This window comes from Ziziphus jujuba, chromosome 5 (assembly GCF_031755915.1).
Source record: "Ziziphus jujuba cultivar Dongzao chromosome 5, ASM3175591v1".
Taxonomy (NCBI): Eukaryota; Viridiplantae; Streptophyta; class Magnoliopsida; order Rosales; family Rhamnaceae; genus Ziziphus; species Ziziphus jujuba.
In genome coordinates this window covers 11,825,263-11,887,500 of record NC_083383.1, presented here as the reverse complement: position 1 = coordinate 11,887,500, position 62,238 = coordinate 11,825,263, and the positions used below count along the sequence as shown (strand labels likewise).

The 62,238-nt window shown below is 30.4% G+C and overlaps 2 protein-coding genes and 1 pseudogene across 4 annotated transcripts; 2 read left to right on the top strand and 1 right to left on the bottom strand.

Annotated features, from left to right (window-relative positions):
- Positions 1-12,122: 12,122 nt before the first annotated feature.
- On the top strand, positions 12,123-18,803 carry LOC107420972 (uncharacterized WD repeat-containing protein C2A9.03). 3 transcript variants are annotated; one of them, XM_016030076.4, is made up of 10 exons: positions 12,123-12,456; positions 12,843-13,002; positions 13,097-13,264; positions 13,921-14,007; positions 16,938-17,072; positions 17,223-17,333; positions 17,436-17,527; positions 17,610-17,715; positions 17,854-17,940; positions 18,027-18,803. In XM_016030076.4, the coding sequence occupies exons 2-10, from the start codon at positions 12,847-12,849 to the stop codon at positions 18,438-18,440; spliced, it is 1,356 nt and encodes a 451-aa protein (XP_015885562.1). In that variant the 5' UTR covers positions 12,123-12,456; positions 12,843-12,846; the 3' UTR covers positions 18,441-18,803. The 3 variants fall into 3 exon arrangements, with proteins under 3 accessions (XP_015885562.1, XP_024930565.1, XP_024930568.1); XM_025074797.3 differs by lacking the exons at positions 12,123-12,456; positions 12,843-13,002 and adding an exon at positions 15,899-15,980 and having other exon boundaries at positions 13,124-13,264; XM_025074800.3 differs by lacking the exons at positions 12,123-12,456; positions 12,843-13,002 and adding an exon at positions 15,925-15,980 and having other exon boundaries at positions 13,211-13,264.
- Positions 18,804-30,870: 12,067 nt separating this feature from the next.
- Positions 30,871-33,085, top strand: LOC107408332 (ethylene-responsive transcription factor RAP2-4-like; annotated as a pseudogene).
- A 3,954-nt stretch (positions 33,086-37,039) lies between these two features.
- LOC107420856 (uncharacterized) lies at positions 37,040-44,624 on the bottom strand. The gene is made up of 13 exons (XM_016029920.4): positions 44,223-44,624; positions 43,160-43,233; positions 42,832-42,915; positions 42,512-42,592; positions 41,865-41,945; positions 41,212-41,304; positions 38,887-39,066; positions 38,647-38,714; positions 38,453-38,504; positions 38,249-38,302; positions 38,023-38,115; positions 37,780-37,846; positions 37,040-37,439 (listed from the first exon to the last, which is right to left on the bottom strand). The coding sequence occupies exons 1-13, from the start codon at positions 44,362-44,364 to the stop codon at positions 37,348-37,350; spliced, it is 1,161 nt and encodes a 386-aa protein (XP_015885406.3). The 5' UTR covers positions 44,365-44,624; the 3' UTR covers positions 37,040-37,347.
- Between the last annotated feature and the right edge of the window lie 17,614 nt (positions 44,625-62,238).

Genomic DNA, 62,238 nt, shown 5'->3' with positions numbered 1-62,238 from the left:
GAAAGAAATATCGTATGTGAAAGGATAAAAAGTATTAGATTTAGGGCTATATGGACACCAATATTTGGATTAAACTATTTTATGAATTATATACAGCAAATAAGATACTGCTATTTAATGGGTAACAATTAGAAAACACAACTAAATAATTTGAAAGTCTGGCCTCCGAGTATTAATTACTTCTATTCTTCTTTTCTTGTGAAAATTTATGATTTTTTTTTTTCCCCATGTAAACAGTTGTCTTGGGGAGCCTCTAGCCAAAAGGAAAGGAAACAAAGGGAGTGTCCTCTTATAGAATAATTGCTAGCTTACCCATAATTCATGTTTTGTCTCCGACTTCCTTCCTTATGGTACACAGTGCTACAATGACATACCACTTACAGCATTTTTAATAGAAATAAAAAATGGCAATTGTGAGAATAGATGTGAATATAGGCAATTTTTAAAAATAAAAACTATTTTCTATCGGTAATGTTTATTTTAAATGTTATGTTGATGTATTTCAAAGATTGTTAAGGTGATTTTATGTCAGGACCCGTCCAGAATTCCTCCTCCGGAACCCTAGACAGCCCTGATCCCAGGGAAATACCACCGAACCTTCCAACGGAAAATCCGGCAGCACCTCCCCTAAGGGATTTACTTACCACAAATTTACCTGCACTGAAAACACACTTCAAAAATATCCCCTTATTCCTCCCACAAACTACAAATTGGTTCCACAAATTGCAGTACTTAAAAAAATAAATACAGTAATCTAGTGCAAAATAAATACAACAAGAGTGAAAGAAATATTACAACTGCAATAAAAGAATAACAGGGTACTGCCGAACTAAAACAACGAGGAAGATCAAGTCCGCTCCGAGTGAACACCGACAACCTGGTACCTAGAGGAACGGAATTTAAGAGTGTGAGATGCTAATCATCTCAGTGAGCGACCCTACTACTATACCATATATTATCACAGTAATAAGTATAAATAATAATTATTTGGAAATAATATTTTCTCTCAAAACCCTTACAATTCTCTCAGTTGGAAAGGTTCCCCTTTTAAAACAATTTCACAAAACCCTTTATCCATATTCCCCGAAACCAAGACATCAATTAAATACCAGAAGCGGTAACAATTATATCTTTAATTCCAATTCAGTTTCCAAACATTTTATTTTTAAAACACAGTTCTGAAAATCATTTGATGCACCCACTATATACCAGTGGCGCCAACAGTACCCAGCGTCCCAAGGTACCGCCAGACAGGAGGTTATAGAGAGAAACCGGCATACGGTCGCGTGGCGTCCCACAGCGCCGCTGCTAACCTGGTGTCCCGGCCAAAGGGGGGTGGCCGCCCTCTCCGATGGCATCCACAGGACACCCTCATAATATCAACCGCGCGCTACTCACACCCACCTGCGCGCTAATCACATCACCTGCGCGCTCATCACACCCACCTGCGCGCTAATCACAACCGTGTGCACACTAACCATATCACATATACCATATCACATAATCAGAACACCAGTACGTGCACGGTGCATCTAAAAATTATAAAATCCATAAATTTAAATCATAAAACAAATTTCACATTTTTCATAAGCATAGCGGGCATAATCCATCCGCTTGAACCGGGAAATTCTCCACAATTTCCTTATAATCCATACCAAAAATTCCATGATTTTCAAATCCACCAACTCCCAAATCCATCAATTCAAATATCCACATTTTTTTCCAAGCATAAATAATTTCTCGAAATATCATAATCAAATCCCATAATATTTTATGGGCATATTTCATAAAAATTGAAATCACCAACATAACCAAATATTTTCCTTGAAATATTTGAAAATCGAATCGTGCCCAATTTACCATTAAAACCACACCAATTTCAAAATCCTCAAAACCATAAAATAATTCCACATGGCATAAATTTGTAGAATTCGCATTTTCTTAAATCCAATAAATTCATAAATAATTCTACAATAAATCCAATAAATATTTGGCACATAGAAATTAAATTCCAAATATTTAATTCACACATAATATATTCATCAATTAAATTCCCCAAAATTAATTTGAAGGTGGGTCACTCACCTGGAGCACGCAATTAACCCATGATCCACTACGGGATCAATTCTACGACTCACCGGTGCTCCTAGAACAAAATTCACAGACAGTCAAATAAATTAATATTTTATTCGGGTAAATAATACCCGGTACCCAGGGGGTCAAAACACAAACGATATCTAGAATTTACGAGTTATATACCGAATCGAAGCTCGAGTGATGCTAATCACAGATCCGGTCTTAATTTTCGATGATCGTACCCGACGGGGTTTGAATTTCGTCGGGAAGCTTTTCGGGTTTCGGCTCCGCAATTCTCCCAAACCGTCGCGAATTGGCGGAAACGGAAGTCGGATTTGGGTTCAGGAGGTCGAACACTGCGGACTGGAGCTGGCCGGAATTTTCGGGTACTCGCCGGAACAGTAATTTCCGGCGGGCCGCCACGTCACCGGCAACCGTCGCCGGAACAGTAATTTCCGACAGTGTCCGTTTGCTGTGAAATTTTGCAGATTTGTAGATCGTGAGGAGAGCAATCCAACGGGACCGACGGTGAGCAAAACGGAGGTCGGACGGCGGAGAAATCACCGTTTGAAGATTTTCGACCCCTCGCCGGAAAACGCTCCGATCCCGGCGCGTCGGTGGTCCGATGGCCGTGATTTTTGGTGGGTAGGCCGGACTTGAGGAGAGGATGCTGGGTGTATGGCGCGTGTACTGTATATCGGCCGGAATAGTGCCGATTCGCGGTGGCCGGCGGTGGAGGGGGAAAAATCGCCGCCAAACTTCGGACGTCCGATCCGGGCGCGTCCGGCGGCCGTTCGCCGTGAAATTTGGAGGTTTTGCCGGAAATGAGGTGGGCAAGCTTTCTGTCCGGCGCGTGTACAGTAACTCGGCCGGAACAGTGGCAAAATCCGGTGGCCGGCGGTGGCTCTCTCTCTCTCTCTTCTCTCTCTTTCTCTCTCTTCCCCGAGAGTTTTTCAAAATTAAAACCCTGTGTGACACTGTTCATGTCACGTGGACCAATCAGAAACTGACACGTGGCGTTTCACTGTTCACCGACCCAAAAAAAATATTAAAATAATACGGTATCCGGTAAACTTCAAACGTCCATAACTTTTTAACCGGATGTCCGTTTTGAGCGTGCCGCTAGTCTGTGAACTCGTATCGACGAGCACTTCACAACCATGCATGAGTCAAAGCTCAATTCCCCATAAACAAAAAGTCAACTCCGGCACCCCTTGGACAGTTTGGACCGCAACTTGTTTCGCCCATAACTTTCAAACCGTAGCTCCGTTTTCGACGTGCTACCAGTCTACGAACTCGTGGCATCGTGCACTTCGCCACGGTGCCCTAGTCATCTCGAAATTCTCACCGAGTCAAAAAGTCAACTTTTGACCCCATTCGGTCAACGGTCAACGGTCAACCTCGGTCAACGTGCACGGATTCCGGTGCGATTTGGGACGGGGTGTTACATTTTATTTTAGAAGTTCCATAAGATATTCTCTACTTTGCATAAAAGTTAAAATTTTCTAAAAAATTAATTAATTATTTTTTAAAAAAATTATAGAATATTTAATTTAATTAATTAATATTCTTCATTAATTTTTAATATATTATCATTAGAGAATAATATTTTTATTAAACTATATACTTTTATGATCGGATATACATATTAATATATATATATATATATATATTAACATATTATTAATTTTTCATCCAGATATACAGCAGATGCTCTCATGCTATTGCTAATAAAGATTGACATATGGTGTTTTCATGTGAATTAAAACAGTAATTAGCTAGAATATGTATCATCCAGACTCAGATGCATACAATGGTGATTTATTCGTAGAGAGTGGCGGTTAATTTTGCCCAAAAGTAGAGTGGTAGTGAAGAATCTGATACTTGATTTTTACAGCGGTGGGAACCAAGAGGTTGCACAAAGAATACGCATATATAAAGATTATTCATTTATGGAAAATATGCTATTTGCAAATATTTATTATACGAATCATATATACGATATAACACTATTCATAATTATATAATCGAAACTCAATTAATTTTTTTAGGACATTTCTGATGTTGTGCATGCTTGTAGGATTCACATGTTTCAATGACTATGACACATTAATAGAAATGTTAATATTTTTTTTACTCTATTTTATATATCATGAAACTGATAATATGGAAAGCAAAAGCAAAAAGTATGGAAATTAAGTATCACAACAGCAAATAAATGAGTAACAAAAGCAGCTTAAAAATTTTTGTTTTGCATTTTACATGGGCTTAACGAAGGAATTAGCCCCTTCAATTTGCTGACTATAAATATGGTTTTAGTCAATGTTATACATTGGAAAAAGAATTTTTATGATCAGGTAGGTGATCAGGGAAGCTACCTGGGGAATAACTTTATCAATTGTCTTAATAGACCTCGATGCGTGCTTAGGATCCTATGTTGTAAAACTATTCTGAAGAACCTTTGTAATTCCCTTTTAGCTAGAGGCTGATATACGTTGTTCATTAAGGATCATAATATGGCTTTTGGTTTGGGTTAGTGGACCCAAATCTCCAGAAAGTAGGATTTTGATCATCAATATAATATTAACTATCAAGAGTAGATCTTGTAATCGATCCACATTTTGTCGTTGAATCTTCAAGTAAATTATCGTTACCAGTCGCTAAATGTTGATCATGGCTAAAATGTTTATCATTGATTGTTTATGGGTTCAGTGTTGCAATTAATTTCTTTTTCTTTTTCCTTTTATTTACAAAATGAGGTGGAAGAAAAATTGGAATGGTCACATGTAATAAAGCACCAATTTTGTTCTGAGAAACTCAAACTTACAAAAGTGAGTTTATAATTGTTTATACACACTTTAGCATTTGCATCAAAATCTTTTAAATTAATATGTGTATTTATATATGTAATGTGTGTATTTATTTATGTCCTATAGTATACAATAAGCTGATTATCATTTTTTTTTCTTTCAAGAAATTGTGCATTTTTGCCGCACCAAGATGCATACATGATTGATCAGTTAATTATTTATGACTAAAATATACCAATGATTGGATGGCGGGGCTTTTTTTTTTTTTTTTTTTTTTTTTTTTTGATAAAGATTGGATGGCGGGGCTTGAATATTAAAAGATCTAACAAAACATGCGAGGCTTTTATAAAGTTATGTATGCCCTTTACCGTTCGCTAAACATTATTCAATATTTAAGAATTCTAAAGATGATCAATGAATATAAATACAATGATTGAATATTCAAATGGCATAGCACTTTTCTCTTTGCTCAAAAATTCTAAAGATCATCTTAGCTTTCACAATGAGGATATCATGGCTTAATTAGGCCAAAATCAGACAAGCTTTTTGGAGATAAAAAGCAAATTATATATAAACAAATATGTCCAAATGAACAATTAATTTAGGGGAATACAACATATGAAAGAAAACAAATCCAAATTTCGAAAGAATCCCAATATTATATTAATCTATAGCTGATTAGGGGCAATTGAATATAATTTCATGAGTCATAGCCCATCTATATTTTTATTGGTTGGGTGGCCGAATTTTAAAATATAAACGATATGCTCTCTTAATGTGACCCTTCTCCGCTTCTTCCTTCTGCCAGTTTCAAGGTCCCATTCAGTTTATTATGATATTAAGATTTGTATCAAGTATTTGTAACGGAGTAATACCAATTTTTTTTACCAAATTATATGATAAAAAGATCTTTCATTATTTTACTGATTATAAAAATAATATAATTACATATGAATAAGTAAATTAAGTTATAAATATTCAAAAGAAAACTGAGGTATAAATGAAAGCTCAATATAAATAATTAAAGTTTGCTTTGAAAAAAAAAAAAAACAATTGAGGAAAAATCACAATATGTTCTCTTCAACTTTGATCCGTGTTTCAATTTGCCCTTTAAATTTTTTTTTAAAGCAACTTTCCTCCTAAAATATTGTATAGTGTCAAATTGTCCTATCCCTAAAATTTTTTCCTACAATTTGACCAAACTACCATCTACTATTCAAATTAACTATTCTTATAAGCAATATACATATTTAAATTATAACTTGTTTTTAGTCAATATTGATAATAATAATAATAATAATATGAACAAAAAAATATTTTGGTTCATTTGTTTTACCAATTTTGTTTAAGAAAAAGTTATAACTAAGACACATATTGTTTTTTATTTGAATATTATAAGGTCAGCTAAAAAAAATTAGAGATGGGTAAATTTAATATTATAATTGAGTTCAGGTGGAAAAAGGCTTTTTTTTTTTTTTTTTAAAGTATTGAAGGCAAATTAAAACATACATAGTTGAAAGTTGAGGCTGGAATTTTTAAAATTTTCCAATTAAATAATGGTTAAATAATGGTCAAATGAATTATTTAATTTTCCAATTAAATAATTCACCCAAAAAAAAAAAAAGAAAAGGGTGGGAATGTGATAAGGAAATATAATGACCTCTCGCGAGTGTAGTAGATTTAAATATAAACATCAAATTATAAATATACGACCATCCAACGGTCGTCTCTGAGTGGCCTCTCCTGTGCCGACGACACGTTATCCCCCAGGTGGGCGCCTTAGCAACTGTAAACAAGATTACGCCAAAAGCCAAACTAACATGGTTTGCCTGCCCTCCAATCCGATATTATCAAATTTTCAAAACACGGAATTATCTTCTTTTTTTTGCTTTCTTTCTTACGGATCATGATTTTGACTCTTTTCACTCATTTTTCAATTTCATTGGACCACGTATTTTAGGGGGACGATTGAAGTTGGAGCGATTGAATACCATTCCTGTTTCTTAAAAATTCTATTTCTTGAATAAGAAAATCAATTATAGCACAATAATTACATCATGATTATTTCCTTTTTTTTTTTTAATTTATCATAGAAAAATTAACAATAATGCAAATAAAACAAGATCTTAGTATCTTCTTCTTTTTTTTATCAACTATTTAGAATCAAGTAAAAGATACAATTTTTTAGATTTTGTTTAGTCAAATCTATATTTTCGAATTAAATCTATCTCACCTAAAGAAATCGCCCTTGTGAAGGGCACTTCCTCCTAAGGTGCTTCTACAAAGATTTAAACACATGATCTTCAATTCTAATATCGACTAATATAAAAAGACTAAATTATTTATTCCAAAAATTGCAATTAATTTAGGAAAAAAGGAAGCAATAAATTCAATCATCCAAATTGAAAGTCCAATACTGAAGTTTTTTGTCTTGTCAGCCCCATATATTTAGATTAAATTATGTGAATGGTAAACCCTTTATATACTTTTATTAGATTCTCTATTGAAAAATGAATTTGAAATCCAATATAAATCAATCAATATGTTTAATAATGTAAACCCATACGTTTAATAATGTGTTTGCCTCGATTATCTTGTACTTTTCTCATCTCCTGTCAATAATATAAGGATATCTTTGGAGTCAAAATATTTAAAGTAGAATACAAAATAGTTACACTAAAATACCCTTTTATATAAATCAAACTCTCATTTCTTAGTTTGACTAAGTAAATATTTTTTTTTTTTTTTGGGGGGGTGTGGGGATAAATCAGTTAGCCTTCATCTGGTTGGTACAATATTCAATTTCTCAGTTTTTTAACTTTTCAAAATGCCTAAAATAACCATTTAAACATATTTTAAATAAAAATTTTGAAAAGTATAAATTATTTGTTACTCTCGTTGAGATGTTTTTTTTACATTTTAAGAGGTGGCATATTGGGATTTAAATTTTTTTATATTTGATATGAAGTTTTAATTTTTACGGAATGGTAAAATTCAGAGTCAAAAAAGATAACAAAATGCGAACAAACTTTGCGGCTATGCCACATTGATCCAAACAGCTGTTTTGTCCTTATCCAGTGACCCCCAAATCAAAACAATTACAAAGAAAAACCAACAACAGCGTCCAGACTCGAGACTTACAGCGTTAGAGGTGACCACAATGCAATTTGGTCTCTTTCAGCCAAATAGACCGCCCTTTTTATGTTGTCCGCCCAACACCAATAGCTTACCAAATTGCCGAGAATGGCAATTTTATTTTATTTTATTTTTTCGGATTGACAGAAAAAAGAAAGTGTACACAATGATTTAATATGTGCATATAGAAGCTCTTCTAAACAATTTTTAATCCAGCCCAATTTAAAGCCCTTTAATTTTTAATTTTAATTTTAATTTTTGCGGACCTTAATAGCGATTGGAGTGGACGATATGACCAAATGTCTTAATTACGTTTTTTTTTTTTTGGGGGGATAAATTCCCAATTGTCCTAGTAAGTAAAATACTAAAATTATTTAATTAGGAAAAAACAAACAAGTTAAAAAAAAAAAAAAAAAAAAAAAACAGAGTCTATGCAGAGACAATTTTTTGTACGACGAGGGGTAAAGCGGGGCCCGCCTTGTCTTTAGTGCCAACTACAGCAGTGAAGTTGAGAGAGAAGGCGGTGGACGCTAACTCAATACACCCTCCAGCAACTTATCACAACCTCTTAACTAACCCATGGTTAGACTAACCAACCACCTCTTTTTTTTTTAACTCTTTAACGCCGTTGTGACAGTAAATTCATTTTTCTATGACGAGAAAACCGAGGCTTGGAGGGACCCGTCAGCAGTATAAGCCACGTGGTATCACCTAACGGTGCCAAGCGTCTGATACTTATGCTTGAGCTACCACGTGGACTCCGCAGATCGTCGCTCCCGTGGTGGGACCGACTTGGTTTTCTTTATCTATTAATATTAATTTTTTAATTAGATGATTTTTTTATGTTATCAAATAAAAATAAAGAGAGAGGAAGGTGTAATAACTGGCGGGTGTCAGGTTATCCTTGTGGTTGGGAATTCCTACGACTACCCGCTGGTCAAACCGTATCAGGGTTTAAAGAATGTTTTGGCACTTTCTCTCTCTCTCTCTCTCTGCTCCTGAAACTGTTCCATCTACCAAAAGTTATATTACATAATTATCCTTTCGTTTTGGAAATAAAATAATAATAAAAAATTAAACCGACTTCATTTTGTTTTTAATTGAAAAATATCCCATTTGATTAATGAAACTATAGACAATTTAAACTAACTATAATATTCTTAGTTGATCTTGATTCAAATATGATAATATAAAAAATTAAGTATAAAATAGAAATAATAAAGATATAATAAAAAATCCCTTTCAAAATAATAATAAAAAAAGATGGTAATCAGCACTAAATGTCCATTGTTTATGACTACTATAAACCATAGAACATAAGGTAGACAAATTCAGTAGAAAAGGTTGAGGAAAAAAACATTAGGAGAGAATATTGAAAAAAAAATTAATTAATAAAATATAATCAAAGATCCAAAAAACAATTTTTGGAACATGATGATCCTACCCTGCCAATATTATTTTTATTCTCTGTGGCTGTGTATTAACATTTTCTTTTGTTCCTAATAAAAGTATATTAGGATTTGAACAATAGTTTAAAATATTAATTTTTTTTTTAAAAAAATTGGGTGAAATTTTCATTTTTTAAATATATGAAAGAAATCTAAGCTCAAAAATAAAAATGGATATAATTTTTATAATATTTATAAAAAAAATTTATATTTTTTTATAATTTCTATGGAAATGTCTATTAAAATATTTACATTAAATCCTTCATAATTTGATTAAAAAATCTATCATTTTCATAAAAATTTCTAAAATATTCATAAATTTCTATAAAATTTTTGAAAATATTTACATTTTTTGGTTAAGATTTTTATGAAATCTTTTTATAAATATTATTGATATTTAGTAATTTTTTTTATCAAATTATTGTTATTGATAGCTTTTTTTTACCTTTTAATTATTTTTCAATAGTTAAGCAAATAAAAAAATAACATTTAATAAACAATAAAATTATACTAGACAAATCTACTAATCATATTATTAAAGAAAATTAGTTTCAAAGTTATAAGTTTATCTACTTATTATTATTTTTTTTACAATAATAAATTTAATATTTGTATAAATATTATAAAACAAACAAAAATTAAAATGTACACAAAAATTATAAAATATGTAGGAAATATAATTTTTGCAAATCAAGATTTAAAATTTTTGTATCGATGATATTTGTTACATACAAACTTAACTCTCAAATATTTATATCGATGATATATTAACAATTACATATAAAATTATCAAGAAGATACATATATTAATAAATATTTTTTATATTTCAAATTTTAAAATGAGAATGAGGAAAATACAAGCAATTCTCAACCACTCAGAAGTTCTTTATACCGTTGAAATAATATTTATAAAATATAATGTAATTGTAATAATTATTTTATATATTTTAATTAATAAATAATTTTATTAAAAATGTGTTTTTTTATTTTTTTTATTAATAATGGTATATTTTTAACTATTTACACTTATTATAAATCGATTTATTAAAAAATATAATATATATATTCAATATTTTTCAATTTTAATAGTCAATTTGATAATTAATTAATTAAATAAGTTAATCTAAAATTTTAACAAAAAAAATTATTTTTTAAAGTAAATTTTGATCAATTTTCATAATTTTTTTTTATGAATTTTTATCGATATTCGATAATTTTATATATTTACATAGATATTTTTATAGTTTAAACTTTTTATATTTCCATCGATATCTATAAAGCGGATAGCTTCAGTGGTTGAGTATCTTTATTTGCGTCCATGAAAATATGAATTTGAGTCATACGGGATATAGAAAGATTCTGAATAGGTTGTAAATTAGGTCATTTAAAAAAAAAATTATATTGATATCGAAATTTTAAACCTTAATTTGAATAAAGCTTTTATCGAAATGTAATTATCTCTTATATTACAAATCCTCCCAGAATAGCAAATGGCTTGAATTCTTTTAACCATAAAAAAAATAAAAATAAAAAGCTTTTGTAGAATAATTTGATATCAAAATTTTAAATTTTAATTTATATAAAGCTTCCATCGAAATGTAATTATCTCCTATATTACAAACCCTCCCAATATAGCAAATGGCTTAAATTCCTTTCACCATAAAAAAAAGCTTGTAGAATAATTTGATATCGAAATTTTAAACTTTAATTTAAATAAAATTTCCATCAAAATGTAATTATCTCCTATATAACAAACCCCTCCCAATATAGCAAATGGCTTGAATTCCTTTCACCATAAAATAAAAAAAAGGCTTTTGTAGAATTTCCGAGAGAATAAAAATCAATGTACGGCTAAAAATATTTAGTTGAACTTAAATAAAGCAATTTTTTTTATAGGTTTGAAAAAGATAATCTAATAATAATATTTAAGTGAATCTTTGAATAGAAAAATAATAATAACATAAAAGTTAATACCATAAATATATAATTATATCAGACTCTTAGCGTGTTTTAAAGATTCTTAGCATGTTTTAAATTTAAACAGTCTTACTGTCAAAATAAATAAATAAATAAATGCTCTCTAAGAATTTAAAATGGGTTAATATGGAAAAAAAAGAAGAAAAAAAGACAGAAGAGAAGGAAGTTTCAGTATATTATTGATACAGTAAAAATATTACATGGCTTAAAGCTTAATAACTAAGGGGTATAGACGCTATTAAAAAAAAAAACCCTTAAAATTAAAATCAATGTCATCGAAAAATAGCTCTACATTTGGTAACGAAAACCAAATACACTAAAAACAAATGGAAGAAGAGAGAATGGTTGAAAAAACAAAACGAAAAAAAAAAAAAAAAAAAACGCTGTATATCATGAAAGAGTGGGGGGTAGTATCGTCATTTAAACTATCCGGTTGCCATTTCAACTGTAGCAAGATATTCGGGAAGCTGCCAAAAACAAAAAATAAAATAATAAGGACAAAAGAAACGGTGTGTCAAACGGGGAAGGGTTTTTAGTAAACGGACGGTTGAGTGGGGTCCATATAAAGCCCATCATCATAATATGCACCGGCTTTCATTTTTGTGCAAGTCCCCAGTCCACAGATTGTATTTGATTACATGGTTTGCTCTTTGGTTTTAAAGGGTCCCGCCAAACACCCTCCTCTTCTTCTCTACGCACCCAAACAGCCCCCCAATTCCCTTTTTTTGTTTTTTTTTCTTCTTTTCTCTATAAGTATCCCCTCCATGGTGTGCCGTTACCTTTGCTCTTTTCGCAAACCTTGCTCTAGACTCTTCTTTTTCTTACTCTTTCTCGTCCTTTCTCTCTTTGTTTGCTCACCGGAACGTGTTTGTTTCTCGCGAAAATTTGTTTTGAACTGATATTTTTCTTTTCTAACTCCCGCTCGGTTCGTTTGGTTGCTGACTTGTCTTAATTCCATCCGATCTCTTCGGATTTTGGTCCTCCCTAACTTATTTTATTCCGAATTTGAGGTAATTATTTGAATATTCTGCCTCTGTTTCTCTGACATAAATGTTGTTTGCGACCTCAAGTTTTTTCGAAAATTGTTGTTCTATTTCATTTTTATCGTTTCGTAGTTGACGTTTTACAGTCATTTTTTTTATGGTCTTGTTTGGAACTGTTTTTGACTGAAAGTTTTGCTCCGTTTGTGGTTTATTTAATGTTGCGCTTCTAAAATTTTACTTAGATTTTTATTGGAATGTAGAAAATTTTCCTCTTATGATTTGTTAGGTACTTTTCATTTTTGTTGATTATGCACATCGCCATTCCTATATTTGAGAAAGTGGGGGAAGTTGTAAAAAATTGCAGCCTTAAATTGTTTATGGCTCAATAAAACTGATCAGGCCGAGTTGTGTAGGTCAATGGAACACTTCCAAAATGATGATCTTGAATACGTAACTGATGACTATTACGATGTCCCTGACTTCGAAGAAGATGACCCTTTTTCTGATGATCAATCCCTCAAGAACGATGATATCGAAGATTTTGACTCAGACTTTGAGGATGAATTTGAATTGGTATGCGTTGTTTGTTTGAAATGTTTCCATTTTAATTGATTTTTGTGAAATTTAATTTTTATGGGGGATGATTGCTGGTTTGGGTTTGTTACAGGACAAGCCAAAGACTGATACCTCGGCTTTAGAAGCTAGAAACGGGAAAGATATACAAGGAATACCCTGGGAGAGGCTTAATTTTTCCAGAGATAAGTACCGGGAAACGCGTTTGAAGCAATACAAGAACTATGAAAACCTCTCGCGCTCTCGCGAAGACCTGGAGAAGGTTGGTTTGCTAATTATCCTTCTGCTGAGTTTGGGTCTTTTACCATTTTAAGTGTATTATGATATCAGAGTATTGGATAGACTATCCAAAAAGTTTTAATTAATCTCTTGTAGTTGCTCCTTATTTGTGAATATGTTGCTAATCTCTTGTAGTTGCTCCTTATTTGTGAATATGTTGCTCTTAAGCCCTGATCGTCATGGGATCGCTTATGGACCCTTGTTCAATCTGTGGACCGTCTGATGCACTTGTTTTGTGAATCTGCTTCCTACGATTTTTTTGCTTGATTACTATTTTAACTACGATTTTTACCGGAAATACAAAACAAAATATTTGAATATTCTTTCTTTCTTTCTTTCTTTCTTTCTTTTTTTTTTTCAAAGGAGAAAAAAAATAAAAGTAAAAGAGGAGAAAAGGAAGTCGACCCAAGATGTTTGCTTTTATAAAAATATTCTTTCTCAGATAGAATCTACTTGCCAATATGGTCTCCGTGGTTAGATTTGCTCTTCTTGGTTTAGGAGAGCTGTTATTTATTTGTTTATTTTTTTAATATTAAATTATTTTTCTTCCCTGTAGTTAACGCATTAGTAGCTGATGGACGTGTAGATCAAAACTTTTTTTTGTTTGGATTAATCTCTCTTAAAACATGTTATCGACAGGAATGCATGGAAGTAGAGAAGGGGAAGACCTTTTATGACTTTCAGTTCAACACGAGACTTGTCAAATCAACAATTGTGCATTTTCAGGTAGAGACACTTTTTCTCTCACCTACTTTTCCAAATATCCTGGTGATTTGTCCGTTATGGTACCGGAAGTATGAGTTATTTAGATTTTGAGCTTGCACTTTTTATTCCCCCGTCCTTTCAGAGCTATGAAAACATAATATTCCTGATGTTTTCTGTAATTGAATACGTAATTCCAGCCACCTTCAGTTGTTTCTGATCGTTCTCGATTCGCATCATATTGCATTAAGTTTTCATAGCAAACTGTCTTATGGGCATGGCTCATCAGAATGATCTCTGCATGGTACTTACAAATAGCATGTTGACCACAAACCAATAGCTATCTGTTTCTTCAGTTGATGTCTTTGTGCTTTGGTATAACTGTCTTTTATAGCTAGTTTGGAATGTATTACACCTATCACTAGTCTTGTAGTTTTGCAGGTTTTATAAGTATTTTATTATCCTTGTGGGATATCTTTATATATTATTATGCTATGTGCCTCGTGCATTAATTTGAAGGTATGCAATTTATCTCTGATTCTTAGGGCCTTGATACAGATTTTATCATTTGGGATATAATATAAATTACCTGCAGCTAACCCAAAGTTTGACTAGTTTTCCAGCTTAAACTATGAGCCAGTGAGGCCATCATAACAATCATTCTTCAGGCCTTCGGACTGGTGATACAGTTTATACTTGATTCGAAGACTTGTTTATGTGTCTAACTTCAATTTTTTTATAAACAATCATCTACTTTTTTCTTAAACTGCTAGTCATTTATATATATATATATATATATATATATAAAGAATTCACGGTTTAATTAAATTTTTTTAGTTCTTGTAATTTTTTTCTTTATTTTAAAACATGCATTTCTAGTCTGACCTAAAATCTTTTGTAAATATTTCATTCGCTGTCCTTAACGGTAAATCTTAGAACTAGTTTTAAAGATTATTTTATTTTTTTATTTTTTTTTCATTTTCTGTTTTCTTTAGGAAATATGTCAATGCTTTAGTTAGTGACCTCTACGTGGGATTTGAATTTATGGGATACTTGTTGGATAGAAATGTGAAGGCTCACTTTCTAACTCTAATATTTGACCCCTTTTTCTCTTGTAAAAATTAAAAGATGATTATTTCAAAAGTTCAACCATGAATATATGTTGGATATTCTTTTCTACAGACATGTTGATGTGATGCCTAGTTGGCATATGGATGCATCATGACTATGGTACGACTTTGGCATTCCTAAGATTTGCAACTTTGTTGGTGCTATGTCTTTTGATTTGCTATAAGTAAGCTGTTTCTTATCTAGTATTTGTTGCATTAGCGGAACACATGCCCTGGTCGAGAGATACGCATCATATGCTTGCACATACAAAGCTATTTCCTTTGGAGCATGTTAACCATCATAAAACTACTTTTAAGCTTTAGATGTAGTTCTAAATTAAGCAATTAATATGCTAATTGGGTTCTTTAATTGGCTAGCTGACTAGCACTGGACAATCTTATAACTTTTTAGCCATGTTAAAGATCTATTTCTGAAATTTTGTGGTTCTTGTCCCGATTTTGTAGCAAGTCATGCACAGAACTCATGAGCTTAGTAGGTTGTGTATCTGTACCTTTTCTGTTAGTTACCATAGAGCCTTTTAGGCTTCCTAGAAAATCAAAGTTTACAAGGTGGAATATGCAAAAAAAATATGCATTGGAATTGCATATCAGTACACCAGTATCTGCATTTAGTATAGTTTCATGAATTTAATGCTGTCATTTATTTTCCTGCATGCATTCTGTTTGAATTTAAAATTTGCTGTGTTCTTGGTATGTTGTTAATAATCCTTTCGTGTTCTAAAAACTGTTGTGTTTGTTGGATGTTGAATATGATTATGCGCCTTTAACCCCTCTGTGGCATTTAGGACTGCTATTTCTCTCTTTATTTCAGCATTTAAAGCAGGGTGGAAGTTAAAACTGAGCAGCAGGCGCGACGTTGTTAATATGGTATGATAGGAAAATATCTGAGCATTTAAGAGGCCTCATTAGTAATGTAATTAATTAGCACCATGTATCACCAGGTCATGAGGGGCCTTATTAACAGTAGCTTGACTTTTTTCGTTGTTTGTCTGTTACTACTTACTAGAGTTATTATAAGCATCATTCTGAGCCCTTGCAGAGGGATGTCTTCTCATATATTTTTATGATGTGATTCCATGTTCAAGTTTGTGTTATTTACTATCCATTGAGTATATTCTTGCATATTTATTTTTCTTGTAAGCATGTTAGGTAGATCAGCATCACTTTCAATTTAAATAGTTCCTTTTGACTTGTTATTATTCAATATATTATTTGCATTTAAATCCTTAATGGATAGGAACATTCCACTTAAGCAGAGGTGGAATGTGGATTATTAACGCAGTTGAGTCTGTGTTGGGGTTTGCAAATTTGGTTCGTCAGTTTTGCTTTGCATGCTATATGCATATGCATATTCAATAAAAAAAATTTTCACCTCATTGTTAACTTTCTTCTTCTTCTTCGACATTATAGTTTCCTATTGACTTTTTTATTTGGATGTTAAGGTCAACATTTTCTTGGGGTTTCTTCTTTTTTGTCTTGTGAGGAAGGCTAGGGACAAATGCTGGTTTTGTGGACTATCAGTTACATAGTATTTGTCTATTTGCTTTCTAGTTGTTCTTAACATTAATGTCGTCCAGCTAGTTTCTCAGGTTAAATGAATTTTATTACGACTATTCTTCAGATCAAATAGCATAAGTATGTTGTACACTAATTAATTCCTCCTGACTGATGTTACATAATTTGCCTCCAGTTTCCTTTTTTGTTAATTTGTCCTTTTTCTTAGTTGCAGTAGGATGTCATATTAATTCCGGGAGTTTGTTTTTTTGCATTGTTAATTGTAATAGGGATATAGCTATTTACCTTGGTTTCTTTTTTCTTGTCTAGCTGAGGAATTTGTTGTGGGCTACATCAAAGCATGATGTATACCTGATGCAGAATTATTCAGTAATGCATTGGTCGTCGATGCTTAGGAGGGGCAAAGAAGTACTGAATGTGGCAAAACCAATCATGCCGACCTTGGTAAGTAGTTACTTGGTTAACAAACACAAATGAACAGTTAGTATTTCTTTTTGCCCTTCTTGTGTTTGTTACATATATATATATATATATATGTCCGTGTATATTTTGCACTTGGAATTACTTTTTAACTAGTTTGAAGTAATTTGACAGAAGCGTCCTGGATTGTTGCCCCCGTCACTATCTAGAGTGCAGATAAGCACTATGGCTGTTAAAGAGAATTTATTGGTAGCAGGTGGTTTCCAGGGTGAGCTCATTTGCAAGGTATGTAATTGGGACATGATGAATAACCTCTTATGAAAATTTCATGCATATTCTAAGCATTTTATGTCTGATCTCTAAAATTGTTCTGTTCTGTGGGGGCAGTACCTGAATCATCCCGGAGTTGATTTCTGCACCAAAATAACAACAGATGAAAATGCCATCACCAATGCAGTGGACATTTATCATAACCCCAGGTTAGTTAATCCTTCCTTAATGAGTAAATGGAGTGAGCATCGTCCCTTGGTAAAGACATGCAACTGAAGCTGATTTATGCAGTGGCTCACTGAGGGTTATGACTGCAAACAATGATGCTCAAGTTAGGATCTATGATGCTGAAAATTTTGCTAGCCTTAATCGCTTTTCCTATGATTGGTCTGTGAATGTGAGTGCCATACTCTAGATACACCCCGACAATATGGGGTTTTTTTGTTTTTTAAATTTTTATTTAATTTTTATTTTTTTAAAAATCTTTTTTTATTTTTCTCATAATCGTGTTTATTCTTGTTATGGTTATTCGCAGAACACCTCGGTAAGTCCTGATGGGAAGTTGCTGGCAATACTTGGTGACAGTGCAGAGTGCTTAATTGCTGATGCTGAATCTGGGAAGGCAAGAAACCTTTCTGACATCCTATTTAATTTGTTCCGAACATGTCTTATATTATGTTAATGATATGTCCTGTGACTTGAATGCAGGTCACTGAGAACCTCAAAGGGCACCGGGACTATTCTTTCGCCTCAGCTTGGCATCCAGATGGCCGAATTTTAGCCACGGGCAATCAGGACACTACCTGTAGGTTGTGGGACATACGAAACCTGTCGGAATCTCTAGCTGTCATAAAGGGAAGGATGGGGGCAATCAGAGCGGTTAAGTTCTCTGATGATGGCCGGTTTCTGGCTTTGGCGGAGCCAGCAGACTTTGTTCATATCATTGATACCCAATCTGGATATGTCAAAGGACAAGAGATTGATCTTTTCGGTGAGATTGCCGGAATATCCTTTAGCCCTGATGCTGAAGCACTCTTTATTGGGATTGCGGATCGGACATATGGTAGCTTATTGGAGTTCAACAGGAGGCATTTTAACCAATATCTAGCAACAATTTTCTAGTGGAGTGGGCGTAAAACTTGATCACTCTTTTGGAGTCGTGGTATATGGACTTGTACATTCAGCAAAAGGTCTACATAACTGAGTTTGCAGATTGATCTTTTTAATATGTTTGATGTCCCAGGTCTAAAAGGTGGCATTTATTTAATTTGTAGTCCCTCCTAAATCCTGGGTAGCTGCCAGTTTTAGGTAGTGGTTATTGGTGCCTAATTTTTTCGAAGGTGATTTTGTTTTTAGGTTTTAAGAAAGCAGAAATGAAAGTTTTTTAAAGCTGAAATGAAAGAATTCTTTTCTTTGTAGAAGAGGTGGTTGCGGTTGGTTTTGTATATTTTAAACAGTTAATAATTAATTCTTTCTCTTTTTTCATTTCTCTTTTTAATCTCTAGTTTCTGATTACATTTAAATTTGTAAGGAGATGCAATCAACTGGTTCTTAATTCTTAAAAGCCTAAAAGGAAAAAAGAAAATGTATATATATATATATATATATATATACATATAGAAGAAAAGGAGAAGAAGAGGGTTAAGGTATGTTTGTTTTTCAATTTTAAATATTTTATATCAAGCATATTTTATCATTAAAAAATATTTATATTCTAGTAAATTTGCATTCATTCTGGAGATTGATGTTGTCAAGTGCCAATAAAGCATAAATAATATGCTTTTACATTGTCGGCAAGAGACCATAGGGTAAATTGGAAGAAAATTAAGAGGCATCGTTTTGAAAGCTAAAACAGGGACATGTGGCTTGTGCTTATGCCTCTCCAACAAACTAGTATTTAATATTTAAAATTAGGGCATTAAATATTTAATTAGAGGAGTTTTTTATTTTTATTGGTCGAAATTAGATGAGGTTTGAATGTTAGCATCATCGAGGTAATTGTGGTTTTGAAAAAAAAAAAAAAAAAAAAAGGTAGGCAGTTGTCACTTACATCAAATCATCCACATATTATTAATTGAGGGAATTTGGGTGTCGGCCAAGATCCGGCAATACGAGGCCTTTTTTCATTCGATGAACAGTAATGTCCATATTCTTCATGTATTTAATTAATAATATACATCGTGTCAATAAGGAGACAAACTTGCATACAGCATCTCAGGCCACGTCATTCTTTACCATTTCTATTTAATTATATGCTAGGCAAAATTAATAACTTAACAATGATGCGCGATAAAACAAAAATAAGTGGATCTATAAAAATTCATATTTATTGAATATTCATTTATAAATTATGTTTATACGATTTAAAAAAAATTTTGAAGGAGAAGAAAAATGTTTGTTGCATGTTGATTGAAGTGGAGCCGTGACCAAGTGACGGTTTTCCATTTTCTTTTATATATATATATTACTTTCTGACATGATTGTGTCTTTTCAGCTACAAGCCAGTCTTAGCCCAAATTGAGTTTTGTTGATGTTAGCCCAATTTTAATAACACCGCCGCTCAGTGGAGCCCAAAATTTGAGCCTATGTTTTCAAAACAATGTGTAGGAATAAGGAAGAATATTTTTTTTCCTTATTATTCTTTTATTTATTTATTTTTTTTAAAAAAAAAAGAGAAAAAAGAAAGAATAAAAAAACGACATTATAACGCTCTTGGTTGTTGGTTAATAAAGTTTGGTAGCCAATAAGAAGTTTGGCTCTCTATAAACGAGGTTCAAACAACATCATAATGCATATCCATAATATGAAAAAGCTCGAATACATTATTTTGTGGAAATTTTGGGTAGATTTAGTCCATTAGATTCTGGTGTATTTGACTAATTTTGTTCTTGCTCAAAGATGCATGTTTTGATTTCTTTTCAACTTCTGTTTTTTCAAGAAGAGCTTTTTACTTTTAGTCGTTCTCATTTTAAGCTCTTTTGAAAGTCTTAAAAATAAATTTAAAAAAAAGAAAAAAAAAAGAAAAAAGGGAACTACAGAAGCATCATTTCATAAGTCTGATAAACAGGGCATGTGTATCATGCAACTAATAATTTGTGGGCAGTGGCTTTCAATAGTTCGATAGTTCTAAAAAATTTCCACATCATTACATTTACTTTTCTCTCTTCTTTTTCCTTTTCTTTTTTTATTTTTTTTTATTCATTTAGGAAGAATAATTAGCACTCAATTGGCACTCCAATTGATCCACAAGGCTGTCATTACAAATAATCAACTTTTTAACACTTTTAACTCTGTATTTTCTGTTGGTTCACCTACTTTGCTATTCTTGCATTCATGAAACATGGGCATTAATTGAACCTTACCAATCAAATTTTAGTCATTATTATGGAAAACTCTAAAAGATTCTTGAGTTGTATAAATTTTCTCTTTTTCTCATTATATAATGACAAATATTAAAGTAGTCTAGAAATAATGAGAGAAAATGACAAAAGTTAGTAGGGAAATAGAGGCGAATCTATCAACAAAAGCTAAAGCAAAGGAAAGAGATTAATATTGAGGCTGAATGACTGCCAAAGTGAAAGCTTCGAAATATTACCACAAAAAAAAAAAAATGGTGAAAATTTTTGAAAAGAGTTAGCATAGTAAAAATTAACAATGAATTTTTATGAAAACGCGTGAAAAAAGAAGGACAAAAGTTGGTCAAAAGACCAGTGCTTCTTAGGACCTAAAGAAGAAAGAAAAAGAAAATTATAGGTGTTAAGCAATACAAATAGCCCTGTTGCCCCATTTTTCAACGAACAGTGGAAAAAAATATAAATGAAATTAAATTTTATTTTTTATTAATTTATGTTTTTAGAATAAGTGGTATTATGGATTTTAAAATTAATAATTTTTTTTTAAAGAATTAAAAATACATGTAAAAATTTTTTTAAAAAAATTATTAAAAACTTATATAAGAGTCTAGAAAAAAATCCAAAATAAATAAACCTACATGCTTCTATCATCTTAAAGTCTAGAAAAAAATCCAAAAAAAATAAACCTACATGCTTTTATCATCTTAAATTTGTGAGATTTACAGTATTTCAACAATGAGAAGTATATTGGTAAGTGGTATTTCAACAATAAGAAGTATATTGATGGTTAGTTTTGTTTAAATAAAAATATGAGAAGAGAAAGAAAAGTCTAAAAAGAAAGGAAAAATACAACAAAAAAAGAAATGATTATCCAATAAGCTCAACATGCATGAAGAACTGCATGGACTAGTACAAATGCTATATTAAGTACTCAACAAGACCATCCAATTTAGATTCAAATGATCAATATTCAATATTCTGATCTTTGATTCAAACCTCCAACCACTAATCCAATCTGGATTCAATTCAAACTATCACTCATGTTTCGATATCTGAAAAATCTTTATTAAGTAAAAAAAATGTATTTATTATTTATAGTGTAACTAAAGGTAAAATAATTGAAGAAGATGAGTAGTGTACTAAGTATCATAGAGCGCAAAATCTTCTTCATTCAAAACAAGTATTTCTTGCCGTGCACGCCCTATGCTCAAATTGACTTGAAATCCGACTAAGATTTTTCTTTTTTTAGTTGGCAAAGTTGTTTTGGCTTATAGGAAAAAAGTAAAAGAGAAGAGAGGATATGAAAAGCAAGAGAAACGCTTTTGTAAAAGAATTCTGTTTGCTCACTTTTACGCAACATTCCATCCATGGGCCCAAAACATAGTTCTTTTCGTTTTCCTTTTTGCATAATATATATTTCTTTAGGTTGGTCATGTAGAAGTCCTATATATATCACGATCAAAATGTTTGATATTGAATCCTAAACCTTCTTTGTATCAAAATTGAGCGCAAAAAACAGATGTGAACACAAATAAGAATCAGCTAGGGAGATGAGCGATGTGCAGTGTCGTGAAAAAGTGGGATTTGAAAACCCTCTCCACCGAATCCATTGAAATATCCTCACTATAATGACATGAAAACTGCTCTGAAAGTGACAAGAATTATTGGTTTGATTAGTGCCCGATAAAATTTCAAAATGGCACCTGTTCCATAAATGCGTGGTCCATCCATCAGCATGCACTTCTGAACCTTTCAAGAAAAGGGAAATGGGCTACAATCAATTATACATACTTGCCGTTCTAGTTATCTAACCCAAGTCTTCACCTTATGTTGATGCGTGTGGAAAATATTCTGCTTACCTTAAATTCTATATCAGCTTGGTATATGGTCAATACTAGGAATGTTAATCCTGCTTCTTATGGATCCAGTAGACCTGACCTTCAAATTCTGATTCTCCATTGAGAAGGCTAAATGCTATGCTGCCATATTATGTCAAGATAATTAGAGATTAAAATTTCATAGTATCCTCTTGCTCTAAATCAGACAGTACAACATTAAGAGATTCAAGGTCACTAGTAAAAGTCTAATTGGCATCAAAATTGGATGTTTTGCCATAAAAGATGAACTGCTCTTTTAGCATATATTTTCTTGCCAGTGAGAAACCAGCCAGGTACTTTCTGATTACTCTTCTTCTCCCTCTTCCATGTGAAACTAGTCACTTGGGTATTCTTAATTTTATCAATCTATCAGTTGGAAAACAATAATGATACAAGCAAATACGTGAATGTGGATTATCCACGTATGTCCCAATTAAGTAAGTGGCTGTAATACAAGGCCTTAAAAAGATTTCTTTGCTATTCTCTGTATTAATAAAACTCCATTTGCCGTAATTTTAGAAAAGTTAAAACAACTTTTAAAGTTTAAAAACTGTTTTTTAAAATATTTAAATAATTTTTTTGGAAATATTACAGATCTTTAGAGGAGCTTTGAACTAAAGTTAATAAATAATTATTTCCTCAAAAAGTAATTTTTGAAAAATGAAAGCAGGACTTATATCAAACAAAGTTTAAAAATAATATAATGACTAAAATTGAAAAACCTCTAATATACATATCATTTTTTTTTTTAAAAAAAAAAAATCCTCTATAGTTCAAATAAATAGTATTTTCAATTAAAAAGCAAATAAACAATGTTCAAGTAATGAGATATGTATTGACACACTTTTTATTCCAATATATATTGCTATGTATATTTAAAATTGAATTAATGTAATTTAGTCTAATTCCTTCTAATGCGATTTTTGTTTTTTTTTATACAAATACATTAACTAATTCCTAGAATTTTTATTTTTATTTTTATTTTTTGTTTTCAGTAAATAAATAATTTCATTTGAATAAAACATGCATGAAATTGAAATTAAATACAGGTTTGAATCCAAAAAATTCCATAAAAGTTGCGGAGATTTGAATTGAAGAAATGTATCGGATTATTTGGTAAACTTATGAATCTTTAACGTCACTTAACGTGCCAATATACATTTAGCAGGATCGAATATCAACAAATTTGAGTCAATGGATTATGGAGTTTGAATGGTTAAATATATATTAAAAAAACAGCAATACTAGATGTATCAAATGATTTCTCAAAGTGTTTACAAAATGATATGGCATAAATATTAATGTGTTATTATTTTATTGGTTAATAAATAAATATGATCTACATATGGATTAGTAAACTTTTAATTAAATTAATTAATAAAATAATACCATAGAAAAATTTTATAATGCGGACAGTTTGTATGTGGACCTGGAACATTGACGATGAGTTTTGAATAAATTACTATCAATATTGTCTGTATGTAATAGTATCAACGATAGTTTTATAAAAAATCATCGTCAATATTACAGATCTGCATACTGACGATTCACACTATAGACGGACTCTAATATCATATATTTACCAAAACAATAAAATAATATTCACATCATTTTATAAACTATATAATGAACTATTTGGAGCTTTTTGGCCCAAAACAAAAAATATAAACATTTGGAGCTTATAGTATTAAACTAATAATTCACTTATTTTCAAACAAATTTATGTACCATTTTTATTTTGAAAAGGAAATTGATAGTTAATTGGATTAGGACACCCCTCATAGTTTACCTTTTACCTTCAATCCGATAAATTGCTTTGTAATAGAAAATAGAGTAAAAGAGTTCTTCTAATTTTTCTTCTTTTTTTGGTCTATTGTAAGCAACAATTTATCCTTATTAAATAATAAATATTGCATGTTTTGCATTTTATATCTTAAGCTATATAAATCCTTATATCTAGATAATAATGTACAAAATATACAGTAAATTTTATGTATGACAAAGGTGGACATCGATTCGATTCTAATGGTTTTATGAAAACTAATTTTAAATATAATAAAATATTAAAAATTATATATATGTATAATCTGTTCAGTTCAAATTGATTTAGATTGAATCAATCATATACCAAAAATAAAATCGAGTTAAACCATGTTGTTTAATCAATTTTATCAATTCGTGCTCATTTTTACTATATAATATAAAACTAAGTTCTTTGAATATGGTTTGGCAACGAGTTGGTTTTTGATTTATTATTTTTAATCTAATTGCATATAATTTATTATTATAATTTAACAGAATTTGTTATAATTCTCCTTGAATTCATAGTTTTCTTTCTCTTATTAAAAAAAAAAAATACATATACATATAGTTGGTTTTATAAAAAAAAAAAAAATCAAAAATCAAAATTGATTTAAATATTTAACGAATTCTAATTAACATTTGAAATAAACATACTTAGTATACGACACATAATAAAATAAAATAAAAAAGCAATAAAAAAAACCAGCTTTAATAGACCAAATGAGCAACAAAATTACAATCCATCAATTTTTTTTAATTTATTTTTTTGGCTAGAGGAATCAGAATGGATATGCTTTATAACTGAGGATAAATGGTCCAACCTCAACGTAAAGTTGCAGCATAATTACTTAAGCTTAGCCAATAGCCATAAGAGGTAAACCAAAAAAAATAATAATAATAAAAATTAAAAATTAAAAAATTCGAAATGTTCTTCTGCAGTCTAATTATCTATTTATTTATTTTCAGTCAAATAAAAATTTATGGGGAAAGAAAAAAGAAATGGCAGGAGGATCATGGGAGCGGAGTGGGTGGCTGAGCGTGCAGTGTAGTGTAACTAAGTTTGACCGGGTCCATACTGTCAAAAACCCTACTTCCTTCTGGTTTTGCTTCCAAATTCAATGCGTCGACCTCGACTAACTAGCATCCACGTGGCCAAACGTAACTGTTGCTCCAATTGGACCCCACTATCTCACTGTCAAACGAAAACCGCGTGGAAAAGCTGCAATTGGGTCACACTCACTCCCCACTCTTTTTTTTTTTTTTTAATTAATTTTTAACTTTACGGCGTCATCACGGACTTTGCCTTCGTCTTCACGTTTTCCCCTTTCCAGTTGCTCTGCACACCGCCAATTTATCTTCTCGCGATATATCGCTTAAACCCAACATCTCCCCTGAATTTCAAGGCTAAATTAATCAACTGTGTAAGCTTTTTTTTTTTTGCCTTTGCTTCCTGATCAATCAAGGCATTTTTGTAAATGAAAACGTCACCAAATCGAGAAAATGGCCAATGGCTAAATTTCTTTTCGAGGGCTCTATAAAGATTTATTTATTTGCTACTTGTAGGAAAAATCATACTGATCTTGATTGATATTGAGAAATATTTTTGACTTAGAAAAAAAGCGCAGCTTTGAATTCAAAAGCAAAATCTATGTGGATTAGAATCGACCCAAAGAAAGTTTTTCATGACTTGGAGAGACCAAATTAACATAATCCATGTGTTTGCTAGCTGGTTTGCATTTTGCTTTTTTATCATATTAATTTTTTTTTTTTCTTGGCTTATGGGTTGATATAACTTGAAATCATTAATCTTAGATTTTCAAAAAAAAAAAAAAAAATTTGTTGGGGGTTGGGGGTTAAAGAGTTTAAAGAAACATGATCAAGGATACAACTAGGTAGGAATCTATAACAGGGATGAAATCAATTATGAGTTTTCTAGTAACATGTAATTCCTATATTCCAATCCATGCATTATCAATTCATCAATACTCAATTATTATTCCACGAGTTGGATTTAATTATTATTATTTCATGTTATGGTGGATTGCAACTTACGGTTATTGTAGTGGTTTTGTCATTGTTTTATCTTTTCAAAAATACCTACATCATAAAAGAATTAGAAAAGCTATACGTAAACAATAATCTTTTTTTATTTATTTATTTTTTGACAATTTAATAAGTGTTTGACAAATTGTTAAATTAATATTGTTAAAAATTACAAAATTAAAATTTAAACATTTGATTAAAAAAAAATCTATTTTAACTGTTGTAATTGTATATAATAATTAAAATAGATATAAATTTTCTATTTATTTTATTATTACAATATAATTGTTTTTTTAATAATAAAATTAATAACATATTTACATTTTTAATCTCACTTTCCTTGCATTAACATTAAAAAAATATATAAATGGTCAATAAAACAACGAATAGAGAAAATCATGAGAAGAAACCATAAGAAATAGAAATATAACTCTAAAATTATAAATTGATAAAATGAATTTTGTTATTATTTAAAGGATATAATAATAATTTTAATTTTAAAATTCTGATTATATTGGAAGGAAAATTTGATAAGCCATGGTGCGTTTAGAATTGCTTTTAAACTCTTATGTTTGGGCTATAAAAGGATTTTTCATTGAATGTAATGTTTGACAAACCTATAAAACCTATAATTTTTTTAATAATCTATCCTTTTAAAAAGCTAGAATTTGAGAAGAAGCCAACTGTAGTTTTTTAAATTCCTCCTTCTAGCATAATTAGAATTTTAAAATTAAAATTATTATTATATTCTTCAACTAATAATTAATTTAGTTTTACATATTTATATGCTGTAATAATATATATATATATATATATATATATGAAGAAATAATTTTTTATATTTATTTTGATTTGTATAAACAATTAAAGTAAATTATATATATATATATATATATATTTACTAAATGCTAAGATTATAATATTATAACTTTTAACTATTTTAAAATAATAATTTGCTAAACACTAATGAGTTTATCAGAAAAATTGATTGTCGCTTGGCAGAGCTTTTGTTTATTTTTCCATAAACTATGGTAATCCTAAACTGAACCTATCAAGTTATTTCTTAAATTTTAGTTTTTGAAAGGAGTAGATTAAAGATATAAAATTTATAGTTTTATGAAATACTACATTTTATGAAAAATTCTCTTATAATCCAAGAAGGGATCTAAAAGCAATCCCAAAATCATTGAATTTGATTATTAGTAGAAAAAAAATTATGAGAAAAATCATAACTTGTAATGTTTAATATACTTTTTCTTTAAAAAAATGCAATAGTCAATAATACTTTTTTATTTGTTTATTTTAAAATTTTTTTCCTTTCTTTCTTTCTTTTTGAAATTAGAGCATACTTTTTCATTCAACAAACTCACTCACTTAAATAATAATAGTTAAGAATGTTAAGTTGGACTAATATAAATACAAAGCCTGACAACTATTAAAAACCATATTTAAATCAATGTATCGAAGCATACATACAAAAAAATAAAAATAAGAAAGAAAGGTCAATACAAGAGCTAGACCAATAAAAGGCAATAGGAAGGTAAGTTTATTGACTAAAATATAATAACAATTAATAATTAATAAGCAATGAAAAGTATAATTAGCATATGCAGGAGGATATACTCTTGAAATAAAATAACCTTGTTGGAGACTAAAAAAAAACAATTCCATCTACATGTAAAAATATCACATCTATATGAAGTTATGAACCTACTTTGGCCTTTTTGACTTTACAATTTATAAGAAGGGATCCAAAGTCTATATTATAATTGTGGAAAGAGTTTTACAATTTGTGATCACATGAGTGATGGTTATAAGTTGAATTGATACGTCTTGATTCAATGAATATTAATTAATTGTATTTAATATTTTTTAACTTTTTAATATTGAAAACTTAGAAAGTAAATCATTCAATGACTGTATAAATCCTATTAATACTTAAATCATTATTGGTAACAAGTAACAATAATCTTGTTAAAATAAATATTTTATTTACCTCCCATGATATTTGAGAAAATTGGAATTGTTTTAATTGATTTTTTTGGCTCTAAATACGTTTCATTAATAAAATAAACTGGTGAGTTTCAAATGAACTATGATTTTATTTTTATTTTTTAAGAATTTTTTCACACTTCATCAATCGAAATGTTTATGAAGATTCATACAGTTTGGCTTTATTTTAGTTTACGTTTCCATGAAATAAATAATATTATTGACTAACTATCTTTATTTTTCTTCCTGCAATTTTTATGGAAATATTCTATAAATTTATTTATCGTTTTGTGAAATTTCTTCAACAATAATGTAATTTGCAATTATTGTTACTGCTTCAACGTGCAACACTACAAAAAAGCAATAATGTAGCTTGCAATTATTGTTGCTAATTCAACGTGCAACACTATAAAAACACTTTGTCATAGCTTACATCTACAAATAATTTGATTTTTTTTGTTTTTTAACTGAATGTCAAACAAGTGGTATATAATTCACCAATCTAATTCAAATCAATCAAATTAATCAAAATTTATATTTTGCTTTTGCTTAATACATCAATTAAACCTCATTGACTTTTTTTAATCATGAAAAAAATATTATTAATATTATTATATATAAAAAAAGCGATAATAAAACTTAGGAAAGTGGGATGTAACTTGCAATTATTGTGTTACTAATTCAACGTGCAACACTGTAAAAACACTTCGTAATAGCTTAAATGTACAAATAATTTGAAATTTATTTTTTATTTTTTAACTAAAGAATGTCAAACAAGTGGTAGAATTCACAAATATAATCAAAATCAATCAAATTGAACGAAAATTATACTTTGCTTTTGCTTAACACATCAATTAAGCCTCATTGACTTTTTTTACTTATGAAAATGAATGCATAGTATATTATAATTTAATTAAAAATAAATAAATAAATGTGTGCGATAAACACACCAAGCTAAGTGGGAGTTGGGGCTGCCGCACGACATGCCGCAAGAGTCATTCCGGATTCTCCTAAACCCACCTCGGTCAACTAACTTAACCAACGCCTCTACTATTTCCAACTTTGGTTACTCTTGGCTCAATCGCGCAGCTAAACGTGGACACCACATGCCCACATACATACGACACGTGTCATTTTATGCATTCGACGTTGGTTCTGTTTCGCTTTACACTGCTCGTGGGTCAATCGTTTTAGAAGCGCTCAAAGCTGACTTGGTCTGGCACCGCAGCACCTGGCGCCGCAATTGAAGAGCTTGTCTCTGTCACGTGGTTTAACACGTGACATGTTTGTTGGTTGCCGTATAAGGCCGTAACCCAACCCAAACCACTGTCCAACCCAAAAATTTAACCGCAGTTCGCATTTTCCAACTCGGGTCGGGGTTTTTTTCCCCCCCTCACGTTTCCAGTTTTCCATTTCGCGGTCAGAAAACAATTTCCAACCTCTCGATATTTATCATCATGACGTCAGAAACGCACTTTCGGGTTTCATCTTTATTGTCATTAAACGGCTGTAATTATTTGTGGTCGACCGGCATTTTCCTACCCGGTCTAAGAATATCGTTGTCAAAAAAATGACCCTGATGTGATAGGTTTTGGGTACGTATACGATCCTTCATTAATTGTTCTTCTCAACCGTATATGTAATCCTAATTAATTTAATATTCACCAACTAAAAAAGAAAATCCTAATTAATTTGATTAATATTTTTGATGGGGTAGTGGAGAGAATTGAGATTGGGTTCGAACTAGATTAAAATAATAAATTCAGGATTTTTTTTTTGATTAATTTCAACCTCTGGAGGTTTCTATGAAGTGGGTTTGTCTTAATCATAAGAAAACCTAAAATAATAATACCATATACAAATTAGTATAGTGTTAAGATAAGAAAGAAATAAATTATATAAGCAGGTTTGGTCAAATCCAAATGGAGAAAGGTTGGTGAACCATTAATTTTGATCACTAGCCATCTATCAACTTCCTCGGCTTGGTGCACACCACCTTATTTTGCGGATAAGATTTAATATGAAGTTGAAATTGATTTGATTCACAAAAGAAGCTAAAATTATTCAAATATTAAAAAAAAAAATGAATAAATAAAATAGTGAGGAAGGAATAGAGCTTCAGGCGTGCAATTGTCAAAAAAGAAAAGAAAAACGCGGTATGAACGCTCGCTCCACGAAGATTTAGTCAAACAGGCTTTAAGGAATTAGAAAACGGCAAGTGAACAAGAGCTGAGTTTACCGACACCTGACTGTTGCGTAAAAGACAGGTGTCGGTGTATAACAAAGACTGTTACGTGGCGAAGGGTGATTGGAGGGAAGAGCATTGATTGAAGGGGGACTTACGTCACGAATAGAACTGTACTAGGTGAGACAGGGACGTGGAAATTAAAAAGAGCAAGTGGGGGGTTAAAAGAGTGAGATAATCGAGATTAACAAATGAGATTAATGAGGATACTAATATTTTGGGACTCTTATATAATGGGCAGAAGGTAGCTATTGCGGAAAAACATAGTGAGGCTGAGAGATAAACACAAAAAAGAAAAGAAAAAGAGCTTCAAACAGGAGAGAAATAAAAAAAAGAGCGCAGAGAGTTTAGATTTAAAAAACAGTGTGATTGGCGATCGTGTTTTTCTAATTTTTTTCCCCCCTTCTGTAATTCCCCGCTTCGCTGAATCCCTTTCTGTTAATCATCTGTCTTTCAATTTTTCTGGGTTTTTGGGTTTTGTTTTTTTTTCAAAAACGTGAACAAAAAGCAGACTTAAAAAAGAAGGATTTTTAGAAAGCCAGGTGTTTTCAGAATCGAGATCCAGGATCTTTGTTTTCTATTTTTATTTTTATGTTTTTGGGTTTCTAGTTTATGTTTAGTTTTTGTGTTTTTCTAGATTTTTTTTCTTAGTTGAAATCAGCTTTGGAGGGTTAGTTTTTGGTCCCTCGAGGTTGGATTTTTTTTTTCCTCCTTTTTGGGTACTAAAGGGGTTGATTATTTAAAACCTCTTTGATCTTAATTTTGTTTTTTTTTTCTTTTACCTGTTCTTTAAATTTTGATAAGAATCAGGTTCTTCTTCTTCTTGTTTCTTTATTTTTCTTTTGGTTTTTGTTTGGAAATTATTTGGGTGTTAATTTTGAAGGCATGGCAGCTACAATGGAATTCTACAGTAGTAGCGGAGCTCTTCAATCATCAGATCCCTTTACGGGTGAATTAATGGAAGCACTTGAACCTTTTATGAAAGGTGTTTCCTCAAGTTCCCCTTCTCCTTCTTCTTCTCCTTCTTCAAATACTCATTACCCTACTTCTTCACCTTCTCCCTCCTCCTCCTATGGCTTCCTCTCTTTCTCTCCTTCCTTCCAAACCCAGCCCAGTTTCTTCCAAGACGGTTGCTCAACCTCGATGACCCATGTGGTTTCAGACGGGTTTTCGACCACCCAAAACAACCACTTTGGTTTAGAGCAACAACCTGGATGTTCAATCGGGCTAAACAACCTAACCCCATCTCAGATCCTTGAGATCCAAGCTCAGATCCAACTCCAAAACCATCAAAACCTAGCTTGGCAAAATTCCCATCATCATCTTCAACGACCACAGCAGCAGCTTAATCATACACTCAGCTTCCTCAGCCCCAAACCCATCCCCATGAAGCATGTGGGTTCGCCACCAAAACCCACGAAGCTTTACAGAGGGGTGAGACAACGGCATTGGGGCAAATGGGTCGCCGAGATCCGGCTGCCGAAGAACCGCACCAGGCTTTGGCTCGGTACCTTCGACACCGCTGAAGAAGCTGCTTTGGCTTACGACGAAGCCGCTTATAAGCTAAGGGGCGATTTCGCAAGGCTTAATTTCCCGCATCTCCGGCAAAATGGTTCCCGCGTCACCGGCGAGTATAAGCCTCTGCATTCCTCTGTTGACGCGAAGCTCCAGGCTATCTGTCAGAGTTTAGCCGAGAACAACGAGAAACAGGGGAAGGCAGGGAAGTCTTCGTCGGGGGGAGCGACCAAGAGGTCGTCTTCTTCGGCCTCGAATCGCTCCCAAACCAACTCGAACTCGACGGTGACGAAGGTTGAGCAGCCGGAGCCGGAATCGGAGCCAAACGTTTCGGAGAATTGCTGTAAGGTGGAGGTTTGTTCTTCGTCTGTGGTGATGAGCGAGAGCGATGGGTCTGCTGGATCTTCGCCTTTGTCAGATCTCACATTCCCAGAGCCGACTGACGGTCCTTGGGACACCAGTGTCCCGGACAATCTGATCTTGGAGAAATACCCATCGGAGATCGATTGGGAATCGATTTGATATTAAAAAAAAAAAATTCACCATCATCGTCATGTTCATGTTCGTGTTGTTAATCATGTTTGTCAGCATTTGTAATTTGTAGGGGACTCTAGGAAATTGCAAGGTGTTGAGTGACGAGTGTGGTTGGTCTTCTGCAATGAAATTTTTGGCATTTGCAGAGCCTACTCATTTTTAGGAGTCGAGTGGGGTTTTTTTTAGGTGTTAATATTTTGAATTGTTGTAAATTGTTCGCCATTGTCAGCTGGTTTTTTTCTTGCTGGACCATGGTAGAATTGACTTATTTTTATTAGTATTATTCCTATGTGTCTTTTGCTTGTTCATAGGATGTCTAGGAAAGCGTTTAAATCTCTTGTAATCGAGTATTTTAGTCCTCATTTAAATTTAAAATAAATTGTATTATTGTTTATGCATGTAAAATTATGTTGTATCTCCTTTTTATTTCATTTAATTTTTTGTTTAATTCGTTTTTTTTATGCCTGCCTCTTCTCGAACTTGTGTTATGGTGGACACAACTCACCCACTTGACCAGTGGCTATTTTTGTTGTTTAATTTGTGTTATTGATGCTGACGGAGAAAAAAAAATAACAAAACATGTGGGGGAGCATGATGGAGATGTCTTGTTCTTCAATTTAACAAAGTCATCATATCTGGTTCTTAATCATACCATGTTTTTCTGTACAAATGGAAGAAATTTGAGTTTTGAGAAATGGGTTGAAGAGGGTGTTGAGAACTTACTACAGCCCCTTGTTTTGTACCGTCTGTGGTACTCCCAAATATGTAGGTTTGAATTTTTTTTTTTAATTTTTATATAAAATTAATTATCGCTTTTTATAGGTAAATTTGTAATTTATGTTGCTGAAACATTATTAAAGCAACAATTTTTTCAATCCTTTTACTAAGAAGAAGAAGAGTAACATGATAATATAATAATATAACATCATACCTTGTAAAAAACCACAAATAATTTTTATACAAATGGAAGAAATTTCAGTTTCATAAATCGGCTGAAGAAAGAGAGTATAGGTGGGACTCCCATAACACCACATATTTCTGTACCATTTGTCTTTTTACTCGTTAATCACCGTCTACTTTACATGAATTTGTATATCTGTATATTTTTCTCAAACAATTAGTTATTAATTTTTATAGATGAATTGGCAATTTTTGTTTACTAAAACATTAATAAAGTAACAATTTGATTCACCGTTTGGCTATGAAGACAAAGAGCGTAACATGGTAATATAATTAAACGAAGTATTTTTTATTTTGTTTTTTGGGGCCATAGCCATGCATAATAAAACCGTGTTATAAAGAAGAGTAACTTTGTCTGTGACAGTATTTGGATTCACGAGGCACCGACCCTGCAGATTTCATGTGTTTCATGGAAGAAGGATGTGGAAGTTTTGGTTAGATTTTCAGGTTGGATTTTGGACAGATGTGAGGTGGATACAAAATTTCAGTCTTGGACTAAAAAATTTCAGTCTTAGATTCTCTTCACACTGCACTGAGCATTCTTTCAATTTCAGCCGTTTTTTTCAGAGACGAAGAGAGCAAATGATGTGCCCAATAGCATTTACAGCCGAAAGAGGGATTTTATTTTTATATTTTTTGGTTTGAAGCCGAAAGAGGGATCATGTGCTATGGGAAATGGATTAATTTTATGATATATATATATATATATATATTGGGTAATGGGTTCATTTTATGATAATTGGTTCCAATGAATGTAACCCATTATATATATGCATGCTTTCTTAAAAATTACTCAAGCTCGGGTAAATATCTATGTCGGCATATATAATCCAATCTCAAATTTCAATAAGCTTTTTTTATATTTTCTTTTCTTTAAAAAAAATAAAATAAAATTCGCACCTTTGTTTTCTCAAGGAGTTTGAATATATAATTTTTGAGCAAAACAACAAAAGCTAAAAAAACAATTACAATAGAGAAGAAAACAAAAACAAGAAGATGCTGAATTTGTTCAAGAAGATGCTCTATTTTATCCCAGTCTATTTGTTTGATCAAAATATACAAATTTAGGCATCATCGCCCCAAAAAAAAAAAAAAGAAAAAGAAAAAAGAAAAAAAATATTTGATACAGAAAAAGAAGACAAGTTGGAGGGTTATGTATTTCTTGTTAAAAAAATATGGATGTTTCCAAGTTGCCAATGGGACATAGAACAGCTAATTTAGGTTTAAATGTTTCCCTTAATTTTTCTTACAAATCAAAAACCTTTTGTCAATTTTTGCGTAGGGAAATTATAGAGTTTGTTGATTCTTGAAGGGAGGGCGTTTAGCTTTTAGCATGCTTTTCAACTCTAGTAATGAGTTAAGACACTGGACTTTTACCATAATGGATGGGACATAATAAGCACCCTTCTTTCTGATTGCTAGTTGTCCAACTAGCAATTAAGATCCAAGGTCACGTTATACAAGATGTTAAAAAAAAAATGGAAAATTTGAAATACAAGTTAATATAAAAGGGTGAAAAAGATGCAAAATGTCGTTTACGTAGAGTAGAATCACATGCTTAATAGGAAATCTACTCCACGTAAATCTACTCTCAAGCAAATCTACTCAAATAGCTTGAGAGTTTCTATTTTCTCTTTTGTTTTTTTTTTTTTTTGGGTAAAATGCTTGTGACCACAACTTGGTTTCAAACCGGATTGGCTTGAAAGCATTTGTTAGTCTATACATCCACCTAAACATCAAATAGTAGATGCTTCTTTGTTGGTGCACTACTTTGTTCTTCGCATTTTTTTTTAACAAACAAGAAAACAAAAATTTTCAATGATTCTTTTTTCTTTAAAAAAAAAAGAAAAAAGAAAAAACTTTTTTGAAAGACATTGTAAGTAGACAAAAAATGGGGGGGTAAATAGTGTCCCATGCTCTATGATAGTACAAAAACAGAGTCATTGTGTCGCATGCCATGTGGGTATTCATTCATAAGACATGAAAGTGTGGCCAAAGATGAATATAATTTGAATGGAATAAACATCTTTCGAGGTCACTTCCATATCTCCCTTTATTCATATTCTCAAAAAAAAAAAAAAAAAAGAAAAAAAAAAGAAAAAAAAAAAGGCTTAATTAATAGACGTTGGAAGAAAAAGTTTGTGGGCTTAACAGGATTCCCAATTCTTACAAAGCCTGACCTGCTTGTCAATCTCTAATGATATCATTATTATACCTTGAAAAAAAGGGTCAATTTTTAAGTGCCAAAATGAAACTTATTAGTGCGAAATGTGGAAAAGCAAAGGCATTTTATCAACAATGAACAAAGGGAGAGATACCCACGTGGACAGTGATTTTGTCCTCTCTGCACCTGTGCGGATCATTTTGCTTTCTTCAAGAATCTTCAAGGTTTAATTCATAAGAAAAAAAGTTACAACACGGAATTTCTTTTTTGTTTTTGTCTCTTCCTCCCCAATAGTTATTTGTCTTGTTCATTTATTTATTTTTCAAATATAAAATTTATATATTTGATTCTTTAACAGGTTGGGATATATTATTTTTTTTTTCATCCTTTTTCTTTTTATCCTGATAAGGATAAATTTGTGTGTCTTTCATATTTTTTATTTTTTAATACAAGATTGTTATGAAACTGTTTTCGAGCTATGAAAATTTGGGCTTTACTATCAAAGTTCATGGGCGGCAAGTGAAGGAATATTGACAAAGGAAAGAGAGTGAGCCGCTTGTTTTCACTCTCAAATCCACTTCTCCATCATCCCGTATGGGCCTATTTGAGTGGAACGAGTGGACTACTTTAAGTTCAACCCAATCAAATCGAGCCATTTTAACTCTTAACAGATTGAATAGAACTTTGGACCAAAGGTGCGAAATTTATTCACCAAACATTTGTTATCAAATAATGACATTTTGTTTACCAAATTAATTGAAAAAAAAAATGTGGCATTTTGTCAAGTGAGGCATCTATGAGATCTTGGGTTCAAACACCCCGCCCCTTCCCTTTAGTTTAGAAATTGATTTTAATGATAAAAATGATACCAATAATAAAATAAAATAGAATAGAATAATGCGGCAATTTATTAATAGTTAATTGAATAATAATACCCTACCATCATAAAAAGGTTAATGAAATAATATCAAATTGTTAGATACCATAAATTTAATTAATATATTTAATATATATAGAATTACTCAGAAACTTCAAAAAATTTTGTCCAACATTTCGAACAGATCCTTATTTTCCCTTTATTATTATTATTATTATTTTTTTCCTCAAGTAACCATTAATTCGACTAATTTTTTAGTTTATTATTCAACTCCATGTTAAACACAAAAATAAAATCAATGCAACCATGGTTTTCAATTTTATTTTATTTTATTTTTTTGATTTGTAATTTCGCAATCTATCTCGATAAATTCTTCATTAAGAAATGGGGAAAAACACATCTTTCTTCTTTGAACCACATATTCACAAAATCATGGTTAGTTACACAAGTGATGGAAGTGGGACATTGACGAGTTAAAGATCCAGAATTGCAACCTACTCCCATTGTTCATGCAAAAAGCATCCCAAAAATTTGTTTGTGATCAAAAGATTCATCCCAATCACAACCAGAGTCCATTACATTTCCCCCTCGGTCGATTCCCCCAAGAAAGCCATTCACCGGCAAACCAACATATTCAGCACCACCGATATAAGCCGACTGAATCAATCATTGGAATTTACCAATTTCCATCTTCTTCTTGATTGCTTTCTGGCCATGGTATATAAAAGAATCTAGTATACCAGAAACGGTGAATACACCTGTACAAAACAGACCAAAACCAATGGCCATGCATCTCGTCAAAACAATAGCAAGAGAACTGACATCGAAGAAATACTGATCAACTGCACCAAATTTGAAAATGGAAACCACAAAAGTATGCCCACAATTATCTTAAACATATAACAGTAGCTGTCAAGTTCACAATAATGCATAAAAATCCTTTTAATTTGGAGAGAGGATTGCATATAAGTTTAGTTGATCCAAAGCTTTTGATACTAATGGAACTGTTCTAAGAGTTAAAATGAAAGCAATTCAAATTGGTGACATATTGCCAGAAATAATGTTATGTCAGTATGCTGTGTTAAGTGGTGCACATACCTCCGACAATAGCACACACATTTGTGAGGAAGTGTAAAAATGAAATATGTTCTTCCGTGAAAGTAACCTGCAATTTGCAAATAAGATATGAGAGAAATGGAAATAACCATACATCAGAGCACCTGGAAAGAGACTTGAAGAGTCAAAGAGTATGGAAAATTTAATGATAAAAATTAAAGAAAAATCGAAATACACACACACACACACACACACACACACACGTGTACAAGCAGCCACACCCACCTTGATTGGAGAAAGGTCATAAAAGAAAAAGACTCCAGGAAGAAACTGAAGGTTGCCTATTTCTGAAGTCCTAAAATGCTCAGTTACAGAGAACTGCAAAATCAATTTTATACATTGTCATGTTTCATCCATACACAATTATATATATATATATATATATATATATATATATATATAAAGTAAAGTGGAGAAACTTAAAATGTCTTTTTTATCTTTTTTACTGCACCTGATTCGACTGGATAGTATGCCCATTCACATCTGTGTATACGGTAGGTACAACCTGCAAAACATAGCAAACAATTGTAAATACTCGTTGAGAACAGAAGGAATTTATCAACTATTTCACCATATAGCAAGCTGTAGCTTTCACGATAAAAGGACAAGGAAAATGCTGAAAGAAAGTGATTACAGAGGCCTCCAGGACGCTGACCTTGATAAAATACTGATACATCCCACTCGGTGTTTCTTGTGACCAATGCACACTAATGATCAGAAAGAGAATGTAGAAGAAGAATATGTCAGTGTAGACAATGTCATAAACAGCCACCATTTAAGATATCAAATTTTCAGCAAAATTTTTGACCGATCAGACTTCCAAGTCAAAGGAATGAAAAAAGCACATACCCATCAAGAGGATTCATAGCACCAGGAAAATAGTCTCCAAAAGCCAACCTATTTATCTTGTGACTTATCTGTATCATCAATTATAAATTAGTTTTTATCTGGAGAGCATAATGGAGGTTAATTTTAATATAAATTTCCACAGAATAAACACAGACAAAGCAACTAGATGATGCAAATTTCCTCGGCATAAATGTTTTATTTAAATGAAGAGAATTAAAGGGAACAGACACGACGTCTTACATTAAAGCTATCCTTTTGAAATGCCAGAATATCATGTACGTGCATATTTGATTGCTGAAAGCTTTTCCCCGGTGCAAAATGGAAATTCCCAGCTACCTTATTAACTTCCAAGAACCCATAAATATTGCAACCTTCACCTTCTTCGTCTTTAACTCTCTGTAGGAAGCCTTCTCTCTTGCACTAAAATGAAAGATAAATTCAATTTATTCAATGTTGCAATTGGTATATAGGTTGTAAAGGGGAAAACAAAGCCATTCAAGTGGGAACGCAGAATTAACAAGTAAAACCTAGCCAATCAGAGAGGACTAATGATGAATTAAAAGCACATTTGAGCATTTTGAAAAGAATGAAAAATAGTATTCCATAGTTTAGGAAATGTCTAGGAGATGGCCCCTGTGCATGTGACATAGTGCTAATGACTTGGATAATTACAATCAAGTACTTGTTTTCCATCATCCATATCACATGGAACGATTCTAATTGGGAGGAGTAAATCTTATTCCATATCATCTCAGTTTCATCTAGTACTCTAATTCCTCTATCATTTGTATATGCTCTACGCTTGCACATCTGTGCCCCTAAATAAGAAATAGATCCATCATTACAAAGAAATCCATTAAAAGTTTTTAACTGAAACATGTATGGAGAAAACAAAAAAAAAAAAAAATAAATAAATAAAACAAGGACAAGAGTAATCAATATAAGATGAAAAGATGAAGACAGAAAAGATTACCATATAATTTGGGCCCTTTTAAGATGTCAAGGATGTCTAATAACGATATTCCATAAACTTGGAATACAATTAAAACATCAAACTTTAAAATAAAAAGGGTATATAGGTCAAGGTAAGGGGGTTATATACCAAAAATGAATATGGCATTACATTATTAAGAATGAAGCTAAGGGTTTTCACCAAATAAAAAGAATGAAGTTAAGGGCCCTCATAGAATTCCAAAGGATGGATAAGCTACGCCTACATGAAGTGTAGTGATATTAAACAACTCCATGTTTTTATATAGCCTTGGTAAAGCTGCCAGCAACTGCAAAGAACTTCCTTTTCCTTTTATTATTATTATTATTATTATTATTATTATTCATTATTCTTCCTCACATTTAGACATTTAGTAAACTTAAGCCAAGAGCAAAACATGTTTATACATGAAAACATCTCATGCTAAGTTGACATGCAACCTAGGAAAACGCAAAGAACCTACATAACTCTTCCCTGGTGACGGCTGCTATTAAATGAAGACAAACCCATGACCACAATACAAACAAGAAAGACAAATTTATGATTTATATGGTATTCTAAACAAATATTAACTGAGAGAATACAGTTCACTTGTAGAAAAAGGACCTCAAGCATGCAATGCTTTAAGTAAGAAAAGCTTATCAGAGATGTGTTCAAACATCCATCAAAGCATGCAAAATAAGATCACATCTGCACACTACAATGCAAGCACACACATGCATACATTATCAACCAACTTATGCACTGCAGGAAGGAGAAGATAACCTCAAAAAGACATGAATCCCCACAGCCACATAGCCTTATACTAGCAACATATAAAAAACATTCAATGGTTCCAAAACTCAGAAGCACCAATTCGGTTTAATTAATAAAGCTCAATCAACCTAGTATAATGTTTATAACAAAGGTTTTACATTATAAATCATGAATGAGATTAGAACAAACAGTCTACTACATATAAAAACATATACATACATTATTAATTTAATTAAGGAGGCTAGATCAAAACCAATTAGTATACATGGAAATTTTACAACTTGAAACAGATAGCATTTAGTATATGCACAATCAGGCAATGCAATAGTAACACACAATCTCCCTATACATGAGTTCATATAAATGAGGCAAAAAACAAGCATTGAATATTGATCGAAAGAATGTCATGAAAGAAACTGTTAAAAATAAAACCTCCATTTGTTTCTCAAGAGAAAGTGGCAAGAGGGAGAATAGAACTATCTCATCTAATTTCTCATTTGACGCCTTTCCAGAGACAGAGATAGAATTCAGGTGCAAATCAAGAGGAAACAATAACAGCTTTGTCTGTGTAAACAATTAGAAAGATAAACTTGCAACTCTTATTGACATCTTGAATACACTTGACTACTAAACATTGCTTGAAAATCTAAAGTCGGTTTTTCTAATTTGCTACAAAATTGGATATAGCATAGGGCACGAAATACAACATGAAGGGCAAGAGATGGCACTTTCCACACAACCAAATCAATATTAATATTGTAATCACGTGAAAAGTAAAGTTTACAATATTTTTATGTAATTCAGTAATGCCAACAGACCTGGTCAATCAAATCTGGATTTGAAATTGCCCAACCTTTTTTCCTATATGCTTCACGGACTTCTTCACAGTTATTACAACATTCTTCATCTGACTGCAGTAACCAATAAAATAAATAAGAAAATGAAAAGACAAACCATATCAGTTAAGTAAAATAAAACTTCTGCAAATGGAAATGAAGGAAGCAAATTTCAACTACAGGCAAAATGCCTAATAAGAGGTCCATCATATATGATACTCAAAGAAAATTACGTAGCAGGAGAAGGACAAGCACTACTACCTAATCAAACACTCAAATGTACAAAACCATGACTGGATAAATTTTGAGCTAAGCAGTCAAATGTTTTCCTACCAATCAACTTAAATAGCTGGTTAAGCTATGTAAATGTAAGTTGCACGCTAGACAAATTAAAACGAAAAAAAAGAAAAAGAAAAAAAAAAGAAAAAAAAAAGAAAAAAAAAAGGAAAGAAAAAGTAATACAAATGGAGTTTCAACCATGAAAGCTATAAGGTGTATGCACTAATTGCCAGATTGATTAACATAAGATGAGACAATTCAGCGTTCTCTCTCATATAAGATGTATATTTTACAACTTCCAAATAATATACAGTCCATGTAGAGAACAGATATTGGATCTAGATAGACAAACATACTGCTTCTGCACCATAACAGGAGCCACAGTATGTCTCGTTGTGCTCAAGCCGCCCACCATGCCTCTGTAAAGGCTTCTCAATCTGTGTAAAGGAAAACAACAAATGAGGAGAAAGAAAACAGAAGAATAAACAAAAGAAAAAGAAACATAACTATCCTAATCATTTTCACGGAAAATTATCTAAAATTGAAGAATGAAATTAAATAATATCTACAAAGCTGTTCTAGTGGAATAAAGAGAAGGAAATCTTAGCTTCTGTGTTTGTTAACCTTTCTTCCTCTATAGATTGAATTTTGAGGTTCTTAATAAAACAATATTGATTTAAAAAATAAAACTTCATTGAAATTTCACTAAAATTATGCGAACACAATCATGGGTTATCCTATTGTCCCCATATTTATCATTGAAAAGGCAAGGGACTACACAGGAGAAAATTTTCAGATAGACAAGGCAGTATTTTGGAAGAAAGCATGTCACATTACAGAAAAGGACATTCCTCTATTGTAATTCACTAGAAGGAAATTCAACCAAACATTTGGAAGGATCAACAATATCAATCTCAAATCTCAACTGGATATGCTGAACAGGGGAGAATATATATTTATGTAGAAGTAAATCCCAAGAGATGAACTTCAAGCAATTACTAACCTTGGGTGCACCAATTCCATCTTGCCTTGCTTCTATTACATTGCCATGTGAATCTAACCTTTTTTTGAATATATCATGTCTCTGCAAGTTAAATAAGACAGACAAAATTAGTAGCAGTGAAATTTAACAGCAAGCACAAGGATGCAATGTAAAGAACAATGTAATTGGGTATAATTATAAAATGAAAAGGAGAGAACGTTTATTAACAACACCACCATATATAACTTTTTGTAACAGAAAAAGTAATTTTAAAAAGTAATATCAAAAGCATAACTAATGTTCAAGGTAAATGGAAGAAATGCACTTCTTGCAATACATACTACATCAAGATGCTGCTCTCCGCTGATGTCCATTGCATCGAGACTGAGTATGGAACAAGGAAGGGCAGGAAAGGTGACATCGAACTGAAATTTCAATCACCAAAAATTGCATGGACCAATTAGTTTGCGAGAAATTGGCATAATATACTACAAAAGTATAAAATTATAATAGCAATGAGAAATATACAAACAGAATCAGGCTTCAGAATCCATGCAAGACTTTTAATGTTACAAAGAAAATCCAAGAATAACAAAAGGTGAAATTACAGTGCAAGATCATATATCTGAGAAAATATTTTTTAGTACTCAGAGAAATTAACAACATTACATTGATACGTAGGGTTTCTCCTCTTGAAGTATCTACCACAAGCTTCGTTTCAGTTACAGCATGAAGATACAACCCTGGACCCAAGTGAAAACATAAGTTAACCAGAAGACCATGGTCTAGCATTTGAAAGAATTAACTTTTTTCTTCAAAAAACGAAAAGAGAAACTATTCTACAATAGCAGAGGGGCAAACAACTTTGGCAGGGAAACATAATTATATTTGGATGCAACAATAAATGGTAATTAACCTATAGCTTGTAATGCTCCAAAGGTAACTCCAACAGTTATACATGTATTTAGACAAACAAATATAAAACCATATATAATTTCATCCAATTTAAGTGGAAAATGTTGCCATGAGGATCAGCGGAAGAGAGTGAATGCAGGGGTTCAAATGTTGCAGAATCCCCTCACTTGTGATAAGGAGCTCGTTGGCAAATGGATAATGTAGGTCTCTTGCCACACAAAGAATGTTACTTTTTTCTTTCTTTGATGATAACAGAACTTTTATTTAATATAAAATAATAATGAGGAAATATATCGGTAAATAATAAAGTAACTTCCACATGCCTTCTTCCAACCAAATTAATTGGCTATAACAAAACTCGGGCACAAACCAAGCAATACATCAAAATTCTAACCATTTTGATCATTTAGAAAAGTCTAAACAAAATCAAGGCCTCATCCAACTTGTTGATTAACTATGGTCAGCAGCTCAAATGCATCAATTTTGTAACATAAAATTTAGAAATGACTTCAATCAAAGATCAAAATAAAGCAACCCATTTGAAAGGAAATCAAAACAAATAAGATTTCATGAATAACAGGACGAAAAAATAGAGAATCCTAATTTACATATAACCAGATCAACCTCAAGAACTCGCTAGGCATAACCCATTTCCAACAGGCAATGAATAATAAAAATTGAAATAAAGGAGCTGAATAGTGCAGGGACATGCATAAAATTACAGAAACAGAAAATAAAAAAATAAAAAAATAAAAAAATCAACGAAAACAATACGATAAACGGAAAGGAAAACGAAAGGGACAAGAAAAGAACATACGGAGCTCGGACAAGAAGAGCAAGAGCATGACAATGGAGGATGCGAGGGTTATAACGCCACCAGAAAGCGTACGGCTATAGAAATCTTCGTTGATTTTGGGATACGCATCCAAATTCCGAAGCTTGGTCATTATATTGTCCATTTTTTATTTAAATTTTTTTCTCAAACTCTCTTCGAAATCACAATTTAAAAAAAAAAAAAAATCCTGGATCCAAACCTTAATCCCTTAATAACAATTAAAAGAAAAAAACCCTACAAATGTCTAAAAAAAAAAAAAAAAAATTCAAACGCCCCGTTGAAAATGATAGAGAGCGAAAGCGGTACTTCGATCTGAGAAATTTGACGGGGCGTTTGAGATTTTTTTTTTTTTTTTTTTTTTAAATTTATCGGCCGTGGGCTTGAGTCTAACTTTAAGGGGGTTCGGGATTTATATATTATTTTAATTTTCTTATTGGGAAATTTTCATTCTTTTTTTTTTTTTAATAAATAAAAAATGAAAATGAAAATTTGCTTAATAAGGGAGAACAGTGGGGGACCCACCGAGTGCTTTGACGGAAAATAGCGGTTTCGACACCCTTTTCTTCCGCGGTATTTTAGTTGTCTACGCTCCCTTGGATTTCCCACTCTATATTTCCTTATCTGTTACTGTCCTATTTTGTGTTTTTTTTTTTTTTTTTTTTTAAATTAAAAAATTATTGTTTTGTTTCCCCCCCCCCTCTAAATATTGCTACTATTTTGCAGTTAAAAAAAAGAAAAAAAACAATTCTAGAAGATAATGATCTGGTTCAAATAATATCTATAATCAAATAATATCTATAAACATACTTATACATTAAACATTTGTAAATGACATCTTGTACCCAAATAATACTAACCAATTCTGTAACTCCACATTGATTGGTATTGAAAAATGACCCCCCAAAAAAAAAAAAATGGTATTGAAAGTAAGAAGTTATACAGTAATAATACAACAAGCATAAAAAACATTGTAAAAATTAAAAACCAAATAATATGATATCTAACATAGCAATATAAATTAATAATGCTCTATTATTATAAAGCGGCAAAAATTAGTGAAATAGTAATAATTTATTAGTAATTAAAATTTTAATTTATAACGTTGGTGAGCGTAAAATGTTGTTAATAAATACTGCCATAATAAGAGATAAAAAAATGTTCAAGACTGCAACAATCGGTGGTTTTATGGTCCGAGGAAAAAATGAATTGAATTAGGGGCAGGGAGGGGCAGAAAAGTAAATGTTTATGGCAAAAACTGAAAATAGTGGATGAGTGAACGCCATCCAATAAAAACCTACCAACATGGTATCCAATAATATAAGAATAAAAAAATGATATGAAATGTAAATACAATATTATCATTGTTTGACATCTTACGTTCACGGGAGCTTTTGGAAATCATATATATTTTCATGTTATCACCGCAGCATCAGTATTTTTTATTATCAATATAAGTTTAGCTTGGTCGATTATTACACACACACAAAAAAAAAAAAATAAAAAAAAAAATGAAAAGGGTTTATTACGTCAGAAAGTTTATAATATATATGTATCTGCATGAGCTTCCTAATACAATATGCGATTCAAATACATAATAATTTTATACTCGTTTTCAAAAAAAAAAAAAAAAATTGTTCTTGGATTTTCTTCCTTAATTGCAAATGAAAAGCCTCAGACCAAATGGCAAATGAAGTTTTTTTTTTTTTTTTTTTTTTTTTTTTTTTTTTTTTTTTTCTTGTTTGGTTTTGTTTTGGGGGTGGAGTGGGACTGATAACTTGAGATAGGCCTATCTTGTGCCGAAAGAAGATGAAAATTCCAAGCCCAGGCCGGTTACAAAATGTTGGGCTGGGCTAAGAGTCTTAAATGCTGACGACCATGTAGAATTTGGACAGAATGCCTAGGACTTGGGAAAATTTGCCAAAGTCCAGAGTTCGTCTACTTTTATTATTATTATTTTTTTGGGTCAAGAAAGTCTAGTTATTTGGTAAACAAAATTTGATGACAAATTTGGCAGTTCTGTAGTACTTTTACCGTGTTAATGATATTTTGTAATTAAAAAAGAAGAAGAAGAAGCTCAGTTGCCACTCAGCCTAAAGCCTTGAGCATTGTCCAAAAACGTGCTGTAGGAGTAACCCATTACCTTCTGGGTGGAATTGCCACAACATGGGCATTCTTCTTAGCAAGAATTATTGCAGTCCAATAAAATTACCAAATGTTCGATATGAAAACTAATAAAATTAAATAAAGGCTGAGAGCTGAAAACGGAGGGATTAGTTATCAGTTTGGTGTGGAGATGCAAGGTGAAGTAAATGCATGGAAAGGGCAAGCAAAAATGTGATCTTCGTAGTGTACATAAACCATTAAAAACTAGTATGGTAACTTTGTGTTAATAAATACAAGGCAAAGTAAATCCAGAAACGTACTTCTATTATTAGCCTTGTCATGTATTAATTTGTGGGCCTTTACTTAACTTAGGCCCATTAATTGTTAAATTCGATCCCTAAAAGTGCTTTTTAGGGCGATGACCATATGGTTGAAAGTTTGTAATTAATCGAAGAATAAATGCAGTTTCAACAATTTTTTTTTTTTTCTTCCCCTTTGAACAAAGTTGCAGTTCCAACTTTGCAATTAAATAAATTTGACTCTGCTTTGTTAGACTGTAAATCCTTTTAAAAACAAAAAAATGTTTAGATAAATTAATAAATTTTTTAGCTTTCATATTTCTATTTTATCAGTTTGTTCTATAATATGAAAAAACTAAACCTTCAAATTATAATAAATTGAAACTTAATACAAACCAATTAAATAATGTTTAATTACACATTATTTTGTCACAGCACTAATACAAACAAGTTATTTAATTAAAATTTTTGTAAACAATTGGTGCCTATGTAAACATTATTGTTATTTTATTTCATATAGATAAACACCTAAAATTTTTCTATCTTATCATTATGGTATAATGATTGGGATCAATATTCCACAATCACTTTTTATGACTTAATTTTTTCATTTTACTTTGTTCATTTTAAAACAATCTAATACTAAAATCACTATTTTTTATGACAAATTACGTAAATTTTTTCTATCTTATCATCATGGTATTACCATTAGGATTAAGACTCCATAACCACTTTTTATGCCTTATTTTTTCATTTACTCTTTTACTCTCTGCGACCACATTCATAAACCGCACAAGTTCAACTAAGTTGGGATGCAATATTTATTGATATCAACTGGCTGTCAAGTCTCGCTCTGCTTGGATTAGCCCAATTTGGGCAAAATGCTGACTGCAAATTACATAAACCAAAAAAAAGAAAAAAATTAAAAAAATTAAAAATGTTATTGGGATTCCGCTTCTAAGCTATATTAGATTTGGTTCCAGATTTGCTAGCCAAAATGCAACTAACAAAGCGGTTGGATTAAAAAAAGCATTGAAGTCGGTTGAGATATATAGATAGGGTACTCTTCATCACAATATCTAATATATAATTCCATTTTGGTAACCGACTATTGAAAATTAATTCAGATAATATTTTATGCCAATTCACTTTGAAAGTGAATCAAATGCAATTACTATTATAAAAAAAAAAAGAATCAAAGGCAATTACCTAAAAGTATAGAATTTTCACTATACATAGGCACGAGATTTATTTTAAAGATAGAATGATTCTTTCAAACATATTAAAGAAAAAGGACGATGAATGAAATCTATTAATTAGCACCCAAGAAAAATATGAAAGTCATGTTGTAAGAGATTTGATGGAGCATTTAGTCCTTTGTACGATCTCTTTATTCAAATCTTTATCCTCTACTTTGAAAAGTGATTTTATGAGATTTTCCAGTCTCTCTCAGAAACCTGTGTGCCAATATATCCTTAGACTTTGAGCGTTGAAAAAATCATTATTCATATATATATATATATGCTCCTATGCATATGTAAGCCGTCCTCCTTCAGATCTCTTTGTGGGGCTGTCTTTTTGCCACCTTGATAACTTTTATACGGTAAATGAAAAACCATGATTGGGTATTGAAATGTATAACCATGATGCCCCCGTATCACAACGTGCATTTCAAAACCCTGCCTTGAAAACTTTATTATTATTATTATTGTTTTTATTAATTGGCATCTACTAGAAGAAAATCAGTTGCTTCGTCTCTTTGTTTAAATTCGTCCATTTATAATTTTTAAAGTTGACATTTTATTCCTCGAAACAAAGTGGGGAACCGAAGGAAAATGATTACATGGAATTTGTTTACTTAGACCTATATATATATATATATATATGCAACCAAACTTTTATTACCCACGTGATAGTTTTATCATCTTTAAAAAAATATTATTAATTTATTGTGTAATTCTTATAAAGTTCATTTTGTTGGGAATAAATCTATAATATTATAAAAATAATTTAATTTTAAATTATAATTTTAAAAACGATCGAAAAACTAATAAACAACTATTTGATATTAAAATCATTGGATCAACCAGATATAAGATTAATCTGATATAAAATTTCTGCATAATATATTTATATATAAGCAATTCTTTTATTCAAAATTTATAGTTTAATTAAATGAAAGATGTTTGAATGGCATGTGCTTATTAAATTTAGTTGATAATTGTTATTTGAGTTCAAAGATACAAATCTAGACAAAATATAATATAATGTTCCTTAATATTTTTCTTTCAAACTAATGTTCCCTAATATTTTTCTTTCAAACATACTGCATTTAATAAAGTTAGAATTCTCTCCAGAGAAAATTTGTGTGCACTTGTCATATATTATCATGTCTTTTGTTATCATTTGAAATATTTTTTTTTCTGGGTTTTTGCAAAAATAATGAAAGAAAGTCTGAATCATAAAAATAATTACCAACTTATACTAAAGACAAATGAAAGAGGGATACACGTTTTAGAAAGCTTTTTTTTTTTTTTTTTTTTTGGGGGGTAAATACTGTTTTTAGAAAGCATGAAAGTCCTTCAGGCATCCAATAATATGATTATAACAAATATTACCTTATATTACCTTAGTTATGAATTTCCTAAAGCATTTTCAAAGGTGAAGAACGAAGCTTAATTACTACATGATTGGCTCACGGTGAAAAACAATACCCGTTAATATTCAACCCTCCTAAAAACAGTGAAAACAGGCAGTCGGCAGATGATCTAGCAAGAAATTTATTAAAATCATAATATTTTTGATTTCTTGACGCAAAACTATGGAAAAATTTGATTAAGCTAAGATTCCTTCCTTTTTTATAATAAGCACGTGGAAAAATGATCAGGTATTTTAATTACAACTAGTCAATTATGAAACATGAAAATTAAAAAAGAAAAATGGAAAACTTGTACATGTCAATCTTTTCAGCTATGGGTGCGCATAATGTGAACGAAGAACATGCTTGACGGAGGTCCAGACCAAATCAAATCCAAGTTTAACTTTATTATGTTGGACTTGGATTATTCCTCTAAATTGGACTTCCCAAAAGAATAAATGGTTCTGATTTTTTTGTACAATCATTTGTCCCAATTGGTCCAAGTCACATTATTCTCAACTTTGCCTTTCCTACCATCTATCTAAATATGTGAATCATTTTGACTCCGACCTTATGCCAATATGTCCTAAATTTCTCTCATTAGACGTTAATTCTTTGAAAAGTTTTGGAAAAAAATAAAAAATCAAAACCCTGTTTTTATTTTGATATAATATTAGGGTCACATCTAGCTTCATTTTTACACTATTGTTTCGTTACTCTTAATCATTATTATATAATGGAGGTAAAGGGATAGGATATTAAGGTGGGGGAAAAACACCTGAGAAAGCAATAATGAAAGATATTTTCCATCTTTTATGTAAATATTAGTTCTTATTTATATATTCTTTTATAATTTACATATCAAATTGAAAATTTCTTTATGTTAAAGATAATATTTTATTTAACAAATAAAAAAATGAATAAGAACGGAGATTCTTATGAAACGCTATTTCAATCAAAACTAGAAGATATGAAGAGTACTAAAAAGGCAATTGTCATATATTCTTATAATCTCTACATTTTCTTTTTAATTTTTCTTCTTTACTTTCACCTAAAAAATTGAACAATATACATTGTTCCAATTTCCATAATAAAAAAAAAAAAAAACCCAAAATGGTTTGTGGTGCTATCAATTTAATTTACAGTTTTTTTTTAAAAAAAAAAAACAATTTAGATGACAAAAACCATTAAAAACTTTTGGGTTCATATCAATTTTGGAGCTAGAAAGATCGCTCTTTTCAAATTAAACATGTGTAAACAGAAAAAAAAAAAAAAATCAATTTAACGAACTTGTAAATCTTTTCTTTTTCTTTTTTGGATAATAATGGAATAGCTTCATTCTCACTCACCTATGACAAAGTAAGAGAAAGGGTCACTTTTATTGCAGCTCTCAGTAACCAACAGGAGCCAATCAATAAAATAAAAACTAAAAGCATACCTTTTATTTATATATTTTATTTTGATAAAAACTGAAGGCCTTTTTTGGATATGGAATACTTGGGGAAGCTCGGCCACCGCCCTTTCCACGACCTACGGATTCAGTCGCCCTTTCCTCTGCGAGGTCATGCCTACTGTGCCATTCGATATTAAAAATAACATTATTTTAAAGCATTTTAAGAGAATTTTTTGATTTTTTTTTAAAGGTTATATCCGAATCCTTTTTTGTTTTGTTTTGTTTTTTTTTGTTTTTTTTTTTTTTTTTAAACACAACATGCAATTAGAACAATCTGTTAAGTAGAATAATTTATATTCTATCCAAGTTCAATGAAGAAGGATATCTTCTTAAATTTTAGTTCAATTTGAGGAATCAACATTCTTTTGCCTTTTGTGTTCGCATTTTGATCACCAAATATCATTTAAAAAAAAAAAAAAGATTATCTAGATATCATTAACATATAAAAAACAATAAACTTGAGATGTCCCATGATAGAATACTTATTATATAACTGATTGTTACAAAATACACCAGAGAAAACCTCCTCATAATATAAAGTTAATTTAAACACAGTTTTTATACTATGGGAGTTTATAAAAAGCATTATAATGTTGGTAGATTGTCCAAAGTAATTATATTGGGGCAAAAAATGTTTTTCAATTAATCATTCTAATTGAGACAAAAAAAAAAAAAAAGAGAGTATATATTGTATAACACTTTAATTGTACTACAAAAATATTTTTAAAAAGTTACAAATCACTTTCTCATTAGAAAAGGTTGCTATTTTGGACATCAATGGCCGAAGTTTGAAATGGTGGGCAGCCAAAAAAAAAAAAGTTGGTAAACTTTATACCAACTACTTCATAACAGTGTTAATTTATGGTAAAATGTTACTTTATTCCCACATCATCACCCTGCACAAATCAATACGTAAACAATACAAACAACACCATGTTTTAATAGTTGATTAATCATGCTATCTACATCTTTTTCTTGTTTTTTTCGTTTTTTTGTTTTTTTGTTTTTGATATACAAACAACACTAATATTCTTCTTCCAGTCATATTTCTTCTAATTTACTTCTTTTTCCACATATTTGTCCCTAATGGAGTACCTTAATTAGTGGGTACCTCTGCTACGTACTTTTAGAATATATCAAACCTAAATAGAGATTTTGTCCTCCAAATTAAAGATGACGAAGAAAAAAAATATAATTTTTTTTTTCTCATTTGTGCAATTAAAGTTTAAGAAATGAAAAATATTTGTTATATATATATAAATTTAGAAAAATAATGAAACTCAAATTCCTATCTCAAAACACAAAAAAGTTTAGATTTGCATTAAAAACTTTCAAATAATTAATATGACAAAAGACATTAATGTAATTTTGTTAATAGCTAAAACAAATAGGAAGGAATTCCATTACATATATATGTAAGAGGTGAATGTGGATTAATTTTTGACACTTTCATTATTTGTTCTACAAGACCATTAGGATAACAGAAGAGTCAAATTCTAAAACGTAACATCCCTTTGATAGTACTGCCCAGGCAATCAATTCTACTTTGGACCATCCTATAGTTAGTGGCTATGGCACTAACAAAAATATATAAGCATTTTTGGGACTTTAGTATATTTAACAAATAAAAAGGAATCAATGTGTTATCTTAGCCTAACTCCTTGAAGATACTTCAAGTAATTATGGTAATAATTATGTTCATAGGATCTTCCCATTGCTTATTCAAGTACATTTAGATAATTGATTTTTGCCTCATTAATCATTATTAAAAAGAGAAAAACTAGCTACAAGAAATCTCCTCGTCCATTAGATGAAGAATTAGAGCCATCGATAAATCTTTAATCTTTTTATATATAAAAGGCGCCACCTTTCACACTTTTACCCCTAATCATAATGAGGTAAGAAAGCTTTCTCTTTGGGCACTAAGTAGAAGATAACCCAAACTATTTATAAAAGCCTAAATATGCGTACAAATATGGGAATATTTGAATGCTTGAGATCATATATGTATATATATATATGTTCATGAATGTATATCATGAGGTCCAATAACAAAAAATTTGTCTTCAAAATATTCATCATCAACTTGAAAAATAACAACAATGATATTTAAAAAAAAAAGAGAAAAAAGAAGTAGAGATGTTTGGAGCCAACCCAATTCTTGAAAAGTTGTAAACAACCTTAATTAAGGGTGTAAATATATAACAAGGACTTTGGAGTGACTGGGTTTTAGATCAAACTCAAAAAAATAAAGCTTTTCAATATAATGCCCCAACTATGAGTCAGAAATAATATATTAAATAAAAAAAAGGCATAAAAACTAAAGAAAAAGAAAAGAGTGGAAGAATATACAGATTATAGCCAAATAGGAAAGATGGTGGGCTTGGTGGGGTATAGAGGAATTTAGAGGATGAGTGGAGAAGGTGGGCAAATGAGTGGGCTAAGCACTTGAAGAGCAGGGCATGATTTGTGGGGCTTCTGATGAATCATCGCCAGACCAACCTGACATGTCGCATCACATAAAGGGCCTAAACTGTGGGTCCCATTTATATATATATATTTATATATATATCTTTGATGCAGCGTCTGGTTTTTCCTTCCTCCTACCATGGGTCCCATTTTTTCTTTTTTTTTTTTCTCTCTCTCTCTCGTTTTTTTAACCGAAAGCCATTACTCATTTGGTCCTTTTGTTTGTTGTCAGTTTTTTCAGTTGCTTATTCACCCGTTATGTTATGCTGAAAAAGTTTGCCCCCCTTTCTATTTCGGGATTTCATGTGCCTCACTTCTATTATACACCATACCTGTATATATACACACACACACACTACCCGGCAGAGTATGGCTTTGCAATAATGAGTATATGGCCCTAAATTTTTCTTCTAATCATATCATCCAAAAGTTAGCTAATTTATTTTTTTATGTATATATATATTTATATTTTAACAATACGGGCAATTTGTCAAATGGTTTCACTATGATTGTGAATTTTATTTGGCTGCCCGTTAAGTAAAAAAAAGGAAAAGAAAAGAAAAAAAACAATTAAGTAAGACAACAAAATTATCCACATATTGTTATTCACCTTTTGTTTTTTTAATTAATAATCTTGCATGTCTTGATTGGCTGGTCTCCTTTTAAGAACTCTTAATTTTCTATAGTCTGGCTCCTTAAGTTGACATTTAATTTTTAACTTATTAAATTCGATCTTACCACTTCCAAGTTAAAAGACGAAAAAATATATATATATAAAAGAAAAAAAAACCAAAATTTTGGATAGTGCTTGGATCATTATGAGCTGTATGTAGCTATGTGTGGCTAAAATTAAATAAAAAACAGAAAATTGGGTGTGTTATTGATCATGATGTGATAAAAAAAACCTATCTTCTTGGAGATTAATTTCTTTATAAACCTTTTGGTGGGAATTCATGATGCTTCATCTCCTCCATCTTAAAAAAAAAAAAGAAACAGTTTATATATTGGAATATAGAAATCTGTAATGACCGACTTCCTTGCCGAGTTTAAATCTTTAAGAGTAAGTGCTCGATTCACTTTCACGTACATATTATCAGATATTGGAGATATCATGATAATGTGCCAAAGTTCCCACTATTAGGAACTCGTACCCATGATATATATATTTGCATACATACCTGTTATTACAGCATCTTGGCAATTGGCAAATGTATGCAAATGACATATCGAATCAATTTATTAATCCATGCAAGTATTTATAAAGTCTCACTACAGTTGATAAACCATAATTTTACTGTATATACTAGCCTCTATATATATATATATGGTTTTTTATTTAAAAATGAAATGCACTTTATTACATTTGGTGCCATAACAATCAAAGATGTGAAGGGAATATGCAATCTGCTTTAGATATATACATAGATTCCTACCATTTGATGCCTCAAGAATCAAAAAATCGCTTTGCAAGTTCAATGAATTTTGTAAATCTTTGGTAAAGATTAGTTGCGGCTAAAATTTGAAAGAATATTGAAAAAGAATCAGTTTTAACTCTCTAATTGGTGTCTAATAATGAGTAGTGAGAGAGGAAAGGCATATTGCTTTTTGTAATTTGATCATTGTTAGTCTTTTGAAACTTTATTCTTTAGCTTGGGGCTTAGGAGGACGTCCATGACTTTGAAGAGATTCGACCGATATATATATGCTGTGGTATATATATTTTGGAGATAGAGGAAATTAACTATATATGTATGTGTGTGTGTGTGTGTGTGTTTTTCACGTATATACTCGGTCCTCCATGGACTTAGACTTCTCTAATGATTTAATATTGGACCGGATCACCGATGATCACTATTTGGTGCAAAATGGTGGAAGAAGGAATAATTTAAGTCTTTACCATACAGTCCAGTGGTAAAAGCCACTTTTTCTTGAACAATTATCTGAATTTTAATTCTTCAATTTCCAATACATAAAAGAGGTAATATGTAATTAAATAACATTCACTTATTTTTTTTATTTTTGATGTGGGACTCATCATGACATAAAGTTCCACAGGATAAAAATTATTATTTTCTTGGACAATGACATAAATAATATATATAAATTTTAATTGGGACATCAAAAAAAAAAAATATATATATATATATATATATACACATTAAAATTTTCACTCTCATTAAGTGAAAAGCTAGTCATGTTATTCTTCCAGTTCCACCCAAATGGAGAGCTACCCTCACATCCACGCCATAAAACCATGAGTTTGGGACATGTTCTCATTTTCTTCTTTAAAGTAAAATCTATTGTAACTGGATTAAATTTTTAAAAAAAGAAAAAAGTTAAAGTAAAATTTATTGTAACTGGATAAAAAATAAAAGTTAAAGTTCAACGCTTTAACTTTACTAGTTAAAAAAAAACAATTTTTTATTCTTTATTTTGAAAATCACTTTTTAGAGTAAAAAAAAGGGCCAAATAGACTCTCTAAAGAAACCTTCCACAAAAAGACTAAAATTACAATGGTATTTGTGCCAAAGTTTAAAACTAGAAGACAAGTTAATGTAATTATCCTTTAGTTTTACCTTGCTTTTCCAACATATATATGGTTTTATTAACTAATAAAAGTCTTAACTTTTTAATTACACCAAACCAACGCCAACACCGCACTAACGTCCTTACTTAGATAGTTGGACATTGTCTTCAACCTGTTGTTCATGTTTCTTTTGTTTCTTTGTGTTGCTTAATCATGTATTTTACTGCATTGAATTTTAATTTCTCTTCATTTGTTTTGCTTCTAAAAATTAATGCAAATGTATGAAAATATTGCCATATCGAATGAGAAAGTAAAAATATGTATGCAGTTTGATGGACAAAATTATTCGTTGTTGGTGGATCAGTTACGACCTTTGTTTCTACCCATCTCACTTTGATTTTAATTTCATTTTTCTGCTTCAAATATGTTGTATACCTAAGTTGAAAACGTACAATTTTATTTTTCCATAATTTGGAAAACATTTTTAGGTTGTATCTTTAGCTGGCCTTTCATTCTCACCACACAACTTCATTTAAAATTTAATTACCGAAGCTCTGATTACAAATTCCAGAACAAGGACAAGGGCATTTTGAGATGGATTTGTGAATTTCTTTTTGTAGTATTAGGTTAATTTAAAAATAGTTATGCATTGTAATATTCTTATCATAGATTCAATTTCCATCTTCTAATTATTCACAAAACTGTTTGATTTTCATAACAATTTGTTTAAAAAAAAAAAAAACTGAATGGATGTTGTTTTTATGTACTTTTTTAAATATACTATAATTGCTTGATCATCAATGTCAACACATAACTGCAAGAATCGCAATGATAAGCGACGCAATTAATGCGTTAAACAAAATAAAAAGAGACGTAAACATAAAACGTCATCTAACGTCGTATAGCTAAACTCATAAGACAAAAGGCGACACTATTAATATTAAAGAAAAAGTGATACATACAAAAACACGTTGCTAAATATCAAGAGACATGCGATGGTAAAAATTCAATGTTTAACCTTTAGCGACGCAAAAAAAAAAACATCGCTAAAAATTAAATAAAAGCGTCACTAAAAACTGCAACATTTTAACAATTAAAGGAGACACTTGATAAATGCATCGCTAAAGGTCACAAATGGTGACCGTTTTATACAATATGTTGCTAAAAATATATTTTAGACAACGCGTTTCTTCTTCTAATGCGTCGTCCTTTTTTTTTTTCAAAAAAAATTTCCTTATTATAATTTTTTTAAAATTGATTAAAATAATATAAATACAAAAAAATTAAAATAATTAAAATATAAAAAGAAAAATTAAAGCTAGCTTTATCCAAAATAATTAGAATACAAAAATTTAAAATAAACATTTTTCATAACAAAACAATTTTCAAATAAATTAAATATTATTTCATGAAATATTTTTACAATTTGGGAAACTATTGTATATGCAAAAGCAAAAGCAATATTAATTAAACTTCCGTGAATGCATAGTCATTAAGATGAAAGTTGACATCCTCTTGTTGACAATATTATACCCTCATACTGCATATGAAAAAATTAAAAAAAAATTATTAACACTTATGCAAAATAAATAAATTAATATTAATTATTAAAAAGTAATTTAGTAAATGACAATTTAAGGAATATTACCATTGTTCTTAAGATTTGGCGAGGCATATTACAAACATAGCCACTCTCACGTTCATCCTCATTATCATTTTCATCGATACTTGGTAACTGTATGACAAATGGATTGTGAGTCATTGTAGTATCGTCAAGAACATCTTCTTCAACCAATTCTTCTTCAAAAAAAGTACGATGTTGTGGTGGAGTTGAAATAACAGACAATCTCAAAGATCTTCAACATAAAATACTTGTTGAACTTAACAAAACAATCTCAAGCAATATCGCAAACAAAATATCTACAAAAGCAAGATTAAGAAAACTCAACGAATCTAACTTGTGGTTTAAATGAAGAAAAAAAAAAAAAAAACCCAACCCACCACATGTCACCGCCAACCACAAAGAAAAAAGAGACTCACCTAAACGATGGAGACGAAGAAACAAGAAACCCAACTAACCACAAGGGCGAAACAGAGAAACCTAGCTTCTCGACGGTAACGTAGGCAAATGAAAAATGAAACCCGAAATATCCCATTCTTCAAATCTCTCTTAGATTGCTCCCAAATATAACATTTATTAGGTAGTGTACTTGATGTAGTTTTAGACAAGAAAAAGGGATTCAAAGGCACGCATAAAAATTTTAAAATGCGCCAAAAATTTTCAGAATAGACGCTTAAAATTTTAAAACACTTTTCAAGATTCTTTTTTTTCTTTTTAAAATTAAGAGAACAAGCAACGTATTTACATCTTAAAGCGTCGCTTGTTCCATCAATGTCATTATTATTTTTTAATTAGTTTTTTATTCTTCATCTAAAAATAAATACTGAAAATATTTCTTATATATGTGAAACAAAATTACCGAAGTGATAGTTTAATTATTTTGTTTTCCAAGTACAGTTTATTTACTTTAAAATCCTGTCAAATTTTTATTTTTTGTTTTTTAATTTGATGGAACAGTCGACGCATGAAAAGCAAAAAGAATCGCCAGATACTTTTTATTTTTTCCTTTTTTAATAGTTATTAATTTGCTTTTGAAGTATAATTTATTTTTTTTTAAAAGTTGCAAGTATAAAAATATATTTTTTTTTAATTAAGAGAACAAGTGACGCATTTACAATTAAAAGTGATGCATTTTCTCTTAATTTCATTTTTTTTTCTTTGGTATTTTTTTATTTTTCATCTACAAATAAATATTGAAAATAGTTAAAGAATAAAAGTATAAAAAAAACAGTTAAAGAATAAAAGTAAAAAAGAAAAAAGGAACATGCGACACATTCGTAAAATATTGCGTCATCTATTTTCTTTTTTAAATAACAAAAATATTATTTAGAATACTTGGAAATTTAATATGAAAATAATCTGTACTTAAAAAACAAAAAAATTAAACAAAAATTATTAATATTTTATTATATTTGATTAAAAAATTATTAATATTTTATTATATTCAAAAATTATTATATTAAATTATTAATTTTAAAATAATAAAATTATTATATAAGTTAATATTTCATTTATTTGAAATATTAGATTCTTATGCCAATATTTATTTGAATTTTATTATCTATCAATTATTTTGTATGAATTTATCTATCAAATAATCTTAATTTGACAAAACTAAAAAGTAACTTTCAAATTGGAAAAAAAAAAGCATCGCTAAAGGCTGGAATAGGCGACGCTTTTATGAGGTTATAATTTTCAGATTTATCACTAAATGTAAGAATAGGCGATGCGTTTTTAAAAAAGAGTCGTTAAATGCGATAAAGGTGATGCATTGTTAAAACAAAGTCTCTTATTAGTTTTTAAACATACAAAAGTTTTTAAAATAATTTTTCATTACCTTTTTAACAAAAAAAAAAGCTTTTTAAATAATTTTTCAAGTTTTTAATGACATAATTATTGAGAAGAAATCTCTTAAAAATAATTTTTATTTATAAAATTATTTGTTTAAGCATAAATAATTGATATATTATTAATTTATACATTATGTCATAGAAGTGTAATAAGTAACTTATCATAAAAACACAAATTAATTAAAGGAATTGCTTAATAATTTTTCCTCATATTTCTATCTATTAAAATTTTCAAAATAATTAAATTTATCACATTTTATTTCTTATCTATTAAATATGTATTAATTATTTATTAAATTATTAATTTCAAAATAATAAAATTATTATATGAGGAAACAGGAGATGCAATCAAGGGGAATTATGTCTCCTGTTCCAATTTTTTTTTTTTTAATTTGTTCCCTTTTAAAAAAAAATAATTTAAAGAATTACAAATCTAAACAGAAAATAAACTGCACTTGATAAACAAAATAATTAGCGAACAACAATAAGAATAATCATATCAGGCAACAGGCGACGCAATCAGGGGGAATTGCATCGCCTATTGCAATTTTTTTTTAATTTGTTCCCTTTTTTTTAAAAAAAAAAAATTTAAAAACTTGCAAATTTAAACAAAAAATAAACTGTACTTAAGAAACAAAATAAGCAGAGAACAACAATAAAAAAATCATAAAAGGCAATAGGTGATGCAATCAATGGGAATTGCATTGCCTGTTCCAAATATTTTTTTAATTTGTTTCCTTTTTTTAAAAAACTAAAAATACAATTTAAACACTTGCAAATTTATACAGAAAATAAACTGTACTTGAGAAACAAAAAATTTAGAGAGCAACAATAAAATAATTATAAAATGCAACAGGCGATGCAATCAGGGGGAATTGCATCACCTGTTCCATTTTTTTTTAATTTGTTCCTTTTTTAAAAAAAAAATAAAAATACAATTTAAAGACTTGCAAATTTAAACAAAAAATAAACTGTACTTGAGAAACAAAATAATTAGAGAACAACAATAAAAATAATCATAAAAGTCAATAGGTGACGTAATCAGGAGGAATTGCGTCACCTGTTCCCAGTTTTTTAAAAAACAAAAACACAATTTAAAGACTTGAAAATTATTTAAGAAAAAATAATATTTCTTCACATATTAAGAAATATTTTCAGTATTTATTGATAGATAAATTAAATATATAAAATAATTAAAGGACAAAAGGAAAAGAAGTAATAGGCGATGCTGTTTTGATTAAATGTGTTGCCGTTAACAAAAAATGTTTATGAGATTGGCAATGTAAAATAAGGATATGGCCACCCTTTTTTAGTGAATGCGTCACCTAAAATATCTGGCGACTTTTTATGCTATTGATGAGTCACCTGTCCCTTCAAAATAAAGGAAAAAAAGTAATTTATTAGGATTGCAACTTGTAATATCAAATAAACTATCATTGAAACACAATTAAATAACTAATAAAATAAAAAAACAATGAATAAAACAACTAAATCCGAAGCTGTTGAGTCATATATTCAGCGATGCCGAAAATCAACATCGTTTATTTTTGTTTTTAGCGACTTTCAATTTATTTTGTTTCGTAGCATTACTAATTTTATATCACCAAATTTCAATTTTCTTTTATTTAGCGACGCTGTGGAAAGTGCGTTGCTTATTGTCTTATTAAGCTACGTTTTATCGATCATTTTTTTATTACGTCGCAAGTTTGGTGTTACTAAATCGCTATTTTTGCATAGTATATATGTATGCAAACAGAAATAAATATTTGAATATATAATTGCTCGACCAGTTTGATAAAATTATGATAATTACATTGATCATTTAATTTTCAAAAGCAATTTTTTTTTTTTAAATTTTGATTAGGTTTGTCACTAAGATTTATTTTCTCTTATTCTGTGGTTTTACTTAGTAGTCTAGTTATATAAAGATATTACCAGTTTATATATGTGTACATGAATACAAGGAATGACTATAATTTATTTAAAGTTTTGCTTTGGAATATTCTTATGATAGATCCTATTCCCATCTTCTAATTATTCAAAGAATTGTTTGATTTTAATATAATTTGGTAAAAAAAAAAAATGAATGGATATTGTTTTTATGTACTTTTTCAAATATCCTATAATTGCTTATCATCACTATCAACACATAAGTATGCAAACAGAAACAAATAAATATATAATTGCTTGGCCAGTTTGATAAAATTATGATAATTAGATTTAGCTTTTAATTTTAAAAGTAATTTTTTTTGTTTAGATTAGGTTTGTTACTTAGATTTATTTTGTTTTATCCAGTGGTTTTGATTAATAGTTTAGTTATATAACGATATTACCAATATATATATATATATATATATGTATATGTGCATGAATACAATGAATGACTATAATTAATTTAAAGTGGAAGCAAAATGATTTATACAGATGGACTTTATTTATTGGTTAAATATTTAAATTTGTTCAAAGGGACTTGATATATGGTTAAAACTTAAAACCATCTATAATTCTTATACGGAATAATTTAACCATAGCTTTTTATTTGATGGATATGATTCAAAATTCTTAGGACCAAATAATAAAATTATGTTGTGTGTCTTCTAAAACAATAAAAACGTGACAAAAAACAAATGACGTTATCTAATGACACCAAAGTTCAAATTTAATTATTTGTATGTATGAACTAAGCGACATTGCAACAAAAATAAAATTTTAAAGGATGTTTATATAATTTTCAAAAGTTAATATAGAAAAATATTTCTTATTTTTTTTTCCAAACCTTCGACTTCATGAGTGAGGCACATATCAACTAAGCCAAACATTTTTATAAATAAATAAGATGCTAAATTTATAATTTTTCCTTGACATTATGTAAGTTTATCAAAACATACATGTAAGTATTTCAGTTTGTCTTATATTTCCTTTTACTTACTGGATTACAAACTTCAAAAAAATTTAGTGGGAAAAAAGTGAAAGAGAAAAAACTAGCATAACCAACCGTTTCAACAGTTTCTTGCACTTCCTAATTTCTCGTACTGATC

Coding starts and splice junctions, on each gene's coding strand:
- LOC107420972 (XM_016030076.4), top strand. CDS start 12,847: ATGGAACACTTCCAAAATGATGATCTTGAATACGTAACTGATGACTAT. Junction 13,003..13,096: donor TTGAGGATGAATTTGAATTG/GTATGCGTTGTT, acceptor GGTTTGTTACAG/GACAAGCCAAAGACTGATAC. Junction 17,334..17,435: donor AGGGTGAGCTCATTTGCAAG/GTATGTAATTGG, acceptor CTGTGGGGGCAG/TACCTGAATCATCCCGGAGT.
- LOC107420856 (XM_016029920.4), bottom strand. CDS start 44,364: ATGGACAATATAATGACCAAGCTTCGGAATTTGGATGCGTATCCCAAA. Junction 42,916..43,159: donor GAGAAACCCTACGTATCAAT/GTAATGTTGTTA, acceptor TTGAAATTTCAG/TTCGATGTCACCTTTCCTGC. Junction 39,067..41,211: donor ATCCAGATTTGATTGACCAG/GTCTGTTGGCAT, acceptor CTTTCATTTTAG/TGCAAGAGAGAAGGCTTCCT.